General features: G+C 36.7%; 1 protein-coding gene across 2 annotated transcripts; it reads left to right on the top strand.

Annotated features, from left to right (window-relative positions):
* The first annotated feature begins 18,598 nt into the window (after window positions 1–18,598).
* Window positions 18,599–43,817, top strand: LOC121992310 (structural maintenance of chromosomes protein 5-like). 2 transcript variants are annotated; one of them, XM_042546603.1, is made up of 30 exons: window positions 18,599–18,844; window positions 18,931–19,108; window positions 19,195–19,348; window positions 21,038–21,111; window positions 22,070–22,219; window positions 22,439–22,543; window positions 22,627–22,772; window positions 24,146–24,257; window positions 24,337–24,492; window positions 25,625–25,746; window positions 25,822–25,966; window positions 26,062–26,127; window positions 26,771–26,899; window positions 26,984–27,082; window positions 27,214–27,379; window positions 27,471–27,616; window positions 27,699–27,762; window positions 27,849–27,970; window positions 28,080–28,157; window positions 29,881–29,953; window positions 38,156–38,259; window positions 41,160–41,276; window positions 41,343–41,420; window positions 41,521–41,620; window positions 41,695–41,749; window positions 42,714–42,762; window positions 42,850–42,937; window positions 43,017–43,089; window positions 43,172–43,275; window positions 43,369–43,817. In XM_042546603.1, exons 1-30 carry the CDS (start codon window positions 18,804–18,806, stop codon window positions 43,422–43,424), a joined length of 3,150 nt encoding a protein of 1,049 aa, XP_042402537.1. In that variant the 5' UTR covers window positions 18,599–18,803; the 3' UTR covers window positions 43,425–43,817. The 2 variants fall into 2 exon arrangements, 1 of the variants encoding a protein (XP_042402537.1); XR_006114850.1 differs by lacking the exons at window positions 42,850–42,937; window positions 43,017–43,089; window positions 43,172–43,275; window positions 43,369–43,817 and having other exon boundaries at window positions 41,343–41,425.
* The last annotated feature ends 28,272 nt before the right edge of the window (window positions 43,818–72,089 follow it).

Raw genomic sequence — 72,089 nt, 5'->3', positions numbered from 1 at the left:
ATCTACATACAATATGAGAAAGATGGCTGTTCTCCCACTAACCTTCTTGTAGACACAAGGTTCATCTTCATTCTTAATGAACCAAATATTTTGATCACATCATCGAATCGAAGATTCCAGCTTTTAGAAGCTTGCTTTAATCCATAAATGGATCTTTACAACTTACAAACCTTTCCAGCATGCTTTGGATCTACAAAACCCTCAGGTTGTGTCATGTACACATCCTCGAGTAGATTTACGTTAAGAAATACGGTTTTGACATTCATCTGCCAGATCTCATAATTATAGTAAGTTGCAATAGCAAACATGATCCGAATGGACTTGAGCATCGCAACTGGTGAAAAAGTTTTATCATAGTCTATACCATGAATCTGCTTAAAATCTTTAGCTACCAATCTACCTTTATAGGTATGCATACGCCCATCCATGTCAGTCTTCACTTTAAAGACTCATTTACACCCAATAGGTTTAATCCCTTCAGGTGGAGCAACCAAAGTCCATACTTGGTTAGTGTACATGGATTCCATTTCGGATCTCATGGCCTCTAGCCATTTCTCAGAATCTGGGCCCTGTACAGCTTCCTGATAAGATGTAGGCTCGTTGAGACCAACTAGCAATACATCACCGTTGTCAGACAAGAGAAATGAATATCTCTTAGGTTGATGACGAGTACTATCAGATCTGCATAGAGCATGTGCTACTTGAACATGTTGTTGTTCCATAACTTCTTGTGGTACCTGTTCAATTTCCATCAAGGCGTCGGTGCTAGTTTGTGTATCTTGAATTTTTTCAAGATCGACTTCACTCCCACTAGTTTTTCTAGAAATAAATTACCTTTCTAGAAAGACACCAGTTCTAGCAACAAACACCTTGTCATGTGTGGGATTATAGAAGTAATATCCCTTTGTTTCCTTGGGATATCCAACAAAATAGTACTTATCTGATTTGGGTCTTAGTTTATCTGAGACTTGTCGTCGAACGTAATCCTCACAACCCCAAATCTTCATAAAAGACATCTTGGGACTCTTCCCTGTCCATATTGTATATGGTGTTTTTATGACAGTCTTGGATGAAACTCGGTTAAGTGTGAAAATGGTCGTCTCTAGAGCATGTCCCTAGAAGGAAGTAGGAAGATCTGTATAACTCATCATCGATCGCATCATATCTAATAAAGTACGATTTCTCCTTTCTGATACACCATTCCATTGTGGTGTTCCAGGTGAAATGAGTTGAGATATGATCCCACACTCAACGAGATGGTCATAAAACTCTTAGCTAAGGTATTCCCCATCTCGATCTGATCGAAGCATCTTAATACTCTTATCAAGTTGGTTTTGTACTTCATTCTTGAATTCTTTGAACTTTTCAAAGGATTTTGACTTGTGTCTCATCAGATACACATAGTCATATCTACTGAAATCATCAGTGAAGGTAATGAAGTAATAATAGCCTCCTTTAGCTGTTATTCTGAAAAGGCCATATACATCAGTATGTATGAGTCCTAACAGATCATTAGCCCTTCCGCCATGTCTACTAAATGGAGTCTTTGTCATCTTGCCTTGAAGATAAGATTCGCATGCCTCATATGATTTAAAATTAAATGAGTCCAAAAGTCCATCCTTATGGAGTTGGGATATGCGACTCTCATTTATGTGACCCAAGCGACAATGCCAGAGATATGTTTGGTTCAAATCATTAGATTTGAACCGTTAGATATTTATGTTATAGATTGGGTTTTCAAAGTCTATAACATAGAGGTCATTCATAAGAGGTGCACTACAATAGAACATATCATTGAAATAAACGAAACAACATTTGTCCTTTATTACAAATGAAAAACCTGTCTTGTCTAAACAAGAAATAGAGATAATGTTCTTTGTCAAAGCGGTCACATAACAGCACTTTTCTAGTTCTAAAATAAGCCCAGTAGGCAAAGATAAGGTATATGTTCCTACAGCGACAGCAGCAACTTTTGCACCATTGCCTACTCGTAGGTCCACTTCGCTCTTTGCCAATGCTCTACTATTTCTCAGCCCTTGCACATTAGTACAAATGTGAGATGCACATCCGGTATCTAATACCCATGAAGAAGAAATAGATAGATTGACTTCTATAACATATATACTTAAGGCAGAAGTCTCACTTCTCTTCTATTTCAATTCCTCTAGGTATACCTTGCAGTTCCTCTTCCAGTGTCCGGTCTCACCGCAGTGGAAGCAGGTTCCTTCCTTAGTAACCCCACCTTTGGGTTTCAGTACATAAGTCTTGCCCTTTCCTTTGGCTTGGGTCTTACCCTTACCTTTAGGCTTCCACTTGCATTTGCCCTTAGACACCATCAAAATGGAACTAGGCTTTGCCTTCTTAAGATTGAGTTCAGTAGTTCTCAACATACTCAACATTTCAGGTAGTGATTTGTCAATTTCATTCATGTTGTATATCCCTTCGCAAGTGGCTCTGATACCACTGTAAGGAACTAGATGCGCTAAACACGCAAATGCACAGCGGAAAAATACTAGTTCTTTCAGAAGATCCATGCGTAGGGAAATAAAAATTACTTCATATACTAAGTTTTCTAACATGATAGTATACCTTTGGTGCGTGCACACGATCTCCCGACAGCTCGGATCTCAGCACGATCAAGCGTTCGTGCCTCTTTCAGTATCCACACGAATAAGTGTTTATTTGTCTCACAACCTCACAAAGTGGAGATGAAACCACCTAAGGTTGTGCTAGCAATCTAGAGAAGGTTTCAGCCAAGAGGGGAGGAGAGGAAGGAGACAATGAAGAAGTTACAAAAAATGAGAGGAAAAATGGCTTAAGTATTTTCATCCAATAAAAACACTTAATGTGTATTAATTCCATTAATGAGCCTTAATGATCATTCACTCTCCATTAAGGACCACATTTGAAACCTCTCATTTTAAATTAAATTTTGAAAATTAAATTAAATGATTCATTGAATTCAAAATTCAATGAATTTCTCCATTAAGCCTCACTTGAGTTTAACTCAAGTCTCCTCACTTGAGTCTAATTCAAGTCTAATTCACTTGAGTCTAACTTAAGTCTAATTCAATCGAGTCTTACTCAATTAATCTCATATAATTCAAATTCAATGAATCACTATTTTATTAATTCAAATTGACTCCTTGAGTCTAGTTTGAATTGGACTTAATCCAATAATTAGATTCAATTGAGTCTTACTCAATATGTCCAATTCGGATTAGACTTAATCCAATGATTCATCATATGAACCCATCTCCAAGTCTACTTGTTCTTTGTGTGTGACCTAATAGGTTCTCGTAACGTTGGCAATGTACCCAAATCAATATTTAGATACATAAGCAATGAGTGACATCTAACAAGGCATCATTACTACCCAAGTGACGAGAAAGTCGAGATCCGACCTAACCTATCCGTGGCTATTATCTTATATGACTTTATCCCTCTATCCTTGATATCTAGATTGATCAATGAGGCATAGACCATGTCATCGTCTTATCAACCTTTGTGTTTCTTAATCTCTAAGTAGACACACTTAATCAAATAAGATCAATATCTAATATTAATTCATTTGTGCATGACCATGCTTTCTTATGTCCTATTAATCAAGGGACCCACAGATATCGCTTCCGTTATATGGAAGGGATAGATCCTATCTACATCACTCGCATCCCTCCGCATAATTCATTGCATACCCATTGATCGACTTTATTGTCCACCTTATTACAGGTGACGTTTGTCGATACCAAAGTACACAACTCCTTATGTAGGGAACCGTAGCGACTTTAGGTCTAAGGACTATTCATACCAATAGTCACATGAAAATGTTTATGACACTCATATAACGATCCATGAAACATTCTCATGGCGGGTCATTCAGTATATATTCTCTAATATATACTCATGTGTCAACCTGATATCTCATATCCATGACTTGTGAGATTAAGTCATCCGTTGACCTACATGCTAGTCTCAACGCATTAATATTGCCCTTGTATATTAATGCTCGACCAGGAACAGTTAAGAGTAGTGTTCTATGTATATCTACAATATCTCACTATCAATTCAACCAATTGATATGTTGTAGATAAGAACCTACTACCCAAGGACATTATTATACTTATTCAATCGACACTGAACTGAAATAAATATAATAACCAACTTTACATTTTATTAATAATGATATATGATATAAAATGAGCCCTTTACAAATATCTCATAATTAGTATTAGGGTTAATACTAACATCGGGAACAATGAAAGATGCAAATCAATCTATAGGGCCAAAAGTAAATGGATTTCTCCTTATTCCTAGACTCCCTTTATCTTCCTCATATTCTTCAAGAACAACTTCTTCTCTCACCTCCATTTCATTCATATTTTTTTGTTTATTTTTTATTCTTGCTTCTTCAATGACATTCTTACACTTCACTTTATACTCATCCGAAGACTTCTTACACGAGGTAACATTTCCCTTGATATGAGCAACATGTTGTTTGATCCTATAAATTCTACCACTAGTTATTTTTCCACACAACTTACATTTCAACTTATCCAAATTATTAGGATTCACTGACTTCGTAAATTTCTATCCAATATCATTTGAATTATGTTTCAAAGGGGTAACATTAATCTCTGGTATTGAATTGATACTTCAGAAGATATAGTACCTGACATTTTACCACACAAGTAAAAAATTATCAATATCAAACTATCAAATTTTTTTCAAAAAAATAATTTGAGTAACTTATCAAGCATTGAAAAAAAAAAGAGTTAAGGTTGTTAAGCAATGATTATCACTTATCAAGCTTTTAAAAAATTAATTATCAATTTAAGCTAGGCAATAACATACAAGATTTAATAACATACAAATAAATATACAATTGAATTTTATTAACCAACTTAAACCCGGGATATTAGACTATTAGTACTAACTTGACAAAAGAAAAAGCGCTCCGACCTTGTAGTTAGGGTTGCTTTCCATTCATCGTTGGCAACCTTGGCTAACCACGACGAGTTTCGACGACGATTGTCAAGAAATAAGGCAAGGTGCTAGTGGCTATTGACTGGGATAAAGGCAACAACTAGGGCCTAGGGCAGCAGCTAGGGTTGAATGAGTGAATGGTTAGCCGTTAGAGAAGAAAATGACAACAAAGATAAGAAGGGGAGGGAAAAGAGAAAGAGGTGATGACTACATGAAGAGGAAGAGACGGTTGAAGGAAGAGGTGTCTTCTACGAGGCAAACACAAACCTAACATTTTTTAAAATGGTTCAAAAATTAAAATATTCATCACCACAATCGATTGATAGGAATTCATCAATCGATTCGGTAGTCTTTTGTTTCTCACAAAACTCATGTGAATCGATTGGTCAATCGATTTGGCAGACTTCTATTTTTCACAAAAGAAACTCATCCGAATCGATTGACCGATCGATTAAATACTTCTAATCAATCACCCAATCGATTCAGAAGACTTCTATTTCTCGCACAATTCATGTGAATTGATTGGCTAATCAATTAAAAGTGTTTAATCGATTTGATAGTTTTTTTTTTAAAAAAATCCAACACTCCACACCTAAGCGGTGCCTAGCCGCCTAAGCTGCCTATTGGCATCACCTTGGCAAAAGGCGGGGCGATGGTGTTAGCTAGAGCCCTAGAGCCAATCATTTGATGATTGTATTTTGGACTTGTTGTATCATATTCTATATAAATAAAGGCATTTGGTTTTTGGTTATTATACTTACTTGTATTTGTGCCAAATAAACTAAGTATAATAATGTCCTTGAGTAGACGGTTCTCACCTATATCAATCGGTTAGTTGAACCGATAGTGAGATGATATAGGGAACACTACTCTTAATCATTCCTAGTCGAGTATTAACATTCAGGGACAATGTTAATGCAATAAGACTAGCATGTAGGTCAACTTGATGACTTGATCTCACAAGTCATGGATATAGAGATATCAAGTTGACACATGAGTATGCATTAGAGAATGTATACTGAATGACCCGCCATGAGAAAGTATCATGGATCGTTATATGAGTGTCATATACTTTCTCATTTGACTATTAGTATGACTACTAGTCCTTAGACCTGAAGTCACCATGGTTCCCTACATAAGGAGTTATGTACTTTGGTTTCGTCAAACGTCACCCGTAATTGGGTGGACCATAAAGGCGATTACTGGGTATGCAACAAATTATGCGGAGAAATGTGAGTGATGTAGATGGGATCTATCCCTCCTATATGACGGGAGAGACATCAGTATTCTTGATAGAGTGAGACCATGAAGTGCATGGCCATGCCCAAATGAGTCAATATAGGATATTGAGCTCATTTGATTGAGTGAGTCTACTTGAAGTTCAAGATTTAAATTGATTAGAGGATGACACGGTCTATGCCTCACATTGATCAATCTAGATGTGTAGGATAGAAGGACACTTGTCATATATTGTGAGGAGTCACAATTAGTAGTCACAAGGTGATGTTGGATCTCAACATTCTTGTAACTTGGGTAGTAATGATGTATTGCTAGATACCGCTCGTTACTTATGTTTCTAAATGAGTTTAGGGGCATTGCCAACGTTACAAGAACCTATTGGGTCACACACAAAGAACAAGTGGATGGAGATTAGGTTCATATGATGAACCAAGAGGATTAGATTCATTTGATGAATCAAATTGGATTAAGAGTAATCCTAATTGGGCTAATTGAGTTGGACTCAAGTTGATTCATGTGTTCAATGAGTCTAATTTAGATTATGACTCATTGGATCAATTTAATTAAATGAATTAGATTCATTATATTAAATTGGCTTGAATTAAATGGTTGGATTATATCAACCATGAGAGAGATTAAGTCAAGTTTGACTTGACTTGAGAGGAAGATGAAGAGTTAAGTTTGACTTGACTTTATGCCACCTCATTGGTGAGTTGACATTAAGTGGACCAATGATGATGCTCCACATCATCATGGTTACTTAAGTGAAGTGCCACCTCATGGGAGTTACCAAGAGTTGTGACTCTTGGTATCCCATGGAGGTTACAAACCACTTAATTAGATGAAAAAAGAGTTTCATTTTTTGCAAGTGTAACTCTCATTCAAGTGATCTTCCTCCTCCTAAGCTCTCTTCTTGCTCCTTCTCTTCTCTTGGTCGTGGGTTTCAAGCAAGGGAGAAGAAAGGAGAGTGAATCTAATCCAAGAAGAAAGGTTAGCGAAGTCACATAGAGATTTTAAAGGAGTGTGTTCTCTTCTTTTCCTTTCTTCTTCTTCCAATCCTACCCGAGAGCCCTAGAGAGTGCTAGCACACTTGTGGTGCTCTCTTCTCCATCCTTGAGTGTTAGAGAACACTTCTTGTTCGTGTGGATATCACTAGAGAGTTGTCTACGTTGACAACTTCGAGATCCGGCGTACCGTTGGACGAGCGGGATTTGCGAGGGCACGCTTCAAAGGTATAAAATGTTTTTCCTTTGTAGATCTACTATAGATCATAGTTTGAAACTCGTACTCGTAATTTTGAAATCTATCCTTCGCACGAGATCCAGTGGCATGGGTGATTCGGGGTTTCCGCGACGCGAAAAGCGGTTTTCGTGGCCTGAAAAACTCAACAGTGGTATCAGAGCCACGTGCAAAGGCGTGTACGAGTTTGTTTTTGATTTTTTATGAAAAAATAGCTTCTGTGATTTTCTCTAAATTTAGGTTTTTTTATAGTTTTTTATGGGTAATTTTCTCGTAGAAGCGAAACATAAGTGTTTCGGCACTTGTAGGCTTCCGCTACCGGGAAGATTTTTCCAAAACGGCTTGGTTTCGCCCCAAATCTTTTTGGGACAGCAGGCTAAGGCGCTGTTAGATCGCAAAGGAACCCTCGCGATGGTTAGATCGCGGGTAGGGGCGTTGCCCCTGGCCCCGCAAGGGGATTCGTTCCGCGATTGCGCCCGAAAATTGTTAAACGGAACCGCCGGGAAATTGTACTCGTAAAAATTGTAAAAATTATAGAAAAATTATAGAAAATTATAGAAATATATAATTTTGAATTATATATTAATTTTGTGATAGTCATTGCCCAAAGACCCAAATTGGATTTGGAAATGTGTTGTAATTCATAATACGGCCTGCGTGCCGTTATGTGATGTGCGTGCTGTATTTATTTTATTTTATTTTCACGACCTGCGCGTCGTGCCTTTCTCTTATATTCTAGTTGTAAATTAGATTTAGACTCGAATGTAACTCGAGTTTCAAAATTGTAATGTAAATTTTGAAGTGGTGGAAGGTCCACACGAGACGGAGTTACGAGGAGGGCGCGAGCAACACAAGGTGGTCAAACGAAGAAGCTTGAGAAGCTGTTGACCTTAGGTTGACCATTCGATCTTCTCATTGGCTTGAGAAGATCGTAGTAGGGCCATGACATAATCACAAAATTATTTGATTAATTATTTAATTAATTGTTTGTGTGTATGTGATGCATGATAGTTAATTAAGTAATTAATTAGTGCCTTGCGATTAGATTAGATCTAAATCGTGCACATGATGCACCCCACGATTAGATTAGATCTAAATCAAGTATTTGATACGCATCATCGTTTAGATTAGATCTAAAACGCGTCAACTCGTAATGCCTACCATGCCGTGATACCTACCACTACCTCGATCGCATGTTGTTGTTGAATCTGCCAAAGCAGAGCAACACATACTATCTTGATAGGGTACGGAGGGACAATCTTGGTCCTGCCTATCAACGCATGGGTGAGTACAACTCAATTAGATTGAGTATTCCTAGTTAACTCGGTTGGATCGAGTATAACTATAGGCATTCTTCCAACGGTTGGAAAGATAGGTCAAAATAACATATATATTAACTCTCGGGCGTATTAGCCAAAGCTAACTCGAGTTTTAATATAAATGCAGATTTTGATCCTATAAACAAGAGTTGCATAGAGATGTAATTGGTAATCATTACCTACCGATCATACTAAGTCTTGGGCGTATTAGCCAAAGCTAACTTAAGAGTTAGTATGATGTGAATCTTGTCCCACATGAATTATAGAATTCAGTGGGAGCATCATTTAGTTGAAGGTCTAATTAAATGATTTAAAAAATATGATATTTATTTCTACATTTATTTCTGTTGTAGAATTTTCATGACGTCAAACACGAACAACTTCTCTCTGCGTTCTGTCCTTAAGAAGGACAAGCTCAACGGAGCAAATTTCCTGGACTGGTACAGGAACCTGAGAATAGTTCTCACCCAAGAACGTAAACTGTACGTTCTGGAGCAGCCTATTCCAGAGTCTCCTCTTGCCACTGCCACGCGAGCAGACCGAGATGCTTACAAGAAGCATCAAGATGACGCATTAGATGTGTCCTGTCTTATGCTCGCGACCATGAACTCTGAGCTTCAGAAGCAACATGAGTTGATGGGCGCTTACGATATGGTTGAACATCTTTGTCACCTATATCAAGGACAAGCGGGGCACTGGAAGAGGAACTCCAAAAATACCTGGAAGATCTTACGAAGAAGAGAAATAAGATTTCTACTTCAGGTATACATGTTATAGAAGTCAACCTCTCTATTTCTTCATCGTGGGTATTAGATACCGGATGTGCTTCGCACATTTGTACTAATGTACAAACGCTGAGAAATAGCAGGGCATTGACGAAGGGTGAGGTAGACCTACGAGTAGGCAATGGAGCACGGGTTGCTGCTATTGCTGTAGGAACTTACTATCTATCTCTGCCTTCTATGCTTGTACTAGAATTAGATGATTGTTGTTATGTGCCTGCCTTGACTAAGAACATAATTTCAGTTTCTTGTTTGGACAAGAAAGGATTTTCGTTTATAATAAAGAATAAATGTTGTTCCATTTTTTTAAACGATATGTTCTATTGTAGTGCACCTCTGATTAACGGACTCTATATTCTAGACCTTGAGAGCCCTATCTATAACATAAATACCAAGAGGTTCAAGTCAAATGACATGAACCAAACCTACCTCTGGCACTGTCGCTTAGGTCATATAAATGACAAGCGCTTATCCCAGCTCCATAAGGATGGTTTGTTAGACTCATTTGATTTTGAATCATATGAGATATGCGAGTCATGCCTACGAGGCAAGATGACCAAGACTCTCTTTAGTGGGCACAGCGAGAGAGCAACTGATTTGTTAGGACTCATACATAGTGATGTATGTGGCCCTTTCAATGTTGCTGCTAGAGGCGGTTATAGATACTTCATCACATTTACTGATGACTTCAGTAGATATGGTTATGTGTACTTGATGACACATAAGTCTGAATCCTTTGAAAAGTTCAAAGAATTCAAGAATGAAGTACAGAACCAGCTTGGCAAGAGTATTAAGATACTTCGATCCGATCGAGGTGGAGAATACCTTAGCCATGAGTTTCGTGACTATCTAGCAGAGTGTGGGATCCTATCCCAACTCACTCCTCCTGGAACACCACAGTGGAATGGTGTATCCGAAAGGAGGAATCGTACCCTATTAGATATGGTGTGATCTATGATGAGTCACACAGATCTTCCGATATACCTTTGGGGTTATGCTCTAGACACGACAGCTTTTATACTCAACCGAGTTCCATCCAAAGTCGTGATAAAGACACCATATAGGATATGGACTGGGAGAGATGCCCAGGTGTCTTTCATGAGGATTTGGGGTTGTGAGGCTTACGTTAGACGTCAAGTCTCAAACAAGTTAGGACCCAAATCTGACGAGTGCTATTTTATTGGATATCCCAAGGAAACTAAGAGATATTACTTCTACATTCCCAGTCAGCACAAGGTAGTTGTGGCAAAGACTGGGGTCTTTCTAGAAAGGGACTTTGTTTCTAGAAAGACTAGTGGGAGCACGTTCGATCTTGAAGAAGTTCAAGATGCGAACAATAGCACTGAAGCCTCGATGGAAGTTGAACTGGAACCACAAAGTGTTGTGGATGATGTTGTTCCACAATGAGTTGAGGAACAACAACCAGTTCAAGTAGACATACCTCTTCGCAGATCTGATAGGGTACGTCGTCAGCCTGAGAGATACTCATTTCTCTTATCTGACCATGATGACATTGTGCTCATAGAGGATGAGCCTACCACCTATCAGGAAGCTGTGATGAGACCAGATTCCGAGAAATGGCTAGAGGCCATGAGATCCGAAATGGAATCCATGTACACCAACCAAGTATGGACTTTGGTTGATCCACCTGAAGGGGTAAAACCCATTGGGTGTAAGTGGGTCTTTAAGAGAAAGACTGATATGGATGGACTTATCTATAAGGGTCGCTTGGTAGCTAAAGGTTTCAAGAAGATTCATGGTATTGACTATGATGAAACATTTTCTCCAGTAGCGATGTTTAAGTCCATTCGGATCATACTTGCTATTGCAGCCTACCATGACTATGAGATATGGCAGATGGATGTCAAAACCGTGTTTCTGAATGGAAACCTACTTGAGGATGTGTACATGACACAACCTGAGGGTTTTGTAGATCCACAGCATACTAGCAGAGTATGCAAGCTGCATAGGTCCATTTATGGACTAAAGCAAGCTTCTCAAAGCTGGAATCTTCGATTCAATGATGCAATCAAACAGTTTGGTTTCATCAAGAATGAAGATGAACCTTGTGTCTACAAGAAGGTTATAGGGGACACAGTTGTCTTCCTCATATTGTATGTGGATGACATACTGCTCATTGGGAAGGACATCCATATGCTTCAGTCTGTCAAGACATGGCTAGGGAGTTGCTTCTCAATGAAGGACTTAGGTGAGACATCCCGTATTCTAGGGATACAGATCTATAGAGATATATCTAAGAGATTGCTTGGCCTAAGTCAGAGTACATATATTGACAAGGTACTCCTTCGGTTTGCCATGCAGAACTCCAAGAAGGGATTTCTGCCGATGTCACATGGCGTTAGTCTTTCGAAGACTCAAGGTCCCTCTTCTAGAGAGGAGAGAGACCGCATGGATCATATCCCTTATGCCTCAGCCATAGGATCGATCATGTACGCCATGCTATGTACTCGACCTGATGTCTCGTATGCTTTGAGCATAACGAGCAGATACCAGTCAGATCCAGGTGAAAGTCACTGGATAGCGGTCTAGAATATTCTTAAGTACTTAAGAAGGACTAAAGAATATTTCTTGATATATGGAGGCAATGATGAGCTAGCTGTAAAGGGTTATAGTGATGCTAGCTTCCAGACCGACCAGGATGACTATAGATCGCAGTCGGGGTTCGTGTTTTGCATTAATGGTGGTGCTGTGAGCTGGAAGAGTTCGAAGCAGGACACAGTAGCTGATTCTACGACAGAGGCCGAGTATATTGCTGCATTTGGATTCGAAAGTTCATCACTGAACTTGGGGTGGTTCCTAGCATCGCTGACCCTATTGAGCTCTATTGTGACAACAATGGAGCTATAGCACAGGCGAAGGAACCTCGCTCACACCAGCGGACCAAACACATACTACGGCGCTTCCATCTCATTCGAGAGATCATCGAGAGAGGAGATGTGAAGATTTGCAGAGTACCTACAGAGGCTAACATCGCAGATCTCTTAACCAAGGCTTTGGCACAGAGGAAGCATGATGGTCACACTAGGTCATTTGAGCTTAGAGCCTACACTGATTGGCACTAGTGCTAGTGGGAGATTGTTAGCTAGAGCCCTAGAGTCAATCATTTGATGATTGTATTTTGGACTTATTGTATCATATTCTATATAAATAAAGGCATTTGGTTTTTGGTTATTATACTTACTTGTATTGATGCCAAATAAACTAAGTATAATAACGTCCTTGAGTAGACAGTTCTCACCTATATCAATCGGTTAGTTGAACCGATAGTGAGATGATATAGGAAACACTACTTTTAATCATTCCTAGTCGAGTATTAACATTCAGGGACAATGTTAATGCAATAAGACTAGCATGTAGGTCAACTTGATGACTTGATCTCACAAGTCATGGATATAGAGATATCAAGTTGACACATGGGTATGCATTAGAGAATGTATACTGAATGACCCGCCATGAGAAAGTATCATGGATCGTTATATGAGTGTCATATACTTTCTCATTTGGCTATTAGTATGACTACTAGTCCTTAAACCTGAAGTCACCATGGTTCCCTACATAAGGAGTTATGTACTTTGGTTTCGTCAAACGTCACCCGTAACTGGGTGGACCATAAAAGCGATTACTGGGTATGCAACAAATTATGCGGAGGGATGTGAGTGATGTAGATGGGATCTATCCCTTCTATATGACGGGAGAGACATCAGTATTCTTGATAGAGTGAGACCACGAAGTGCATGGCCATGCCCAAATGAGTCAATATAAGATATTGAGCTCATTTGATTGAGTGAGTCTACTTGGAGTTCAAGATTTAGATTGATTAGAGGATGACACGGTCTATGCCTCACATTGATCAATCTAGATGTGTAGGATAGAAGGACACTTGTCATATATTGTGAGGAGTCACAATTAGTAGTCACAAGGTGATGTTGGATCTCAACATTCTTGTAACTTGGGTAGTAATGATGTATTGCTAGATACCGCTCATTACTTATGTTTCTAAATGAGTTTAGGGGCATTGCCAACGTTACAAGAACCTATTGGGTCACACACAAAGAACAAGTGGATGGAGATTAGGTTCATATGATGAACCAAGAGGATTAGATTCATTTGATGAATCAAATTGGATTAAGAGTAAGCCTAATTGGGCTAATTGAGTTGGACTCAAGTTGATTCATGTGTTCAATGAGTCTAATTTAGATTATGACTCATTGGATCAATTTAATTAAATGAATTAGATTCATTATATTAAATTGGCTTGAATTAAATGGTTGGATTATATCAACCATGAGAGAGATTAAGTCAAGTTTGACTTGACTTGAGAGGAAGATGAAGAGTTAAGTTTGACTTGACTTTATGCCACCTCATTGGTGAGTTGACATTAAGTGGACCAATGATGATGCTCCACATCATCATGGTTACTTAAGTGAAGTGCTACCTCATGGGAGTTACCAAGAGTTGTGACTCTTGGTATCCCATGGAGGTTACAAACCACTTAATTAGATGAAAAAAGAGTTTCATTTTTTGCAAGTGTAACTCTCATTCAAGTGATCTTCCTCCTCCTAAGCTCTCTTCTTGCTCCTTCTCTTCTCTTGGTCGTGGGTTTCAAGCAAGGGAGAAGAAAGGAGAGTGAATCTAATCCAAGAAGAAAGGTTAGTAAAGTCACATAGAGATTTTAAAGGAGTGTGTTCTCTTCTTTTCCTTTCTTCTTCTTCCAATCCTACCCGAGAGCCCTAGAGAGTGCTAGCACACTTGTGGTGCTCTCTTCTCCATCCTTGAGTGTTAGAGAACACTTCTTGTTCGTGTGGATATCACTAGAGAGTTGTCTATGTTGACAACTTCGAGATACGGTGTACCGTTGGACGAGCGGGATTTGCAAGGGCACGCTTCAAAGGTATAAAATATTTTTCCTTTGTAGATCTACTGTAGATCATAGTTTGAAACTCGTACTCGTAATTTTGAAATCTATCCTTCGCACGAGATCCAGTGACATGGGTGATTCGGGGTTTCCGCGACGCGAAAAGTGGTTTTCGTGGCCTGAAAAACTCAACAGGTGGGCTGCCCACCACCTAGGCACTGCCTAGGCGGTCCTAGGCAGCACCTTTTAGAACATGGATGACAGTTAGAACTATCTTGATTTCAATTTAAAATTTTCTATTGGTTTCTTCAGTTGGATCACTGTCTAAGATTTGTCCCTATCGAGACACGACCTCACTGCACTCCCTCTAGGAGCTTACATTACTCACCTATCAAACATCGAGTCCTTGATGACCATTATTTTGTCACGATATTTAGGCTTTTATATTTATGCATTTTGATCTTCTCGTGTATTAAATTCCCATTTATATTACATTTTACGAGTTTGGATTCATTTTGAACGTTGATGTGATTTATCTTATATTTGTGAAATTATTGCTAAATATTTGAATATAATTTTCTTCCTAGGCAACCAAGGGAACATGGACTCGAGTCGGACCAAATTCGAGGTCAAATCTAGAGCTAAAGGAAGAGATCTAATCTGGTTTAATTTGGACCGTCCATTCAAGATTTGAGGAGATCTGAGACATTTATCATGATCTAGTTCATCCAAATCAAAGATAGAGTAGATCATAACCACTAATTTAGATCTGAAGCTTTTGATCCAGATCTAAATTAATCTAGTCATTGATCAAGATCTAGAGAATTCTGGAATGTTGATTCTTATTTGGGAGATTTAAATTGTGAAACTACAGTGATAAAAATAATTCATCAATTTGGAACAATGATCATCGTGATAAAGCAGAGGGGGGTGGATCCTCTGGTCCGCAAAGGTTGGATCAATTCATGATCCAACCTTTGCATTGGTGGGGGATAATGGCCCCTACCTGTTAACAGGTGGGGGTCATTGCCTCCCACCAATCCTTTTATCCCGGTCTAAGAGTGGACCAGGACAAGGGGACCAGAGGATCCGACCCCAAAACCGAGGATACGCGTGTGAACAAGGCATCTTCTTCCTCCTCCGATAGCTGGGCGCCTCCGCTCCATCTCATCACCACCATCATCAGAGAGGTCAAGGGATTTTCCTTTCTCAATCTGGTGATCCATCTTCCATCCCATTCGCGGACTTCATCGATTGACGTGGTGTCCACATCTCAAGCCATATCGGAAGATAAGGGGATTTCGTTTCTTCCGGTCATCTTCGCTCAATTCCAACAAGATTAAGGGATTTTCCCTTCGCAGCTGTCCATCAGACATCTCCTTCATCATCATCCAACACCATTTCTTCTTCCCAACTTCCTTGTCACACGCTAGATCGCCGCCAATCCAAGTGATCACCATTCATCACAAAGGCTACCAAGTTCTTGGTTTTTGCCATCTTGGTTGAAACCTTAAATTCCACCCTCCATCGCTTGGATTAGCATCAATTTCAACCTTACAGAAGATTGATCTCTAATTATCAGCCACCATCTTCTTCATCTTCATCGTCGACGCTGTTGCCACCTCTAGCCATTGAAGAATCTCCTCACTGATGATTCCTTTCATCCGAGCTCCGCAAGATTTAACCATCCTCCTCCTTCAAGCTTCACTACAACATCAACATATCCTTCCCCAGATTCAGATAGCAGCCATCACGTCCGATCAGCCTCCCTTATTCATCTTCACAGACGGTTGTTGTTCTCTGATCCAGATCTTAATGATACAAGCTTAGGGGATTTCCTAGCTTACCTTGTGAACTGCATTTTGGTTATTAATTCCCTTCAACATTGTTTAATTTACTTTTCAATTAGTTTAAGCTTGGATGTTCAAGTTAATACTTAGATTTTGCACCTTAGTTTTAGTTATGTTGATTTACATTATGGTATTCTTTGATATTAACATTCGTGTTAAATTTCTGCATTGTTATATTTAGGATTAGTTTGGATGACTTATTTCTTTCCAATGTCATGATTTAATTGCATGTGTTATAGTTTCTTTTGTTTTCTCTCTTATGCAAATAGGAGTTAGATTTCATAAATACTTAAGTTTCATTACATGCTCTATGCTTCTTTAGTTAGTGGAAATTGTAGTTTAGGTTAGATTAGGGTGTCTTCCATTATTTGTTTCCGACATTCATGGCCACAAAATGAATCCCAAAATCATTTACAAATAAATATGATTCTAAGATTATAATTTATCAGCTACATTCCTATATTGCATTGGTACAGAAAAGGAATATTTGATACCAAATCATGACAAAATTAGCTTTATCAATCATCGAGATCTGTTTGGACTTAAATTACTCAACATAAGATCTGTCTATCAAGGCTTCCTCTTAATTCAATATCAGGTCCTTCAGACCTATTTAATCCACCTATTATATGTTAAGTCCACTTGACCCTTCTGGACTTCCTGTCTAGTTTCTACAATTTGCTGAGGCTTTCCTTGCCTAGCTGCAACTAAGGTTTTTTCTTGCTTAGCTTCAACTAGGACTTTTCAAGTTAAGCATCTTGCACACTTGTTCAATTTATTAGATAACAACAAGACTTGAACCTTTGACAACATCAAAATATATTTTTGATTATGTTACTCCTTGCACCAACATTAATATGCTATATTAAACTGATGTATGAGAGTATGTATAATTAAGAGAATTAGACGAATACATAAAACTTGATTTTATGTCATTCTGAGCTCTTTAGATTCATCTACTGATTTTAGTCAAAACCAACTAATGAACCTAGAGAGTTCGGAATGACACGGAACAAGGTCTTATATTCTCATCTAGTTATCTAGATTATATCCATATTCTTAAATATCAATTCAATACACCGTATCGAAAACAATAATTTTTTTTTTATCATAGAAGGTTATTTAATCATTAAAAAAAAAGAAAATTATGTCCAATTGATTCGGCAAATGAGTAAAGGGGTAAAATGAATATTAAATATGTAATTTGATAGTTTTAAAATTAAGATATGCGATTTGAGTATTTCAAAAACTTTCTCATGCGATTTAGTAATTTATTTTTTTTATAAAATTGAAAGGGCCCTAGATGGTCAAGGTGGGGCTGACGCACATGGTTCCATCTCCGACGAACCAACTTTTTAAAAATATTTTTTAAAGTAAATATTAACCAGATGGGTTTATTAAAAAAACTAAATAAAAAATATACTTTGCACACGGAGCAATCGATCTTTTCTTCTTTCTTTATCGGTCTTTTCGTAATTCTATCTCTTTAAATCTTAGAATCCCTAAATATAAATTTAATTTCTGTGTTCTATTCATGAAATTATTTTTATAGTATTCATTTTATTATTTTTTATATAAATATAAAAGTTTTTTTATCTGACCTTTCAAGATCTAGAGTCAACCTTAAATTTTGGAATAGACTTTAGTTTCATATTCATCCCACTAAATAAATCTGAAAAATAAATCGGTATATATCTGAAAAATGAATCAGTTTGTAGTCTGACAGTCCAACACACCAGGTTTTCTAGTATACTAGACATCCAAAAGTGTACTTTTGAAGAATCGAGGTCTGAATGTCGAGTATATCCTCCGTGACAGACCTGGAAGAACAACTGTTATAAATGATAGCTGTTATAATATAGGAATTTATCTCTAACCAATACTATCAATCTCTATATCAAATAGTTGTTATAATTAGAATCCACCTCGTGAGTATGGTAAGTGGAAGGATGCTCAATTATCATCTAGTCATCTCATGTTTAATTTCCAATTATGAATTTATGGTGCATTTATTGTGAACATTTTCTAATTTTATCTGACGACACTTGATTAATTAATTTTTTTATAATTAGAACTCTATTAATCAATTTAAAATGAGCCTGTTCCGGGTTACGGTCAGAGGACCGAAGTGGAACAGACGCCAGTTGGCTTGCTGGATTGAGAATTATGATAATATATATGTATTTTAATTTTTGATGAATAAAAAGAGTGCTTTTGACTATTTTTATTTTGGATTTTGACCAATCTTTTTAATTATTCATTTTGCTTAAAAACAAAAAATAAAATTTGGAAACATAATTTCCGTAGGGTAAACACAATAAAATTAGAGTTCGCGCCTCTATTTGCTCGCCCTTTCTTCGTCGCCCTCTCCGGCCGGACAAAAACCCTAGGAGCGAAGTCCGGTAGGCATCGTTGCGGTGCTATCATCCTTTTCCTTCTTGATATACCCGCTGGAAAGGAGAGAAGAAGAGCTAGGAGAGGGATCGACAACTGTGCTGCTACTCTTCGTCCTCTAATGAAGGAACGCCCAGCGAAACGCCCTAAGCTGCACCAAAGGTACTCCTTTTCTCTTTTCTATCTTGTTCGTTTCTGCTCTGTGTCCAAGGAAGCGCTACATAGAGAAGCAAATTGTGCTTTTGCAGAGGGGAGGATGACTTTTTACCGGGTAACATTGTCGAAATAGAGGCCTGCAACTTCATGACTTATAAACACCTCAAGTGCCAGCCTGCCTCCCGCCTCAATCTAGTCATAGGTCCCAATGGCTCCGGGAAGAGTTCTCTCGTTTGTGCCATTGCTCTAGGACTCGCAGGAGAACCCCAGGTCTCTCCCTCTCTTTATCACCATTCTCGCTGTGTGTGTCTGCACGTGGATGAAAGTTAAATGAGATTTTTTCCCCTCTGTTTCAGCTTCTTGGAAGGGCTTCAAGTATTGGAGCATTTGTGAAGCGGGGTGAAGAATCTGGACACATAAAGATATCTTTGAGAGGAGAGACTGAGCTTGAGAAGATTGTGATCACCAGGAAGATTGACACGTCAAACAGGTCCGAGTGGGCCTTCAATGGTATTATCTCTTGATGCTACTCATCAAAGGACAATTTATGTATGCTGTTCTGTTCTAAGTATTTTGGATATATGAAATAGGATATAAAATTGCTGTTACTTAAGAAAAAGGATATAAAATCACTGTGCGAGTTTTAGTTATCTTGGATTATTATTCAGCCTAAAAGGATAGTGACGATGTTATTATTAATAGGATAAGAAATGAATGACTAAGTATTTTGGATATATGAAATAGGATATAAAATTGCTGTTACTTAAGAAAAAGGATATAAAATCACTGTGCGAGTTTTAGTTATCTTGGATTATTATTCAGCCTAAAAGGATAGTGACGATGTTATTATTAATAGGATAAGAAATGAATGATTGAAATTTTATGAATTTTTAGTGTGTGATTTCTGTATTCTTCCTAGGCTCAATGGAAAATTTTATATGTCACTATACTTTACTGACCATAATGTAGAGTGTGTTTGTTAAGAAATAACATGTTCAAAAAGTTGATAAATGTGAAAATGGATATGCCTTGTTACTAGAAAGTATAAAATAAAAATTCTAACGATCAATTAAGTGTAGCTCAATCAAATGATAAAATGAGAGGAGTTAAGTTGTGGTGATACAAACATATTCAAAGACTGCTAATAGATTCTATGATTAGAAGAGGTGAGGCTAGTAAAGTAGAATGTGCAAAAAGTAGAAAGGAAGGACAAGGTAATTATTAGTTGATATAATAAATTATGATTTAATTAATTTAAATATTACTAGTGATATAATACTGCACGGAGTTAATGGAGGTATAAGATTCATATAGTTGAGAAAAACACCGCTTGATGGTGATTGTAGTTTAGTTGTACCCATGTATTACATACCAAAGTCTTTTAGTTATCCAGTTCTTATAAATTCCTTACTGCTAGATACCTCCAATAAAAAATGGATATGTTTTGCATAATTTCAAACATGATATATTTCCATCGTGGTAGATTCTTTTTCCTACCCATAGGAATTGCTAAATATCACTGGATTGTGATTATCATGGAAGATTTTTGTTACAGATTATTCCTACTAAGTAAAGATGAATGCTATTTTATGGGATTTTTTGTACGAAGGCTACCTATGGTTTTTTCTATTTTTCATTGTATGATTATTGATGTACAATTATGCAAGAGTCTGAATTTATACAGTAAACAATACATTGTTAAACAAATTGAAAATAGTAAGACTTTTAATTATTAAATTTGAACCATATTGGTGCAATTGGATAGTTTATTACTTATTTACGTGCAAGAAAATAATTTTCAATTATATTTGCATATATTTTGTAGATTCATGCAGGCTAGTTCTGATCCCTCTTCTGAGATAATAGTTGTTGATTAAGAATCACACCCAAGTGGGCATTACATGAAGCCCTTGATCAAGTTGTATCTGCTATTGCTTGAATCAGTTGATTAAGGTTGCTAGTCAAGCTTACACTTTCAATAAGACTAGAAATCTTATCCTTTAATCAAGTAGTAGGTAGCTTCTTAATGGAGTTTATTTAGCATATGAAACTCATTTAAGATTTATGGTTCGTTGGTCAATTTTTTGACCTCATGCTTGTTATACATTTTTGGTTTATAATGCATTGGACCTTATTTAACATTGTTTAAATTTTAAAGTGCATATTTAAATACATATATAACAAGAAGCCTTATTGCAGGAACCACAGTGCCAAAGAGGGACATTATTGCAGTCATTCAAAGGTTTAATATCCAAGTTAGCAATTTGACTCAAGTAAGTTTTACAATAGCTTCTTTATATAACAATGCTTGCATGTTAGATTTCCCCTTGAATTGTTGTCAAGCAATAGGATAATGATGCAGTATTTTACAAACCATAGATTTGCTTCTCTTTCCCTCACATACTGATCATTACTTAAAGTAACATTAATCATAAAATTCTATTCTTGGTGTGTCATGGGATGTATTTCTTTTTTTTTTATAATTATTATCATTATCATCTTTTTCCCTGTCCAGAGAGAAAAAAGAATGGCTGTGCCCAATTGGCAAATAAACACTCACTTCCAGTAAGCATAATATAGGTCAAATGAAGGTCAAAGGCATTCCAAACTAGAAATTTTATCTGATATGCATACTGAATAAATGCAAAATCTAAATCAAGCTTATTTTTTAATTTGTTTGGGTTTTGTGGAAGATCATGTGCCTTTTAGTTGTTTGAGCATCTGACTTTGTTAAAATTCATATTTTGGCTCACTTGTTTGCATATCTCTTGTTGTTTACTAAGTCTATATACTGGCTAAGTCTTATGAGGTCTTGCCATTAATTATTGATAAATGGATAATTTTTTGCCAGTCGTCACACCTGGATAATTTATTTTTCTTAAACTTTGTGAGTGTGTTTATAAATTTCTTTTCTTAATATATAGAATGCCACCCAAATCAAGTCAAATGGATGCTTTATAAAAAGCTGAATTATATTGTTTATAACATTGGAACCTGGTGCTATCTTACTTGCTTGAACAACTATAACCTTTTTATGGTATCTTCTTGAATTCCTTAAATAGTTTGAACTTTCGTGTATCAGACATTCTATTGTGTATCATTGGGTGAACAACTATATTTTTCTTGCTTGAACAACTATATTTTTCTTTGGTTATGCATATGAGTATCATTGGGTGATAGCCTGTTATTTCTTGGAGAACTAATTCATAATTCTTTATTTGTGTCTCGTAGTTTCTTCCGCAAGATCGTGTATGTGAATTTGCTAAGTTGACACCAATACAGTTGTTGGAAGAAACAGAAAAAGCTGTTGGTAATCCCAATCTACCTGTACAGCATCACGAACTTATAGAGAAAAGTGTGCAAATGAAGAAACTTGAAGTGGTATCATCTTCAAAATGTTTATTTTCAGTGATTTGAGAATATTGTTCACCACCCTTTTGACCATCAAAACCTCAATTACAACTGTGTGATCTCTTTTTTCCTTGGTGTTTAGCAGACAATGTCTTCAAACACAAATGAGTTTTCTTTTCATTGTTTGAAAGAACTTGGAGCAGTTGCTACTAGTGCTTTTGATGATGTTTTTGATTTTTTTCCTTGCAGACTGTTAAGCAGAATAGAGAGACACTAAATCAGCTTAAGGCCATGAATGCTGAGCAAGAAAGAGATGTAGAACGTGTTCGCCAGAGGCAGAAACTTCTCGAATATGTGAGTGTATTTTTACCAGCCTTCAGAAAATGTTTTCGATCTTTCTTTTTGTCTTTGCCTCTGATGCCTCCTGCCATATGCAGGTTGAGTTGATGAAAAAGAAACTGCCATGGCTTAAGTATGACCTAAAGAAAGTGGAATGTATAGAAGCAAAAAAGCAAGAGGCTGAAGCTAAGAAAAAGATGGATGAAGCTGCTAAAGTCCTGAATGATCTTAAAATACCTATAGAGTATGCTCTCTTTGTAGTCTCTACTATTGGATCATGTATTTTTTTTATTTCCAGATATAGGGATGGCAATGTGATGGGTATTAGTCGGTATGCATGACTATCCTACCCATTTAAATGAGTATTGGTCACTGTTAAATGGGTTTGAGATGAGTGTGGGCAAACTAGTAGGAACTCATAAGAGGAATGGGGTGAGTTTGAAATAAAAAATTTGGGTATCTGAATAAATTTAATATAGATATTTAAAACTCCTGATCTCATTTCTCCTTTCTTTATTACATATTGTCATGAGGTAAAATTTTGGCAGGTAGATATAGGTACTTGAATCAGGTACATTTCCATATTAAGATTGTGAGATTGGTATGGGTAAAGGAATAGATACCCTTGGCAGGAATGGGATTGCTACGTGTATTAGATATCTACATGCATTCAAGTATGAATATTTAAAGTTCACGAGTGCATACTTGTTGCCGTCTCTTGTTCACCTCTTGTTGATCTGAACATAATGTTTTCTTTAGAATTGACGGATTTATGTCTAACTTACGCAGGTGTGCTCATTTATCAAGACTTTCTCAATGGTCTGCTAAACATTCTTTCTCTTCTTGTAACTCTAGTTGAGGAAGCTTATACCTTTAGCAACAAACTGGAATCTAAACCTATCCCTTTGGTTCTAGCATATGAGATAATTGTTTTGATAATGTACATTAAATTTTTTTTAAACCATATTTTATCTTCCTTTTCAAAGATTGACATATCTTTTTCAGAAACCTTGTTAAATCACTTAATTTTTCATTTTGGTGTCTGATTGACACAGCACTGAGGTTCTTATAAGCATAATGATGGTAACCATTAAAGTATGTAAAGTGTCAAAACATAGTACCAGACATGCTCATCATGAGGGGTGAAAATTCAATTTGAATTAAGGTTTTGAGGATATGATGAGTAGCTCTGAGTGTATAGGTTTGCTGGATGGCATAATGAAAAACTTAGAAAGATTGATTAAAAAAAAGTTGATTTTGCAGATGCTATGGTACACTGGAGTAAATGAATTGTCATTAGTGACTGAAGGATATTGTCGCCCCTTTTCTCCTTCCTTTTCCACCTATTCTTCCTCTATCTGCTGGCAGACCTGTATTCTTCTATCGATCTTGTCCAGTGTTCCCTAGGTCTTCCTAATTGGGTGGTTGTAGGATCATGGCTCTATTGATTTGAAGTGTGTCAAGGTTCCATGCTTGCTATTTCATTGGACCTGTCACAATCTACATTTATTTAATATAGTAACTTGAGAATTCACCCACGTAACTTGCACAATGGGTTTGTTATGAGCAGGTTATTATACAGACAACTGATCGTTATGCTATCATTATCATCTTTAGGGACCAGAAGAAAGAGAAAGCAACACATGAATTGATTAGCAAGAAGATATCCAACCAAATAAGTGAAAATGCAAAGAGACGTGCAGAAGTTTTTGAGAAAGAAAGTGGAATGGTACTACTTTGTGTGTGTTTTTTTGAGTAACAGATCCTTTTTCTACTCTGAATGCGTAAATGATACTCTTTTTTCATAGGGGGTGCAAGTGCAAGGAAAATATACTGAAATGAAAGAGCTGAAAAGGCAGGAAGAATCTCACAAACAGAGAATCATAAAAGCAAAGGAAGAACTTCTTGCTGCTGAAAAGGAACTTGTGGAGTATCCACCTTATGAACCTCCAACGAATGAGATTGTATGGTTTCTTAAGCATCAGTAAATATGTTCTTCATTATCCAACAATATTTTTGCACAGAGATATGTTGTTTCCAAAATTGCAACTGTATCATGTAGTCTAAGATTGAGAATTGAAAAAAAAACATGTGCCTTACTGTTAATTGCTACTCTTTCTGCACTAGTTCTCTTTAGGGATTTGTTTTTCCCCATTTTTTTGTTCTAAAATGATGATAAAGGCCTTATACAAGGACCATGGAATTGTAACAACTGTTTTCTTATGATTTCTTCCTTAGTGAATGATGCATCTTATTAGATGTTGGAAGTTATCAGTGGAGAAGCAAACCTTTGACAAATTAATTTGTTATGAAATCCTAATACCTGGTATAATTTTCAGAAAAGTAATTGAGAACTGAGAAAAAACAACTAAAACAAGCATTTTGGCAACATCTATTTTGATTTGGTTTATGTTGCAAGGCTTCAAGATTGAAGATATGCATTGATGGAATTTCATTGCTCCTCATTTGGGATTAAGCCCTTATCTGTCTTGCCTTCCAAATCATGACTGCGAAGGCAAAATATTATGAACAAGCAATTAATAGATTCGGATTTGCTTCCAGAATACAGAGTTTTGTTGCAATTTCTGTATCTTCCTTTTCCATCATATACAACCATAAACATATGTTTGATTCAAGCTCCATGTTTATGATAAGGGTACTTGAGAAACATAGAGAAAAGAAATCAGCACTACATATTGTTTTAAAACTGTAGCTAACTACTCAAAGCTAAGTCGTGGCCTTGAATTTTCACTCTGCTTGTAGTTATTTGATTCACTATAATCCATTTGACAGATTGTAAACATTTTCATGATCTTTATGAAATGAAATCATCTTAGATTCTTTTTATCAGGTGAGAACATTTTCATGGTCTTTGTTTGAAATGAATGTGCCTTGGATTCTTTTTATTAGCTCATACTGTAAACTATTGCTGATACAAAATTGTTAGGGTACATTCAAAACGATACTCAATTACTTGTCTTGATGTTAATGTGCACAATCTAGAATATCATAGCTCAAATGGGAGAAATGCTATTATACTCTTATTGTTGGTTGTAACAATTTCATTACTTGATAAATTTGATGCAAAATGACCAGGAAAATATAGGCAATCAGATATTAGAGCTCCGCATTAGTGCGAATGAAGTGAAGTCTCAAAAGAAGGAGAAAGAGAGTATTTTAGTTCAGAAGAAAATGATCTTGAGGCAGTACCTTGATAGGTAATTTTCTTTTGCGAATTTATTGTCAAATGCTGGTTTTGTCATTATCAACGGTGGTTGGTGGCAATTGTTTAGGTTGAGGAGCATGGAAAATAACAACAATAAACTTCTTCAAGCTCTACAAAACTCAGGTGCTGATAAAATATTTGAAGCTTACAAATGGGTTCAAGAACATCGAAGAGAGCTGAAGAAAGAAGTATATGGGCCTGTTCTGCTGGAGGTATGCTCATTAACTTATGTACTACAGTCACTTATTGGATAGCTTTCCTTTCTGAAGTACTTGTAATTTGGACTAAATCTGATGTTTTTTCTCAGGTAAATGTTCCTGATATGAGTCATGCAACCTACTTGGAAAATCATGTGCCTAACTACATATGGAAGGTACTATGATTTTACCTATTGGCTTGTTTCAGTTTTGTATTTTTTTCCTTGGTTGTTAGCAAATGTTTCTGATTTATGTTGAAGAATGCTTTTTATAAGGTGACCTTTCTGAAATAAGTTTAGTTATAACAACCTTTACATCATTGGTCAAATGAAGACTAAGATTAACTGGAGTAGAGTCTCCAGTCAATGGTCTTATATATCACATTGACGAAGATGGAATTTACTTGTGAACAACTATAACACCTTGATTTGCAGCTTGAACATTGGCTGCTATTATCCTGAATTATCAAATGCTTTTATTGCCTATTTAATATTTACATGGTCTTTTTAAATTTGTTTTAATTCAGAAAATGAATAATTTAAATCAAATTTTAATGGTTTTTTTTAAAAACTTTTTTATTAGTTTGTTACTTTTCTTTTTGTTTTTGTTTTATTGCTTTATAGATGCACAACTTTTTTCAGCTTTTTTATGGTCTTAGTCAATGGTGGGTTAAGATCCATGTACCACATGATAGTTGGAATTCATGGTATTTTGTTTATATCATTATATCATTATATGACCTTTCTAAACAGTTTCTTTTTTTATGCTTAACTAGATGGACTTCTAGTTGATTGATTATATTATTGTTTCTTGTGGCAGTCATTCATAACACAGGATCCTGAGGATAGGGATTTCCTAGTTAGGAATCTGAAATCTTGCAATGTCCCAATTCTGAACTATGTAGAAAATAGAGGGACTAACAGAATGGCATTTCAAGTTTCAAATAAGGTAACTGAAACTAGCAGATTCAGTTGATACTTGGCATTTATAGACTGAAACTTATTTATGAGTATTTTTCTTCATTTATTGCAGATGCGTGAGCTAGGTATCTGCAATAGGCTTGATCAAGTGTTTGACGCTCCTGATGCCGTTAAAGATGTTTTGATTAGCCAAGCTGGTTTGGAACACTCGGTATTCTTGCTTTGTTTAACCATAGTTGTGTTTTTATAGTCTCTATCTTAAATGTTTTTTTTTCTGAATAATGGAAAAATGATTGTTTTCCATTGACTGACTTGTTTGTGTATAATTACATCACTATCTAGTACATTGGTACCCATGCCACTGACCAAAGGGCAGATGAGGTTTCAAGCCTTGACATAATGGATCTCTGGACTCCAGAAAGTCATTATAGGTGGTCCAGATCAAAGTACGGTGGCCATATTTCAGCATCTGTTGATACAGTCTACCCTTCACGACTTTTCTCGTGCAGTATGTTTCTAATCTTTTCTTTAGTTATTGGTATCCTTGCAAGCAATTAATGCATTGTTCTTAGTTTGCATAATTGTTACTTTCATTTTAGGTGTGGATGTTAGTGATATAGAGAAACTGAAATCTTTGAAGGATGAAATTGAGCATGCCATTGGAGGACTGGAAGAGAACTTGAGAGTGTTTCAGGCACGCCAAAGGCAATTAGAAGATGAAGAAGCTAATTTGCACAAACAACGGGTTTGTTCTCCTAAGATATGCATTATTGCCCAATTCCATGTTGTGCTTGATGTTAACCTTTTTTCTTCTCCAATTTTGACAGGATCAAATGACCCAGACTTATAGACTTGAGAAGAAGAGGCGCACTGATCTGGAACGTCTTATTGGTGTGTGCTGAAGTATTTCCTATGTATATTTTAGTCAGACAACCAAATTGTATAAAACCGGTGATTTAGATCTGCTCTTTTTTCAGTACAAAGGAGATGCAAACTTGATTCCATCAGCAAAGAGGATGTGGAGTTAGGCACACAAAAACTTGTTGATCGAGTCATACAGTTGAATGAGAAACGCTTCCAACTGGCAATTAACTTAAAAGTCAGGCTGCATCCACATACATATTTGTTGCATCTAAGACTCACTTTTAGTTTTATATTAGTTTTGTCAGCCGCTTATTTATATTCTAAAGTTTGTGTTGCTTTTCCAGACTTCTCTGATGGAGGCAGTTGCTCTGAAATGGAATTTCACTGAGAAGCACATGCTGTCCATAGAGCTTGACGGAAAGGTAAACGGATTGAAATAATCTTAACAATTTGGCTTGGTGATTGCTTATAGGTTCTTCTGTGGGCTGCTAAGCGTGGATGTGTTTGCCATACATAATGTTAATTGCTATTTCCATGTATTATGGTTTTAACTATTATTTGCATCATTTAAGTGTGTTATCCTATGGATAATTCACTTTTTTGCTCTTTTATTCTCCTTTCTTATGTTTGTCAATACCCAAATAAATAATTTCTTCAAAATTAAGGATTACCAATAAGGTGGTGAGGATATGCATGGAAATATAATGTCATATATGGGTGTTACAAGATGCAGCAGGGATAAGGGATCTTAGAGCATCCACAATAACACTAAATATTTCTCTCAAATATTTGTGGTCCCCACGTCCACATTATCAATCAAATATCTCACTCCTCAAATATCCCAAATCTCACAATCAAATATCCCCTCAACCAAATATTTATGGGTTCCACCTATCAAATATCTTATTCTTAAATATCTCAAATTATATAATAAAATATCTTAATAAAGTAATCATTACTCCTTATGGGGCCCACTTGCATGCCACCTATCATGAAATCACCGGGCATAAAGTTATGCCCAGTGATTTCTATTCACCTCTCAAAATATCCCCCACAATGGGGATATTTGAGAGGGGGGGGGGGTGGATATTTGGAGAAATATCTCCTCCAAATATCCCCCATTGGAGATGCCCTTATGGATGAACTAATGTAATTTTAGATAATGGATCCTATGGATTAACTAATGTAATTTAGTCATGTACTTTTCCTGCTATATTTAGTCTGAGCTTTTATTTGTAGAGTAGGCAAGATAGCAGTCTTCACAGTGCAAGTACTGTGACAGGAAAATAAGATTTCAAGACCAGGAGCATGAGCCAATTGCTTAAGTTATTCAATGTTTAAAAGACCTCAGAAAGGTTTTGAAGTTGTGGTAATGTTAATCATACAGTATCATTTATTGCCATAGAAGATGGTTAAGCTTAGTTCTGACATTTGCCTTCTATCTCATTGTTCTTATAGTATAAGTCTATATTTGTCACTTTCCTAATGGTTAGAGTGTTTGGGACAAACCATCACTCGGTCAACTTTAACATGATCTAGATTCCCTAGATTTAAATCTCCTCCTACTGTTAGTATACCAAAAGTATATGGTCCCAATTTTCACTCTGCCCATGTGTTAGACTAGGGTGATTTGATCTGACATAGTCTCCCTCCCTATAAGAGGAGGATGTTATGTTAAAGAAGATAGAAGTTTAGATTGGTCCCTGTAACGGCTCAAACTTTTGGAACAAGTAAAATTAGCCAGTCAACTTTATCTTGGCATGATCTATCCATCATCACATTGTAAATCATGATATCAAGTTTCACTAAGCCTTAACTTGGATATTGACAAATTTCTATAAAGATTCTACTAAACATTCAAAGTTTTATTTGCAATGACTAATTCACTGTTCGTCAATGTGTCTAAAGTTGGGGGTAATTGTGATAGTTGTGCATAATGTAAGTTAAAATTTTGTTACAGGTACCACAAGTGATCTCATAAACGTAAGTTGAAAATAACCGCTGAAAACAGGGTCAAACTATGTTGTGGATATATGTATAGGTGTTACATTTTTATGCAACTATCAGTTGTATGTTACTAATTCTAATGTCACAAACCACTTAGTTTGCTGATAATATTATTGTTCTAATATGGCCATGTTATAGATCAGAGAAATGGAGGCAGATCTCAAGCAACATGAGAAATCCGCTATCTTAACTGCTACACATTTTAGCAACTGTAAGTTCACTTCTATTCTTCACAAGCCCTTTCTGAATCTCCACGTGTTCTTGAGATATTATGTAATTTCACTAAAAATTGATGATGAGCTTATGCAATGCAGTTCTAATACTTAATAGTCAGTATTCATGATTCATATGAGACATTTCACTTTATATGAAATGAAAATGAAAAGAACTGCTAGTATTGGGTTCTATTCAATACGATTTAATCCAAATAAAATAAGATTTTCAAAATAAGTAAGAAAACTTATTAAAGTTATAAATATATATAAAAAATAAATATAACGCATTAAGAAAATAAACAACCAAATTTTGTCATGTGGGAACAAGGGACTAGAGCCAAGATGGACTTGACACTTATAAACATAGTTTGCAAAATCACGATCCGGATTGTAGGATCGCATGATCCTACGATCTGGAAGTACCCACAGGATCGTTTGGGATTGTTTTTTGCAGTGGGATTGGAGCAGGATTGGTGGAATTGGTAGAATCGGAGTAGGACCGGTGCAAGATCGGTTAAGCTTTGAGAAATCATAACTTTTGACACGGGTTGAATCATGGGACTTTTAAGATATCAAATCGAAGTTCTTTCAGAGATTTACATTTGTTACAAGGTGTAACGACCCTTTTCTAGGCCCAAAAAACGTCATTTAAGGCCTTTTATGAGTTTTCGAGGAATTTTAGTCCTTTTTATTAAGGTTTTTTTTCGTCTTTTGCATCGTTAGGGTTTTGAGATTATTTAAACAATTGTTTAGTTGTTGTTAGAACATTATCTTTATTTGGCAATTTTCTATCTTCCCTAAAAAATTTGTTGTTAGAACTAGTCTACAAAATAATCACTATTATGTAATAATGTTATTTGTGGGGTTGAGTGTCGACGGTTGCATGTATATGCAAAATTATTAATCTATGTATATACAAATTTTTTAATTGTTAATCTATGTATCATGTACCATAAAATTTCAAGAGTTTTTGGTGGGATTATACGATTCTACAATTCTATCTCGACCGATCTGATATGATCCTAACCCTAAATCGATCTTGCATAGGATCACAATCCTACTAACTATGCTTATAAATAACTGAGGATAACATGTCTTATCATATCCATATACAAAATAATAGCTACGGTGAAGTTGATGATGACATAAAAATCATGTCATAGTGAAGTCGACTTTCATTTGATGATGTTGAATATTCTAAGTGTAAAGCATTTGATGGTAAAATTTCCTATTGCTGAATTCATCTGTCTTTATGGACTGAAATATAATATAATTTGACATTGTGATGCAAGATGAAGGGGAGCCTTGGAGCAAATGTAAAGTTGTTTGAGTCTCGGAAACAGTCTATTGCAAAGTAGGGTAAGATTGCGTATAATAGACCCTTCTCCGGACCCTACATTGGCGGGAGCTTTATGCATGGGCTGCCTTTTATTGTGATGCAAGATATGAATATATTCTTGTTATGAAGTTACATTACCTTCATCTATGCTATTATTACTGTGTACAATTCAATGTACGTATTTTGGATATCCAAACTATTCTGAATTAATTAGAATTTTTTATTTAAACTTTACAATTTACCATTCACAATTTAAAATTCTTCAAAATGATTTACAATATAAACCTTTATTTGACGTCTTAGCTTTTCTTTGAGGAGCATCATGACAGCAAGCGTCGTAGCTTAAAATGAACCTTTAAGGCTTCAAATCACAGAATTCCAGTGTTCTTGATTCAATTAGGTGTTTTATGTACTTGGTATGCAGGCATTAAACAACATCTGTTGTAAAATGTGAATCAATTGGCTGAACAGTTTTTTTGTGCATTTTGTTATAGGAAGTTGAGATGAATGCGCAAGGTAGGAGAGATTAAATGAAAAGATTACTATCCTTGAGAAGTTCCACAATCCAAATAGAGATAAAGAGAGAAAATAAGTTCAGCTGATAAGAATTTGTTTAAAGAGAAATTCTTAAGCTTCATAGTTAACTAGTTCCATCAATCGGACTGCAATGTGTAATGGGCAAAAGATTAAAAAATTTGACTAAACACAATTAAAACTTAAGTCTGAATGATTCAACTATTATTAGATAAATAATTTTTCATAGAATTTATTGTGGAATAAAATCCATGTTGTTGACCTCAAATTGTTAGAGACATGAGTTGTAGTTCTTGTTTTTGGATTCAATAGATTACTTTTGCCCCCCTAAAAAAAACAGGTTGAAGAAAATCTAGATAATTTGTCTCTTAAAACTTGTAGCTGATGGTGGTTGATTAGATTTTTTGGTCTTGTCCGTATGAGTACAAACCTAACAATTGTTTTAGAATTACAAGTAATCTTGAAAAGACTTATTTGCCAATTTAGTTATTTTGATAACATTTTAACCTTTTTCTTTTTTCACATTTATCAATTCACTCAAGCTAATTTTTCCCTACTAATCCTTTAATACTTACACTTTTTTTTTTAAAAAAGAAACTTAATATTATAAATATCCAATAACACAAACAAAGGCTTATATTCTAAACTTATCCAATAACATAAACAAAGGCTTATGTCCTAACTATTATGAGTTGACTACATGGTTGTATTATGTCATTGAACCCTATGGAAGATTATGTTTGATGCATCATGGGAATGCTTTAATACCACTTGATGCGACATGAGGAACGTTGTAAACAATCTGGCACGGAGAAAGGGGGCTCACACATAATCAAAACTCGTGCAAAAGGAAATTTTATAAAAGTGATGAATAATTCATGACATAGGGATCTATGACCCTTTATAAAGCAAACTATAGGACAAAGTATCTTGAGATAAACTTATCCCAATAGATATAAGAAACCTTTTAAGAAAACATAACAACAATTAAACCTTTATTCTATTAAGTGAGGTCGACTATATGGAAGTCTTGTTTCTTTTCTTGATTCTTTTCAATTCGTTATTTGAGAAGATATATAACTTTTATTGGCTTTTCAAGCATAAGTCCAAATTGATTTTTAGTTACCTTGATCTTTTTCCTTAATTTTTTTATTTTATTACTCTTTCCTAAAGTTTTATAGTATGACTCATTAGCTTAATGCTCATATCATTCGCGCAATTTTGTACATCTTTATTTTCATACAGATGAGTAAAGTACTTACCTCTACTAATTAGACTTTTTTCTTTTTAATATCTAACTTTGTAAGTTATTCAATACTCTGTTTCTTTAAACATTTTCATATCTCTATTGGAAGGTCATCAGGTTTAACCACTTTTCTATTTTGCATCTCATTTAAGGCTCTGATAATGGAGGAGAATTGCGTTAGGCTGTCGGCCAACGTTAAACTGAGATAAATATTTAATGAATGAATCTATTAAACTATTGTACTAATGCTAGGTTGTTCTCAGAAGGAACACATTGTAGGGTCTGACTGTAACATCCTGGTAATGACAACTACATTTCCAGAACTCGGGTATAGTGTTAAATATACAAGAGTTCGCATTACAGGGTCCGACTGTAACATATTGGTAAGGATCGTTATATCTCTATGAGAACTTGAATATAGTATTAAATAGACAAGAGTTCTCATACTATAGGTTGAATAAAAATAGATATTATAGGAAAACTAATAGTCTAAGATTTGGAATATAGGAACCCTCACTAGTAACACAATGGAGGTAGTAGATATAATGATTAGGAGAATAATTAGTATTTTGTGTGTACAAGAGACAAAATGGGTAGATGAGAATGCAAAGATGATATAAAACTTAGGTTTTAAGTTATGACACACGAGAAAGAGTAAAATAAGATATAAAGTGGATACTGTTGTAGATAATTTGTTAAAAGATGAAGTTGTAAAAGTAGTTAAAAAGAGGGATAGAATTATAATTTTCAAGATACTAGTGACGAAAAAAATTATGAACGTAATTAGTGTATATAGATTTCAAGTAAGATTAGATGAAGATGTCAAATTAAGATTTTTGGACGACCAAGATGAAACATTACAAAATATTCTGCCAAATGAAATGATTTTAATTGGAGACGATCTAAATGGACATGTTGAAAAATGAGGAATATGAAAGGGTGTATGAGATTATGAGTTTGAAACAAGAAATGAAGAAAAAATATATTAGATTTTGAGATAGCATATGATCGAATACTAGCTAATACATTTTTTTTTTTAAAAAAGAGATAAATACTTGGTCACGTTCAAAAGTGAGAATAACTAATCGCAAATTGACTTTCTTATGGTTAGACAGAGGGATAGAAAAATTTATAAAGATTGCAAGGTCATCTATGGGAAAAGCTTAACTACCAACAAAGTGAAAGAAAAAATGAATACATATTTGTAAGAATGAGGCAAATTTTAAAAAATATACATTAGCTAAGAAAACAATGAATGAAACAAACAATTAAACTTTTGAACAATTATATTGAAAATTAGATACAAAAGAAGGGGAAAAAGATATTTATAGAATAGCTAAAGTGAGAGTGAGGAAAACAAAAGGTCCTATCCAAATAAGATGTACTAAAGATGAATTCAATAGGATACTAGTAAATGATGGAGAAATAAAAGAGCGGTGCAAGAGGTATGTTTATCAACTTTTTAATGAAGGTTTAAGTGATTAATTTAACTTAAGTAATTTAAGTAGATCAAATGAGTATAGAAATTTAAATTTTTATTGTAGAATTTAAATTTCAGAAGTAGAATGAGTTTTAAATGAAATGCAAAATAGTAAAGCCATTAGACTAGATAATATTGCAATAGATGTATGGAAGTGCCTACGGAAATAAGTATTGATTGACTTATAAAATTATTTAATATGATATTGAAAACGAAAAAAATATCAAATGAATATAGGATAGGTACTTTAGTTCCCTTATATAAGAATAAGGGAGAGATGTACAAAATTATGTAAACTATAGGGGTATTAAATTAATCAATTATACCATAAAACTTTGGGAATCAGTAATAGAAAAAAAATTATAAAAGTAATCGAAAATCAATTTGGGTTAATGTTAGGAAGGTCGACAATAGAAGTTATACAACTTCTTAAGCAATTAATTGAAAAGTATCAATAGCAAAAACAAGATGTACATATGGTATTTTTTTTGACTTAGAAAAAGTTTATGATAGAGTCTTAAGAGAAATTATATAAAAAATTCTAAAATTGAACCAATTAAGGATATGTATGAGGGTGTAACGACCAAAGTGAAAACTTCATACGGATTAACTGAAATATTTCCAATAAAGATTGGTTATATCAAGGATGTAGAGTTCCTATCTTTTTATACTAATTATGGACGAACTCACTAGACGCATTTAATACACAATATCGTGGTGCATGTTTGCAAATGATAATATTTTGGTAGATGAGACACATGAAAGAGTAAATGCTAAACTAGAATCATGGTGTGAAACACTAGAAGTGAAAGGTTTTAATTAGGGCTGTCTCAATTGGTTCCAAGGCCCTAGGCAAATTTTTAATATTTTTTTAAAAAATATTATTATTTATTTTATATAAAATTTATTTTTTTTGAGATAAAAAAATTAATTCAAATTTTATATTTAAGCTTGATAATAATTTTTTTTCAATAGATAAAATTGTTAAATTATTTAATTTTTATGAGATATTATTGAGCATAAATCAAACTTTATTGATTTTAATTTTGAATTTTTTTTCTGATGATAGTATATTAACAAATATTATTAGTAGTATTCTATAAGTTATTCATACATTAAAAAAATATTTTTTACTATTTCAAGTATTGATTTTAATTTAGATTTATTATTTCTATTATTTCTAAAGTATTATCTTCTAAGGAAAATTTAAGTGATTTTTCATTTAAATTTTCAATTGATTCTTTTGGGTTTTTATTTTTAATATTAATAACACATCTATATAGTTCACATTTTTGATTGAATAATGTGTTTTTAATATCTTGAATCAATTTGATGTTTAAAAAAACTAATATACTGTTTTGCATCAAATCGAATGCATAAAAACCTTTACTTTACGTTCTTATCCCTTACCGTATGTTCTTAACCCTCACTTTATGTTCTTATATGAAAAAGGAAGAAAGAAGGCCGAAAGTAGATTATCAGTTAGGAAGTAAAATAAAGTACTTTGAGAGCATCATTGACGAGAGAGGAGAAAGACACGAGATCATCGAGTGAAACTATGACAAATACACACATCAAAGAGGAAAAGGAAGACCAAAAAAGATTTGGTTAGCAACAATAAACCAAGATGAAATTTATTTAAGTACAGATGATGATACAATAAACGATAGAGCCCAATGATGTAGAAGGATCTATATAGTTGACCCTACCTAGTGGGATAAACCTTGGTTCTGATAAAAATTTAAATTTTTATATACTCCTCTAATCTATTTATATTTCCTAGATGGTAAGTTAAACTTTTATTAAAAAGTTAATGAAAATTCCACTTCCATCGCTCTTTTATTTCCTCATGCTTTATTAGTATCCTATTGGATTCATCTTTAATGCATCTTATTTGAGTAAGATTTCTCGTTTCTCTCTTGCTTTAGTTATTCCATAGATGTCTTTTTTCTTTCTTTTGTATTAAGTTGTTGATACAAGGATTCAAAAGTTTCATTCTTGACTTTACTTATCACTTTCTTGTTCTCTTTCTTTGTTACTATATATTTTTTTAAAGCTTTCTTTGTTTTTACAAGCCTATAGTAACTTATAGGCTATTCATTTCCGGAATTCTTTATTTGGTTGTGTTATTTTTCCTAATATTTATATTTCTACCATCTTCTTAAAGATATTTTGTTTCTTATCCGTCAACTCCCATCACTTGATAGTAGTAGTCATGCATATTTTCATACTATATTTGAGGCATGTATTTAACACCAATAACTTATGTTGAGTGGTTAAGCTTTCACCATGATGACCCTACAATCTTTATAATTTTTTTTTTAAAATTCTCTTTCTATAAGAAAATTAATTCACAACTTATTGCTACTACTTTTGAATGCAATAGGTATTCTTCTTTCTTTTTGAAAAAACATGTTAGTTATTATAAGTTCATATGCTTCATGAAATCCAATATAATTTTTCCTTCATTTTTTATTTCAAAACCATAGCTCCTATGCACCCTATCATATTCCTCATTTCTTACTCCTAATTTAGATCTTCCTCTATTAAAGCCATCTCATTTGTTAGAATTTTTTTGAGCTACCTTATGTAGGTCCTTCCCAAACTTATGTTTTGTACCTTTATTTATTCCTTCTTGACATGCGTATATGATAATTACATCAATAGTTTCTTTTGCCATGACTATCTTAAAGGCTATAATCCTATTTTTCTTCCCAATTACTACTATTTTGTTCCTTAATTTAATATTTGAGTTATTTGTCATCTCTGTCTTCTCCCCTATTATTTTATCTCTTGTAAACATAACATATTAATTTTTCTTCTAACTTTGTCAATGAACGTTTTAATAATGCATATTTTAAATTTTTAAATGTAAGACAATCGGTATTCCTATAATGTATAATCTTGCCCAACATAGGGTGTGAGGACTTGTGTATTTAACATTACATCTATGTTTTCATGTAGATGTAGATGTAGCGGTTCTTGTAAAAGTTTTAAAATATTAAAATAATTTTAAAAATTTAGAACTTAAAAGTTTAAAAAACACCCCCAAAATTAAGCCTTAAATTTGTGACCAGATGAATGTGGTACATCTAATTTATATAAATTATTCATATTTAGTATACCTGCTTTTAGTGTCCATATACCCAGTATCTATTTGGCTCCAACTGCGCAAAATTGTTGAGTTATAGAACTCATTGTCTGGCTTTTAACATGCCATCATTTTGACTGATTTCTCTTTCCTTATCCTTTTATGGTGCTATATCTATTTGTTCACAAAAGTTTTTTTCTTGAATTCTCTTTAGCTACCTCACATTCTTTCATTGTTCTCCTAAATGTTACACTAACTTGTGTTGGTTTTACCATTGTTATAATTTTCAACCAAAGTAGTGTCATGATGTTCACCATCATAATCCTATATTCGCACGGCATGGCCTTTCAGCATTAGAACCATGCTGCTTGGAAACGGAATGTTCTATTGATTCCATCTTTTCCAGTTTATTTACTGATGTTTTCTAAAACCTGAATATCTGTTTATGAAATGGTGGTTTGATCTGACTTCATGTAGCAAACAATTATACCTTTGCCAATTATACTAGGTCAAACAGAAACTGAGCAATGTAAACGGCAATTACGAGAAGCAAAGCATCATGCAGAATCTATTGCAGTTATCACTGACAAACTTGCTCAAGAATTTCTGAAGGTGATAATTTTTTCACGGTGTTTTTGAAGTTAATCTGGTGCATGAATTATGTTTTTCTGGAGCACACTTTGATTGTTCCTTTTTGTTGCCTGCTCTTTGCACTTGTCCAGATTTGGATTTTCTTCCTATTAGTATACTGTATTCAAATAAAAATGTTATTGTACTCTGTAGGTAATGTAAAGGTGTCTATTTTAATTGGTTCATGGGGAAGTCATAGAACAATAATTGCATTAATTGTCATCGCATTAATTGTCATTGCATTTAATATTATTTACCAGAGACTGGTTCATTATTAGTCATTGTTCTAGCCCATATGTTCTCATTTGTTGTATTCATGACATGCAGTCAAGTATCTTATGGACTGTTTATGGAATTTAATAATAATGGTAAAGTTGTTACTGTGTGACCATGTGGTTAAGGGTTCGAGTTGCAGAAATAAACTTTTGTAATGCAGGGCAAGGTTGCATATGATAGTCCCAACGGGATTTGACTCTTCTCCGGGCATTGGTGGGACATCGTGCACTGGGTTACTTTATTAATTGTGTTTGATATAAATATCAAACAAGGTCTTTGAGAAACCAGAAAGGATGCCTTGATATTATTAAAGGTGAAATGGTGAATATTTTGCATTTAAGATATGAAAATAAAATTGCTTGCATTTAGAGCCCATCCTGAAAGTTAATTGGAAATCTTTCCTCTCAGGTTTCACTTTTCTTGCATAGATTAGTCTTTCTTACTTAGTACTATCCAAATCTATCTTTCCTAACAACATCTTTCTGAGAGAAGGCAGTCATTGGAAATAGCCAGACAAAGGCATTAAAATGGATAGTAATCACTAATATAATAGCCTATTTTCGGTGTGCTTTCTTTCTTTAATCACTTGTTTCCATGGTTTGCAAATCACGATCCAGATCGTAGGATCGCACGATCTGAAAGTCGGAAATCACTCCCGGATTGGTTAAAATTTACTTTTGTGGTACAAAATCATTGGGAATGGTAGAATCGTACCGATGATACGATTCTAAAGATCCTTGTCCTCCACCTCTGCCCTCTCATCTGCCCCCGTACTTTGCTCTCCGCATCGTAATTGCTTGAAGCGATTGTGGGTGCCGACCAAGATGCCAGTGGCCATGGTGGTGGGCGTGGCTATGAGGTGGGCGAGCTTGTCAAGGAGGATGGCGGGGTGCCAGAGGTAGGTGGCGTCGAGGGGGAATCCGAGGGCGCGTATGAGGGTAGCAGCGGTAGTAGTTTAATTGTTGTTTTGAATTGTGTAGTTTAATTGTACTATAATTAGTTTCAATTACATCTCTCCATTGAGAGACAAAGCAAGACTAGGGTTTCCCTCTCTCTCCTACTGTTGTTACCCTGCCTCTCACCTTGTTGATATTGCTGTGGTTCTTCACTAACTGCAATACTACCACCATGAGTATTGCAGCTAAAGTAATCATATATACTACATCCACTGCACTGGAATACCTGCTCTTATTGAGTATTTAGCTACCAATTGCAAGAGACATGAATTGAGATTCTGACTCATGCTGTACGAGTTTACAAGTTTTGAACAAACTGAGATGCACTATGATAATTATTTTGCTATTTACATTGCAATCAATTACCAATGGTTCATGTGCACAATAGATATATTGAAATTGATTACCAATCCATTAGAAATGCTTTTGTATCCAAGAAGAGTAACATGTTACACAATTTTTTCCAACAATACAACTCACTTCTTTGTGGGATCAATTTCCCTGGCTTGTATGACAAGTTGAGTGGCAGATTTCTTCCAGTTTGGTGGAGTTTGCTGGGTCTGGTGGAGTCATAATTTTGTAAGGTTTTAAATATCATTCTGAGTTGGGCTTTTGGTCCCAGCCAAAACGAAACAGCTTGTATTGCTTCCGATGTGCTGACAAGTGGTGTTGGTCATTCCAACAAGGACTAGGGTAAAGAAGAAGAAAAGTTTATGAAGGAGATGTTAACAATGTTGAGAGAGTTTCTTGCACGTGGTGATGAGGGCACATAATGAGGGCACAATGAATGAGGAGAAAGACAAGAGGGTTTTGGGAGACTAGGGCACAAAACCAGTGCATGGAGATAGCGAAGTGGATTTCAGGGCACAGAATGGGGGGCTTGAGAAAATTTCTCATGTGATCAACGAGAGAAGGGCGTGCAGGGGAAAGAATTTACTGGCAAGTGAAGACGGAAGTCAAAGAGGAAAGCTTGGTCCTTGTAGAAGACACTCGTGACTTGCAGAAGAAACTTGCAATGAAGGATGAGTTCATGAATCACTTCCCACGTCCATTCTGCCCATTCACTTGTATACTGGGGGGGCATTGAAGCTTCTCCTGTGCAGAATGAAATTTTTTTCACTTGTGTTGATTGGCTGATCAACTAAATGCCAATTGATTTGGGATAGAAAGGAAACCAAGCTTTAACCTAAAGGAAAAACAACCTGAGAAAATGGGTCAATTCAGTTTCAGGTTTTTGGTTGTTTTATCCGGTTGGTTATCAAGTTGTTTCAGATTCTTCCAGTCCATATAATATTTATAAATACTACAAACTTAACCGAACTGATTATGGTTTCTTTTGTAAAATCTAATACCTAAATGCCATACATTCCAAAACCTGAAATACAATCCAAAAACTCAAAGAGTTGGGTTGATTTGGATCAGTCTGTGTTGGGTTGCTGGTGATGAAATCACTTGGTTCTTTGTCAGACCTATGCTTTTGTTTGTTGTTAAATTTGTTGAGAGCCTAAATCCCTTGTTGCCTTTTGCATACCTTTTGGTTAATTCTTGGTTATACCTTGGAGAACCATATGTACTAGTTGATGCATTGTCATGGGACTGGCTAATGCATTTCTTTTCAGTCATTGAATTTTGTTTCGTAAATATTTGAAGATGCCAGGTACAATAGAGGAACTGGAGGCCGCAATTCAAGATAATATATCTGAAGCAAACTCGATTTTGTTTCTTAATCAGAATATTCTAGAAGAATATGAAAATCGCCAACACAAGGTAAATGAATGTGTATTACATAAAAAATCATGAATATTCTGTTTGATTTCTGTCTATATCTGACAGATAGAAGCCATAGAAGCTAAACTTCAGATGGATGAAAGCGAATTAAGTGGATGTTTGCATGAGATCAACACATTGAAGGTTATGTGAGTTTACATAATACTCATTGGCATCTTTGTTTACTCTTTTGACAGGTATTGTTGGTTTGTTGTGGAAAATACGTTTTTAACTAATCATGCAGGAAAGTTGGCTTCCCATGTTGCGGAATCTTGTTGCCAAGATAAATGAAACCTTCAGTATGAACTTTCAAGAGATGGCTGTTGCTGGAGAGGTTTCTCTGGGTATAAGGATTATTGTTTTCAACTGTTAAATCTAAGTTACTTATTTCTCATTTACATTTTTTGTTGTCTTGTAGATGAGCATGGCATGGATTTTGACAAGTATGGAATACTTATAAAAGTCAAGTTCAGGTTAGTTTCTTATCTAGGAAAATTGCCAAGTTCTATTTATGGTTGGCACTTAAGTTGGTTCAGCAAGAAATACTATAAACGTTTTAACTTACAAGAAATTCCAGTAAAACAAAAATTAACAATGGCAAAGAAAAGCTTTGTACTTGTTAACCTCTTTGAAAATATGATTTTAAAGCATGTATTTTATCAATCAACATTTGTCCTGTTGGATTGCATTACTTATATAACATTGATATCATGTTATATCTGCCTAGTTCTTTATGGTGTATGAAACAAACTAGTAGGATGCGATCTTGATTCTTGTATTTTTATCAAAAAAGAGTAGCTCTTTTCAAACTTTGCGAGGGAGGACACTGGATTACCTCTTGTTCCAGAGTAATATTATTAACCTCGATGGAAATACTAAAAATCTGCTAGGCATGAGAAAGTTTCATGTGTTTAAACCTTGATTGTCACTATCTTTATCTTGGTCATATGATTAACATTTGTTCCTCCAACCCTTGACTGGCTTTAGCAAATTTAAATCCCATACCTCTCATATTTTTCCTAATGCAAGTGAGGCAAGATTATCAATGCTGTGTGAAACAGTCTGATCTTACTATCTCATTATACTATGTGCGTCTAATGGGAAACAACTGCAGGGGGCTGCATGTTATATTCTTTTTGGGAAACAACTGCAGGGCCAAATTTTATTCCGCAAAATGTTTGAAAGTTTGCAGTGTCAGCTTGTTTCTTGATTGTCCCTAGTGCATTATCAAGCATGAAACATCTGAGTAGCGGTTAGTCATGTAGAAGTGTTTTTCTTTCATATGCTATGCTGCCTAAAATTTTGATATATAAAACTAGATTTTTCTTTCTTGCCTGCTCGTTCTTATCTTTTATCATTAATCTGTGCGCTATCTGAACAGCGCTCTTTCTTTCAGTTCTCGTATTTCTCATCCCTCATCCCTGATTTTTTTGTCAGGCAATCTGGGCAACTTCAAGTGCTGAGTGCTCATCACCAGTCTGGAGGGGTATATGAGAGAAGCTTCGAGTCCAATATCTTTATTTTTTTTTAATCCGCTTGGCTGATGAACTTTCTCTTAATTATTTTCCCCTAGGAACGCTCAGTTTCAACCATTCTTTATCTCGTATCTATTCAAGATCTCACTAATTGCCCCTTCCGTGTGGTTGATGAGATCAATCAAGGTATGCTGCTGCCTGACTTGATATATTTTTCCTTCATATGTCATAATTACACATTATTGTTCAAAATTTTGAAACATAGGAATGGACCCTATAAATGAGAGGAAAATGTTTCAACAGCTTGTCAGGGCAGCCAGTCAGCCAAATACGCCTCAGTAAGAATAATACGATGCCTTATTCTTTTACGTTTGTTTGCTGTCAATATATATGCCACTTCTGTGAAAATGTTTTCTGTAGGTGTTTTTTGCTGACACCAAAATTGCTTCCTGAGCTGGAATACACTGATGCTTGTAGCATTCTGAATGTGATGAATGGACCCTGGACCGAAAAAGCCGCTAAAGGTCTACAAACACAACATTATTGTTCAATTCAAATTTTACCGCTTCGACAGCAATTTTTTTTAAAACTCTTGGCTTCCCTCCATTGTGTTTCAGCTTGGAGTCGGGGTGGGTGTTGGCGTACAGTGATTGGTTTGGCAGAAGAATCTTAAGTAGAGGAATCGTTCGTCCACCAATTCCTCCGAGATGGAACAGATTCGACTAGCTGTTTGGTCGTTCTCTTGGCTCTCGTTTCTTCACTTGTGAATGTGGGGGTTATTAATGATGGAAGAGATAAACCAATTTTTGGCGTCATTTCGATAATGTTTGCTTGAGGAGATGCTGGTGGGAATCAAAATTTGTATATTTTGTGGCGGGCAAGAGTTGTATTTTGTACAGTAAATTAGAGATTATGTATATTTGGTGCTAGGCGGCACAGTTAAGTGCATCTCTTGTAGCCTTTTCTATTGTAGACATTTATGTGCTGAAGATTCTTCCCCATCACTGTTTTTATGCATCGCTGAAGCATAACAAGAATTTCTGGAGTGAATGTGCAGTTTCAAAAACCATTCTGTGCAAGTCAGTATGGATGTTATCATTTCATTTCTTCACTGTATAATATGGGGATCGTGTGATATTTACTCAAAATTCACTTAAAGATTGAAATGAAACCTTGTTCCTCAGAACTTGTGTCGGGTTACGGGAAGGTGTTTGATGTAGGGGGTCTATATATATATATTGATATGTTGTTTGATGTCTTTTGTGCGATCGTGAGTGAAATTTGATGTGGGCTATCTGATGTGATCAAAATTTATTTTTTTAATCACTTTATCATTAGTATGTAATAATTTTATTCTTTTTCTTCTTAAATTAAAATAATCATCTTTTTTCTCTTTTTTTTTAATTAAAATAAAATTTTCATTTCTTTTTTGCTATGATTGCATATAACAATTATTTTAATATTGATTTTTAAAGGTGATGTAGTTACTATAATATTGAACAACTATTGTGTATTTATTGCGTTTTAGCAATTGTTGTATCGTTGTAGCAGTCATTGTACAGTTGTAGTAGTTATAACATTGTTATAGTAGTTATTGTATCGTTATAGTAGTTACTGCAGTTATTATATAGTTGTAGTAGTTATTATATATAATTGCTACAACGTTGTAGTAATTACTATGTAGTAACTATTAAAATGATGCTCGTAGTTATAATATTGTTATAGTAGTTACTGTATCGTTGTAGTAGTTACTGCAGTTATTATATAGTTGTAGCAGTTATATATAATTGCTACAACGTTGTAGCAATTACTATGTAGTAACTATTAAAATGTTGAGCATCAGTTCCGTGATTAATGTATATAATATAATAATAGAAAAAGAAAATAGAATTTTATTTTAATTTAAGAGGAAAGAGAAGTTGTTACATATAGAGGAAAGAGAAGTTGTTACATTAAAAAAAATTGAGTTTTGACCGCGTCAAATCGCCCATGTCGGATGTCGCTTACGATTACACAAAAAACGTCGGGCAACATATCATTTCTCTCTCTATATATCCATAGTTATAAAATTATCAATTATTACCTTCATATTCTAATTGATTTAATAAATTTCACATGTGAGTTTATGCAATAACAAATGTAACAGGTGAAAATGGCAGTCCATATTTATAACAAATGGTTTGAAAACTGTCACATGTGAGTTTACGGAAAATGGCAGTCCATATTTATAACAAATGGTTTGAAAACTGTTACATGTTTATGGAAAATGACAGTCCATATTTATAACAAATGATTTGAAAACTGCCACATGTGAGTTTAGGTATGTAAACAAGTCGGATCGAGTTGAACAGTATTAAGCTTGAGCTTGATTTATTTAAGTTATATTCGGGCTCGAGTTCGGCTCGATTTTGAATTATCAAGCTCGCGAATAGTTATAGCTCGGATCTTTATTAGCTCGATTATCATAGTTAACGAGCCTAATTCGTTAAGCGAGCTCGGGCTCGTTTTCGGGCTTATTTTAGAGCTTGTTTTAAATTTCATTTTAAGGTTCGTTTTAAAACTTATTTTTTGGCTCGTTTTAGAGCTCGTTTTTTTGACTCAATTTAAGGTTCGTTTTAAGGCTCATTTTTTGACTCATGAGCCTACAAACGAACATGTTCGGCGAGTTCACGAGCCGAATATCCTTAAACTCGAGCTCGACTCGATAAAACTGTCGAGCTCGAAATCGAGCTCGAGCTCGTCTCGATAAGATAAACGAACGAACTCGAACGAGCTTTTTATCGAACCGAGCTCCGAATAACTCGCGAATCGTTTAGTTCATTTATATCCCTATGTGAGTTTACGGAAAATTACGATGGAACAAATTAATAAAATGTGGGTGAAATATTTTGGCTTAAAGAATAATATGTGTTCTAGTTTATATTTACAGGATTAGTGACAAGTCACAACACAACACTCTTTAAAGAAAGATTTTTTTGTACGAGGTTTCTTGATTTTCAAGGGGTGGCTCATCTTACAAATCAATGGGTTGTGAAGTAGGAACTATAATTTTGAAGGCAAAATTTCTTGTGTTAGCCTTGTGATTTTTGTGTTTATAACTTGATTATTTTAGCTGCATTGCCCCAGCACTTCATGAATCATCTCAAGACAATTGAGCTCTCATCATATGATAATGATAAATAAATCTTAACTAACTATTGTTGCATTAAATGAAATTGTTTAGCTAGCTCCTGAAGCAGCTTGAGAAAATCAGTGTCGCCTATTAATTTATGGAGTTCTAGTGGAATGCAGCTTGAAAGATGGAGAATTTTCGCAGTCAAGTTCCCGAGCTCTTAAACAGGAAAAACTCTTTATTGCTGTCCTTGGGTATTTCTGCACTACTCTTCCTTCACGATCACGACATTATGATCAAATATTCAACTCGCATAGAAATAAATAATTCGTTAAATATCTAACATACCGTTTTCAGTTTGTTGGTAGCCTTCGCGAAGCTTGCGCTTTGACATTTCCAGCTTAGATCGAAGTGATGTGTCCTCATCAAGACATTTGAATTGTTAAAACACACATAATTGATTTTTTTAGACAATTATATATAAATTAAGTTAGAAACATCCAGAGGCATGTTAATTGGAAATAATCTGGGAGGCTCAGGTAGAGCAACAGCAACCACAGGAGGCTGAGGTTTATGCTTTGGGGATGTTCTCTGTAACCAGCTGCCTTGTGGATGTCCTGTGGATGAAGCAATCACAGGATGATGCTCTGTGAATGTTCCTGATTGCTAGGCTCAATCACAAGAGGAGGATGCTCTCTGTGGATCCGATGGCTTCGTTTGGTCAAGGAGTAGTCTTTTAAGACGAATCTTGCCTTTTTCTGAAACTAACACCTTCTAGTTTTCTCACTTCATCGTATCCGCTTTTTCTTCATCATCAACCGTGACAGGAGCACGTTTTGGTTTCTGTTCTCCTGAGGAAGTCAGTGGTGGGAATAAAGCTCCATTGCTTAATTTGACATTGCCACAGCCAGATGAGGGATTTAATCTCTATTTGGTGGGCTAATACTTGATTGACAATAACACAACAATTATGTCATTAAAGATCAAAATCCAATCAAGTGATCAAATACTTTAAGTATAAAGAATGATTTATATTATTAGATGTAGATCGGTACATTAATCGACTGTTAATGTGGAATTGATTTTTATGTAAATGATCTCTATAGGATGGACCAAGGTATATAAGGGAAGAAGCACTTTGATTTAGATATCATGAATCTTAGATTCAATAGAACTTCTTCATCTTCCTCCTCTCTTCCCCATTGAGAAGGACTACAGATTGCCGCCCACTCCATAGAAGATCATTCCATGCTTGCAGGTACTCTGACGACAAGTAAAATCAATAACTCTTGCGATGGATTTTGGTTAGCCCATTGTTAGCCATTGTTTCGGTATTTAGTTTTGCCTTAAGAATAGATGATAGCTAGAACTTGGAAAATATGCATCATATGGTTAAATTTTGATGTATTACTATTATTTTCAATTGGTATTAGATCTAAAGGTTCTCATCACCAATCAATTGTTAGGCACAAAACTGGGCATAGAATGGTTCATAATTGATTGGTGGTTCAACTAGAACTCACCAATCAATTGTCATAAGGACTTTTGATTGGGATATCCAAAATTACAAATAGAAAGGGATGGAATCGATTGAGAAGATCGATTGATGTTCACCAATCGATTGCCATGAGGACCAATCGATTGCTGAACTTGGGTTATGTATAGAACGATCTGGAATCGACTGGGAAAATCGACTGGTATTCACCAATCGATTGTTGAACTCTAGTTTAGATACAGAATTGTTGCAGAATCGATTGGGTTGATCGATTGATTTCCATAAGCACCAATCGATTGTTGTTTGTTGGATTGTCCACAGGAGGTTTTCAAATTGATCGGTGGATCGATTGGTGTTTACCAATCGATTGTTGTGAGGCGCCAATCGATTGGTGTGGATGAACTCATGAACAAGGAGCCTTTTGAATCAATCAGGGAACTCAACTGTTGTTGCCAATCGATTGCTATTGGTAGACAATCGATTGGTATGTTCTACAAATGACACATAAGGTGTATTAATCGATTGTGGTTTGAAGGCAATCAATTAATAAGAGTATCAATCAATTGATAAGAGTATCAATCAATTGATAATTGATTAGTTACGTTTTAACCAAGTTTTCCTGAATTCTTCTTCGCACTTGTTACTTAGTTGAACTAATACTATCGCCAAAATGAGAACAACTGAGGAGGCTTGGCGTATTTTCGTAAATGAATGTACATTAATGCTAAAGATGGTTGACCTAAAGGAAGTCATTCTTTATGTCCGACGTATGTTTATGGAAGCTCACAAGTCTAGTTTGGCTTCTAAGTCATGCACATAGTGTGTTGGCCTAAAGGAATGTGCAATGTATGACCGATTAGAAGTGTTGTGAGTGATGCTTGAAACATAAGCTAACTAAAGAAACTCGTACATAAGGTTAATCATGCGAATGATGTGTCGGCCCAAAGGAAGATGCATTATGCGGTAGATGAAGGAAGTTATGAGTTGTTTGGAGAGTACCAATAGCAAATTATAATTTAGTCTAAAGTCTGAATGCAATGTTGCATTAAGTATCTCAATTAATGCCTATAAAGTTGCATATTTTGTTTGTAACATTTTATTACTATACAATTATAAAGATACATGCTTTGTTTAGTTAAATTGAACTATATTCTTTGCTTTTGTTTATATAGTATTCTCAATATTTGCTAATCTAAATAACATTCTTGTGCTTACTAGCACAGACTATGGATAATAGCAAGAGCATATTACGATTTTATTAGGCTACATGGATCTAGACTTTGCATTTAGGCATGATTGCCTCACATTTTTGACTAGTGACTCCACTACATATTAAAAGGTGATATATGACAAGTGGATGCGATCAAATCACATGTGTTTAATGATCATGAAGATGTCCATTCTGGAATCACTTAGAGGTTGGATTACTGAGAACGAGGATGTTAAAAGTTCATTACGGAGTTAATAAACCGATTCACCTCAAACAAAAAGGTTGAGATTACTACACTTCTCACGAAGTTAGTGTCTATGCAATACAATGGGAAGGGTATCATTAGGGAGTACATCATAGAGATGTCAAATTTGGTTACAAGGTTTAAGACACTAAAGTTGGAAATGTACAAAAGCGTACTTGTGAACCTAATCCTAATCTCTCTGCTTACATAGTTCACTTCATTGAAGATAAGTTATAACACTCAAAAGGAGAAGTGAATACTAAATATGCTTATAGCTTAGTGTGTACAGGAAGAAAACAGACTAAGGAACAACACATCTCACAGTGCTCACTTTGCATCCTCATCTTAGTATTTGAACAAGAAGAAGAGAAATGATAAAAGTAAGAATAAGTACAAACAACTTGCAGTGATAGGAGCTTCAGGGCATAAGGTGTAAAAGCAATAAGATTTAGATTCAACTTGTTTCTTTTGTAAAAGAAAAGGTCATTTGGAGAAAAATTATCCTAGATATGTCAACTGGCATACCAAGAAAGATATACTTCTTTACTTTATTAGTTTAGAAGTTAACCTAACTATACTATACCTAATAGTACTTGGTAGATAGATATGAGTGTAACTACTCACATATGTGTAACTATGCATGATTGTCTGAAGAGCCAAATGCCAATTAATGTTGAAAGATTCATCTATATGGTAACTGCTAGAAGGCAAAAATAGAGGCAATAAGTGTCTTTAGAGTTTATTTAGGGAACATTGTACTTTTGAATTTAGAAATATATTTATAATACTATTATTTAGATAGAACTTAATTTTTATTTTATGTTTGGACAAATCCAGATACACTTGTTTATTTAGAATAAAAAATTTAGTATATTTTGAAATTCTATTTTGTGTAGTATTGGTTCCTTGATTGATAAATTATACAAGTTAGATACTAAAACTCATATATATAATGATGTAATTCATAGCATAGGTACAAAGTATGGTTTGACAAGTGAAAATTCATCCATGTTATGACATAGGTATTTAAGACACATCTCTAAACAATGCCTAGAAAGGTTAATGTCACAAGGAATTCTCAATTTCATCGACATGTCAGATTTTGGAATAGGTATTGAGTATATAAAAGGGAAAATGACTAACAAAAGTAGTAAAAGTTCAAGATGGGATAATAGGTTTTATAGCTAATACATATATGTGGACCGTTTCCTAAAGCTTCTTGGAACGGTCAATCATACTTTATTAGCTTTATAGATGACTATTCTTGATACGGATACTTGTGTCTAATTCATGAGAAGTTACAGTCTTTGGGCATGTTCAAAACCTTTAAAGTCAAAGTTGAACATCAACTTGGTAAGAAGATTAAGGCTGTCAGATCAAACTGTGGTGGTGAATACTATGGTAGATTTGATGGATCAGATGAACAACATCCTAGGCCATTTATGGATTACATTATTCAGTGTGGAATCATGGCACAATTGTTAGGTTTCTCTATGTGTGTTTTACAATTTATTTTTTAAAAATATACAACAGAAGTATAATAATAATTTTCTAAATTATTACAACACGCATCACACACATACACATGAATACATATGCAAACATAATCATAGAATAAAATTTCATAAAGAAATTATATTTGTCGTATGACGTGTAGAGGAAACAACATCAACTAGCAAACTTTACCAAGTTTGCCTCTATTCGTATCCATGCCGAGATACCTTCAAGATGACTTTGCTAAGCCACAAGTTTTCATCTCCATTTTGATACTAGCCACTCAATTTGGTGCTTGGTAGCAAGGCCAACTTGGTGACACCAAATGGAGAGGCTAATCGGTGGCACAGTAGCCCTTGGTTGCCATTCAACGATTACATAGCCATTGTTCGGCGATTGGGAGGCCGCGATAGGGTGGAAGTAGCTGATGACAAGAGGACAACATTTTTATGTTGCTATCCGGCTGGATTCACTACTGTCTGACGGCTTGGAGGCTGCTGTCCAGTGGCACAACAACCACTTAATGAAGGATCAGAAAAGCGATAGAGGGGGAGGGGGTGAATATCGCTAGTGAAAAATCATTTCTTTTTCATATTATAAACAGAGATCAGAGTAAGCAGCAGAATAAGATAACAAAAATAATACACTAGAGATATAGTTTATTGCTAGATTTGGAGCCTGTGTCAACTCCTACTCCAAGACCCATGATCTTTGATCACACCGTTGGACAATTCACTAAAACCCTTCTTTCCATAACCTCTGAAAAGAAGTAATTCGTATAATGAATAGGGATAGTAACAACTCTACAATCTCTTTATAAAATGCAAGAAATATAAAAGATTATACCAACAATGAGGATAAGATATCAAGCGCTAATGTTGGAGAGTCTTTTAACATAGTAGGAGCAGAGCTTGTATGCACAGTAACAATAATACAGATGATTAACAAATAGAAGATCAGAAGGATGCACAGAAGTTCTGCAGGCTTGGAGCTCGAGATGTACTTTTATAAACATTGTTTAGTCAACTGAAAAAGCTTTTCGGTCAACCAAAAAAGCTATTCGATTGACTGATCCTTTCGGTCGACCAAACTTCCTATCACTCGACTGATCAAGTAGCCTTCCTTCTTTGTTGTGATTCGATATTCGTGTCATAATGCATTTATTGTTCGATCGACTGAAAGATTTGATCGGTCGATTGATCACTGAAAATTCCTTTTTTGCTAAGATTCGATCTTCTACATCATCAATGTCATTTAATGTTTGGTCAATCAATCCCTAGGTTTGGTCTACCGATATACCTGAATACCAAATGCCTTCTGTGCGACCTGAACTCTATGCCATGTCAACTTGGTTCGATCGATTGAACCTTCTGTTTGGTCGACTGATCCCATCAGTTTCTACAAAATAGAGTTAGTTCGATATAATAATAATATTCCTGTAAAATAGAGTTCATTCGATATTGTAGGGATATGCCCGATGAAGTGTGTACTAAAATACATTTTGTAAGCATGCACAACGGAAGACTAAAACGTAAATAAATCTAATTTATTACACCACACACCACACGCATGTAGGATACAATCACACTGGACAAGATTATAAAATAAAAATGAAAACGAATAACAATTATTCTAGGTATACTTTACGGATGACCTGTAACGAGAAGGACATCAACCATAGTAACAGTGTCAAACCTCCCCTCTATTCGTATCTGTAGGACCGTTGCAGCCGGCTAGAAGGGGGGGTTGGATAGCCTGCAAACACAAAAACAAAAATCAACCCTTCTCGAACTCTTAAACTAACACTTATAAAATAAGGTAAGCAGAAAGTAAATCATAAAAATGAGACACACGATATTTACTTGGTTACAACCGGGGAGGTTGTTAATCCAAGGTAAATGTAGTACTAAATACTCCTTCAGGCGGAGAAGCCTCGTATAGCAATGAAGTGCAGAAGAAGAAGCTTAACTCTAAACTAAAGCACACAAGTGTTGGAATTACAATTCGTGAGTTCGTTGAAAAGCTTTTGGACCAAGGCTATATTTATAGCCTTGGTTGGGGCGCCCCGAAGGGTTTCGGGCGCCCGGGGGGGGGGGATAAAATTTTATCCTCAACGTTCAGATCAAGTCAAATCTCGATCTGGTCAAATATCGATTTCCGGGCGCCCCGGTACGTTCCGGACGCCCCGGTCAGCTCAAGGCGGCCCGGAGGGAAAAGTCAACCCTGTTGACTTTTTCTAGCCTCGGGTCTTCTGCTCCGGCTCCGTTCGCTTGGGTGATCTCTGCCATCCGGAAAAGGGCTCACCCGAATCCAAGTTCCGGTCTTCTCGAGCAGGCTTCCGCTCCGACTTCTCGTCCCTCGGAATCGCTGCGTGCTTCCTTCTTGTCCACCAGCGTACTCATCCGTAGTCTTCGTCCCTCGGTCGCACCCTGTACCGACCTTCTCGCTAGCTGCGTTTCTTGCTCCCCGAGCAATCTTCCGCTCCGGCTTTCATCCCTTGGAACCACCGCATGCTTCCTTCTCGTCCACCGGTGTACTCTTCCGCAGTGCCTCGTCCCTTGGACGCACCGCGTGCCGTCCTTCTCGCTAGCTGCTGCGTCTTTCGCTCGAGTACCCGTGCTCCTAAGCTCCTGCACACTTAGACAAAAACACACAGGACCTAACTTAACTTGTTGATCACACCAAAACAACCTTGGGGTTCTAACAATCTCCCCCTTTTTGATGTGATCAACCCAAGTTAAGCTAGGGTAAAAATAGACATGAAAATTAAACAATTTTTATTGCAATAACGTGCAACAAGATAGAAAAATAAAATTTTTAAAAAATTTCAATTTTCAATTTTCTACCTTTTCTACCTCCCCCTAGACTTATACTTTTTCTTCTCCCCCTTTGATAAAAAAAAAAAATTGGGGTTGAAAGAAAAATCTAGGGGTTGACACTTAAAAAAAATATATTTCAATGATTTTCTGGAAAACATTTCTAAGTCAAGGAAAATTTGTAAGTTAAAAATAACTTTTGAAAAATTTCTAAGTTTTTGCAACCAAAATTAACCTTTTTTTATTTTAACAATTGTTAAGTTTTCGTCATCAGAATTAAGAACTTTCTAAGCAGAAAACTTTATGCAAGAAAAATATTTTTGAGAAAATTTAGAAGAGAATCAAAAACTTTTTAAGTATTTATTATATATATATATATATATATTAATTCTAATGCTATTATCAAAAAGTTTTAAATTTTCATTTTAATTTATTATAACTTCTCAAATCACACTTTTTCATATTTAAAGCGACCAATATTAAACATGCAAAAAATTATATCATGTTAATTTCTATTATTAGTTTGTCAAGATTCTTTAATTGACAAGCTATTTCTTTTAACTTAATAATTTTTGTTATATTTTGAATTTCTAATTCACAAAAATATTTTGATAATATAAATTCTAACTTGATAAATTTTTTCGACAATATAATTTGTAAAACACCTTTCGGCAATGCTTCTACTTTGTAAAATTCGTTCAAAAAAATATTTTGTAATTCGCAGAAATATTTTGTCATAAATTCTACTTTGCACAAATCTGTTGATAGTAGATTTTCTAATTCGAAAAACTCTTTCGATGATATTTTGATTGAATCACTCAATTGATCAGAAGTTGAAGTCCATACCTGACTTACCTTCTTAGCCGTTGATTCTCCCCCTGTTGAATTGCTTTCTTCCGAAGATTCTCCCCCTTCATTGATGCTCATTGAAAAAGAGCTTTCTGTGTCCTTGGGATGAAATTCGGTTGTTGAGGTTGTCGTGACACTTACCTCAGTTTCAGACTCTTCTGACGATGGATCGGTGTTAGATTCAACTTTGACTTGTTCTTCGTAGAGCTTTAAGAACTTTTCCCAAAGTTCTTTTGCGCTTTTATATTCGCCAACTCTATCAAGATCTTCATTTGGTATTACGCTTAGAATGTGAAATTCTACCCGGGCGTTTGCCATATACTCGTTACGTTGCTTCTGGTTTCAGAGGCGTTTATCAAGTTCTTCTCCATTCGTTGTCTTTGGTGCTTCAAAACCAGATTTCATTATTAAACAAATACCAAAATTAGTGTTTAGATATACCTCCTTTTGTTTCTTCCATAAAGAAAACTCCCCCTCGAATGCTGGTGGATAGATGCTATCTTCGACCATCGTTTTGTTGCTTCTGATGGCGGTTAGTCCTTCTGAGGCGTCTCTGCTCTGATACCACTTGTAGGACCGTTACGACCGACTAAAAGGGGGGGGGGGTTGGATAGCCTGTAAATACAAAAACAAAAACCAAACCTTCTCAAACTCTTAAACTAACACTTATAAAATAAAGTAATCAGAAAGTAAATCATAAAAACGAGGCACACGATATTTACTTGGTTACAACCGGGGAGGTTGTTAATCCAAGGCAAATGTAGTACTAAATACTCCTTCAGGCGGAGAAACCTCGTACAACAATGAAGTGCAGAAACAGAAGCTTAACTCTAAACTAAAGCACACAAGTGTTGGAATTACAATTCGTAAGTTCGTTGAAAAGCTTCTGGACTAAGGCTGTATTTATACCCTTGGTCGGGGCACCCTGAAGGGTTCCGGGTGCCCTGGGGGGGATAAAACTTTATCCCCAACGTTTAGATCAAGTCAAATCTCGATCTGGTCAAATATCGACTTCCGGGCGCCCCGGTACGTTCCGGGCGCCCCAGTTAGCTCCGGGCACCCCGGAGGGAAAAGTCAACCCCGTTGGCTTTTTCCAGCCCTGGGTTTTCTGCTCCGGCTCCGTTCACTTGGGTGATCTCTGCCATAAGGAAAAGGGCTCACCCGAACCCAAGTTCCGATCTTCTCGAGCAGGCTTCCACTCCGGCTTCTCATCCCTTGGAATCGCTGCGTGCTTCCTTCTCGTCCGCCAGCGTACTCATCCGCAGTCTTCGTCCCTCAGTCACACCCCATGCTGACTTTCTCGCTAGCTGCGTCTCTTGTTCCCCGAGCAATCTTCCGTTCCGGCTTTCGTCCCTTGGAACCACCGCACGCTTCCTTCTCATTCGCCGGTGTACTCTTCTACAGCGCCTCGTCCCTCGGTCGCACCGCGTGCCGTCCTTCTTTCTAGCTGCGTCTTCCCATCGAGTACCTATACTCCTATGCTCCTGCACACTTAGACGCAATGTAAAAACCACACAGGACCTAACTTAACTTGTTGATCACACCAAAACAACCTTGGGGTTCCAACAGTAACCACGCTGAGCTCCTCAAGACAACTCCGTGAGTACAAGCCTCTCCTTCAGAAGTTACTAACCACGAGAAGAGGAGAAGGATCAAGAAGAAGAAGTGAAACAAGGAAGGAATACTTCCTTGCTTGGTCACGACAACAAGGAGAAAACTTTCTCCTTGTTGTGGTGGGCGGCGACAAGGAAAGAGGCAGAGAGAGAGGAGAGGAAGATTTGGTTTCTAAAACCCAATCAACCAAATAATGAAAATTGTGTCTAATTCTCTCCTAATTATATCTATATATAATCCTCTTTAATGAGTTAGATTAGAAAGCCCAAATCCAACCCATTATCTCTTAACTAAAAATTAGCCCATTAACTTCTTAGTTTAGTTCACAATTAAACGAAATTGGTTCATGACTAACCCAAATAGGGTCTAACTCTTCCATAAGAGATGTGGCCTATCCGCATTTCTGATTCGATAAATATTTCTATATTTATCTTATATATAGTCCAACCAAATATTTACTCTTGATCTAAGAATCCTATTTTTTAACTTGTTTTATGTCTTTTAGAGACTCGTAGTGCGTGTGACCCAATAGGTTCCTGATTTATCTTGGCCGTCCATAATTAACTACTTAACTATAAATGATCATGAGTGGCACCTAGTTGTACATCATGATCCCCAATTAGCCAAAAAATTATAGTTAATTTCAGAATTAATTCTGAACCCTTTAGTAGCTACAGTAAATCGTGCCTTATTTCTTTCACTTATCTTATACCCACTTGGTTTATGAGATTGTCTATATATCAGTCCCCACTAGGCTGACTATGTCACACTTAGTCTAAGTAATACTTTCTCATTCTGTGCATTCAAATTACTCGTACATGTGTCTAAGAGTCTCGTACTTTAACATGTGACGCTTTGGCCAAAGGTTTTGAGTTGTCGCATTCTAAAGGAATGAAAACAAAAACTGTAAATGCTTACAGCGATCTCCCGTAGATTTACAATTAGCGATGGCAGGACTTGCTATCGGAAGAATGATCACACAATCGGAAAGCTCTCCGCAATTCCACGAACTAAATCTCACCGCCTCGGATGTTCTCCCAGTCCTCTCTGTTGTCTTTCTCTTTTTCTCTCCGTGAATGATCCTTGGACGCATCCCTTATAAAGGAAAAATTACTAGGGGTATAAAGGACAATTTACTCCTAAGAAGTGGGTAACGTGGGTTTTCCCCATGTTCCCATTTCCTACATCTCGCACTCATCCAAGGTAAGTCACTAAGACCAGTTCATCCAGGTTAGTCACTAAGACCAGTTAGTCAGAAAGACTAAATAAGTCATATAGACTATTTGAGAGTTTAGTCACAAAGACCATATTAGAACATCCAATCCATACTTAGAGAAAATGATTCGTATGACAGCAAGCATGCTGTGTGATAGTTGCTAAGAAGATTGTTATACCTTACATAGCCGCTCTTTGAGTGATCATTGCTAACAAAGTTGTTACAATTTACTTAGCCGCTCTTCCAAATAAATTAGAGACGCACTCTTCATGGCACATAGCCTCTCTCTCTTGGTTGCACATAGTTTTTATCTAGGATTCATCCAATCTTCTAGTGGCACATAACCATTATCTTAGAGATATCCATGTCTTGCTATTTACCCAGCTTAAATAATTTTTATTTACATCAATATGAACATCTCTAATCCCTTATAATGACTATTATATCAAGAGCATGCTCCATATTCAAATATTCACTATCATTTCTGTACATAACAGAAATGGGTCAACTAGTGAATAACATCAAAAGATGTAAATATATTTAATCTTCCTTTTTAGCTAGAATCTATTCATTTCAATCAGTCACTTTCGTAGTTATGCTCTATAGACTGAATCATCTATAGCTATAGGATACATGCTAAAGTAGTAGACACTGATTAAAACTTTAAGTAAACAACTAAATAGTCACTAAGGGCAAAAACTGAGATTAACTTATAATCTCAAAGGTCTCACATAGTAGAGAAACAGAGATTCATTCTTGTACTACCTTTATTATCACAATTGTAAGGAACTAGGGCGCTAAACATGTGAAAGAACAACGAAAAACATCTAGTTCCTCCCAGAAGATCCATTCGAAGGAAAACCACATACTAAGTTTCTACATGAAAAAGGAGTTATTCCTTTGTTGTGTGCCCTTCGCAATCCCGACAGTAACGTTTCTTTAGATACAGATCTTAGCGTGATCAAGTGGCCGCACCTCTATGGTATCCACACGAATAAGCCTTGTTTATCTCACAAACTCACAAAGTGAAGAATGAAACAACCAAAGGTTGTGCTAGTAACCCTTCTTGGAAGTTTTGGCCAAGTGAAGAGAGGAGGAGGAAGAAGAGCAAGAACACCAAAAACTCATCATCAAAATGAATCCAAAAACCCCTTTTTATAGATTCATGAAATTGCCTTATGCCTTAATGTCAATTGCCTTAATTGACATTAATTTGTCTTCATCCAATGAATCCAATGCATCCAATGCATGAGCAATTCAAATTGTTCACTCTTCATCCAATGCATGAGTAATTCAAGTTATACACTCCTCTTTCTTCATGAATTCAAATTCATGAAATCACTTAATGAGTCCAACTCATTAATCATCAATCCAATTGACTCAATAAGTCTAATTTAAATTGGACTCAATCCAATAGTTGGATTTAATTGAGTCTAGCTCAATGAGTCTAATTTGAATTAGATTTAATTTAATGATCCATCATATGAATCTATCTCCATTAACTTATTCTTTGTGCGTGAACCAATAAGTTCTTGTAACGTTGGCAATATATCTGAATCAACATTTAGATATATAAGCAATAAGTGACATCTAGCAAGGCATCATTGCTACCCAAGTGACAAGAATGTCGAGATCTGACTTTAACCTTTTCGTTGCTATTATCTTGTATGACTCAATCCTTCTATCCTTAATATCTAGATTGATCAAAGAGGCATAGACTGCGTCATCCTCTTACCAATCTTTATGTTTCTTGATCTCTAAGTAGACACACTCAATCAAATAAGCTCAATATCGCATATTGACTCATTTAAGCACGACCATGCATTCTTGTGTCCTACTAATCAAAGGGCCCACAGATATCATTTTCGTTATATGGAAGGGATAGATCCCATTTACATCATTCACATCCCTCCGTATAACTTATTGTATATCCAGTGATCGACTTTATGGTCCACCCTGTTACGGGTGACATTTGTCGATACCAAAGTATACAACTCCTTATGTAAGGAACCGTAGTCACTTCAGGTTTAAGGATTATTCATACTAATAGTCACATGAGAATATTTATGACACTTATATAACGATCCATGTAACATTCTCATGGTGTGTCATTGAGTATATATTCTCTAATATATACTCATGTGTCAACCTGATATCTCATACCCATGACTTGTGAGATTAAGTCATCCGTTGACCTACATGCTAATCTCAACATATTAATATTATCCTTGCATATTAATGCTTGACTAGGAATAGTTAAGAGTAGTGTTCTATGTATATCTATAATATCTCACTATCAATTAAACCAATTGATATGTTGTAGATTAGAACCTTCTACTCTAGGACATTATTATACTTATTTTTTCGGCATTGAATTGAAGTAGATATAATGACCAACTTTGCCTTTATTAATAATGAAATATTATACAAAAGGAGCCCTTTATAATCATCTCATAATTGGTACTGGGGTTAATACTAACAGTAATAACATATGTGGTATGAATCACATATTACGATGTTATTCTGTTTACTAAAAAGAGCGCATGTTGTCTTCAAATTTAACATCCTACAGATTTAGATCTAGGCATACCTAATGTTAAACCCTAGATTCAACATATGAATTCTAATACGGCTTTTAATAGGTTCAGTAAATGGTGGATTTATTTACTTCGATCATTATTAACACATAAATGATCTCAACTTGACATAATTATCAAGGCGACCTTAACTTATGGTCTGTCTCTTTTTATAGCTACGTAAGCTGCCCATAAGTAACGATCTTATCTCTATTTGTACTTAACAAATAAAGATGATTGTCCACAACCTACCACATGCTCACCAAGATCTTATATGATGTAACAAAAATAGCATATACATTGAATAAATTATGACAAGTCACATAATTAAATCACAAAGTCTGATTGTTATTTCAATATTGTTATATTCTACAAAGTCTCAAAGACTTTATATGTTCTTTAAATGACTCTTTAGTCATTGGCTTAGTAAAAGGATCTATAAGCATAACATGTGTAGGGACATACTCAAGAATTACTTTTCTTTTAGCCACAATATCCCTCACAAAATTATATTTAATTTCTATATGGTTATCTTTGCTGTGATATTTGGGATCTTTGGAAAAAGCTATTGCAATTTGACTGTCACAGTAGACAGTTACTGAACTCCCACTGTTCTCAGCAATTTTAGATGCTTCAGGAATCTTCTTAACCATACTGCTTCTTGCACAACTGCTGAACATGTCACATATTCAGCTTCTATAATCAACAAAGCTATACAAGCTTATTTCTTGTTGTTCTAAGAGATGATGCCACAATTTAGCAAGAATGCATAGCCTGATATAGATTTTCTATCATCCAGGTCCCCAACCTAGTTTGCATCTGAATAACCTTTCAGACTCATATATGATCCTTGAAAACAGAGATAATAATCTGTTGTCATATTCAGATATCTGAATATCCTTTTTACTGCCTTCCAGTGTCTTGATCCTAGGTTTGACTAGAAGCGACTGACTAAGCCAACAATATAGTTGATATCAGGATGAGTACACAATATAGTATACATCAAACTACCAATAACATTGGCATATGATTTTTATTCATTTCAGCTATTTCCTCTGGAGTTTTGGGGCACATACTCTCGCTTAAAATAATACCTTTCACAATAGGTGTATGTTTTATGTTGCAATTAGGCATGCTGAAATGATGTAACATCTTATCTATATAAGACTCTTGTGATATACCCAAAAGTCTTTTAGGACGATCTTTAATGATCTTCACCTCTAAGATGTACTCAGCTTCTCCCATATCCATTGTATCAAATTGTGATGACAGCCACTTCTTGACTTCATTCACATATCCTATGTCATTTCCTGCTATCAGCATATCATCAACATATAATGATAAAATGACATACTTTACTTTTTCTCTTTTTAAGAAAATGCAATGATCCTCATCGATCATTTCAAAACCATAAGATAAAATAAGTTCGTTAAATTTTAATTTTCCATTGTTTTGATGCTTGCTTTAGCCCATATATAGACTTTTTAAGTCTACATATTTTCTCCTCTTGGCCTTAGCAATGAAACCTTCTAGCTGAACCATATAGATTTCTTTGTCAAACTCACCATTACGGAAAGTGGTTTTTATATCCATTTAATGTAATTCCAAGTCATAATATGTCACAAAGGCCAAAATAACTCTTATTGATATAAATTTCACTATGGGAGAAAATGTCTCTTCAAAGTCAATACCCTCCATTTGAGTATATCCTTTTGCAACTAAATGAGCTTTGTATCTGTTAATTGATCTATCAACTTTCCTCTTTATCTTGAGAATCCACTTATTTCCAATAGCCTGTCAACCCAGAGGAAAATCGACTAAGTCCCAAACATAATTTTGATTCCTTGACCCCATCTCTTCATCCATTGCAGCTATTCACTTTTCTCTAAGTCTACATCCCAATGCTTCCTCAATGGATTGAGGTTCATCATTGTCAACTGGTAGTGTTATCAATGTCTCTTTCTCAATATCAAACCTCTTCTTAGGTTTGATTTTATGAACACGTCTTCGTAAGTTGGGCTATTGAGAAGTTAACTCATGACTTGGCATATCACTCCCATTCGGTTGACTAGACTCAGACATCCCTTTTGACACCTCTCTTGTTGATAATATCTCATCCTCCTCAAATAAAGGAACTGTTTTATCAACATCACCTCTGGTTGGGAACTTTGTTTCAAGAAAAGTCGCATCTATTGAATCTATTTCAGAGATGGTTCCATCTAGTTGCTCACCTATGAAAACATAACCTTTGGAGGTCTCATGATATCTAATAAAGATACATTTCTTACCCCTAGGTCCCAATTTTTCATACTTGTGAGAACTATCATGAACATAAGCAGCTGACCCCTAGGGTCTCATATTACTTAAATTTGATTTTCTGCCTATCCAACGTTCATATGAGGTAGATGGAACTGACTTTGAAGACACTTTGTTAAGTATATAGGTCGCAGTTAATAATGCATCTCCCCATTAGGAGATAGGCAAATTAGCTTACACCATCATAGACCTAACCATTTCAAGAAAAGTCCTATTTCTTCTTTCAACTACCCCATTTTGTTGTGAAGTTCCAGGGATTGTCAGTTGTCTAATAATCCCTCTATCATTACATATTATTGAACATATTAGACAAATATTCCCCTCCATGGTCAGTGCGTAAAGTCTTAACTTTACATTCTGTTTGATTCTCAACTTTGTTTATGTAACGAATGAAATAATCCAATACTTTAGATTTATGAGAAATCGAATACACATGTCCGAACCGAGAGAAATCATCAATAAATGTAATGAAATAGGAAGCTCCATGCCTAGCCTTCACATTCATTGGACCACAAATATCTGAATGAATTAACTGCAATGGTGATTCAGCTCTAATAGCCTTACCAAATGATTTCCTACTTGCTTTTCCAGTAAGACAGTGCTCACATATGGATAAGTGAATCTTAGCCCGAGTGCCCAATAGACCCTCTCTAGCCAACCGATTCATACGTTCTTGTCCTATGTGTCCTAATCTAGCATGTCAAACCTCATCAGTTATACTCGCATCACTAGTTAAAGCAATGTTTGAAAAATAACCATCAATAGCATAATTGACATATGGTTCTACATCAAGAACCATATAACTATTTGTTAAAAAACCATATATGATTGACACTGAGTCAATCTTAAGTTGAACACATCAGCTATGAAAATTAATACAATACTCTAAATCAAGAAGACACGTAACGGAAACAAGATTTCATCGAATTTCAGGAGCATACATGACATCATGTAGAAACAAAACACTACCACTATGAAAGTTGAGTTTGCAAGTGCTGACTCCTTTGACTTCAACTCTTGTATTGTTTCCTATATAGATCCATTTGTTGCTAGCTGGTATCTGACAGTACTCTACAAATGTAACTTGCTCCGGAGCTACATGATTGGTTGCTCTCGAATGAATAATCTATAAAGGATAAGAATTAGCTAACAACACTGAACTAGCAACAAAATGCTCAAGAAAAGAAGACACACTTGGATTTACCTCTTTCGGTTAGTGCACTCTCGAGTGAAGTGACCCTTCTTGCCGCAGTTAAAACAAGTCAACTTATTTTTAGATTTCTTTCCTCTCTTCTTGATAGGGCCCTGTCCCACAGTAACAACTTCCTTCTTCTTTTCCTTCGCTTTCTTGAACCATTTCTTTTTCATGGATCCAGATGATCCAACAGAACCAACAGCCACATAGGCTAGTCTATAAATCCTTGCGGATTCAACTCTCTCTGCCTCCAATTCTACATGGCGTGAGACCTCAATGAAAGTCTTGATACTTTCACTGTGAGTTAGGGTCTACTTCATAGTCTCCCAAGAATTTGGAAGGGAACGAATAACTGTTTAAACCTGTTGTTCATCGATCAACACATGACCAGCAGTTTTCAGCTCCCGAATCATGTTCGACATCTCCATGAGGTGTTGAACCATTGATACATTCAGACGCTTCTTGTAGTTGTCAAACTTGATCGTCAACTGTCAAAGCTTGCTCAGACTTACTCCATTGTATTTTTCTTTAAGGGCCAGCATGAGCCAAAAGATATGACTCATACTCAAAAGCTAGGTCGTCTACCATTGAACTAATCAAAATGCCCTTTGCAATGTAGTCCTTTTTATTTCATGCCTTATAGGCAGATCTCGTCTGTGTTATGTAGTGGGACCATCTACAGGTTCTACCATAACCTGATTTACAGCCTCTAGAACTTCTTATTCCTCAAGTACATACTGTATCCCGAGGTGCCATATCTTATAGTTATCCCCATTAAGTTTTTCACCCTTATTGAGTTCAGCTATACTGTTTTTGGTTGCCATAATCTAGCATAAATAAACACATTATTTAGTATTCTGTGTAATTCATATGCATGCAATTTATGATTGACTCAATATTAATTTGAGTTGGTTTATAAAATCAAGTGATAACTATGCTTTCACTCATAATTCGTATGACCAATCAAATCAATATTGATCAATACTATTACACACATCCCAATTAATAAACTAATCATTATTTATTATACTCATAATGAACTAATCAAAGGGTTGTTGGTGCAACCTTAGGTCAAGGTTGACCTGGTTGACCAGACTCGAGTTGACTTGACTCGAGTTGTGTTTTGATGTTTGACGAGTTATGTTTGACAATGTTTGACGTGAACAGAAAAGTTGTATCTTGATGTTTTACAAGGATACAAGCTTGGGATATTGTGGGTGCAACCCGTGGTCAAGGTTGACCTGGTTGACCCGAGGTGAGTTGACCTGACTCGGAAAAGTCCAAGCAGGGAGCTTGGCACGGGAAAAGTCCAAGCAGGGAGCTTGGCATGGGAAAAGTCCAAGCAGGGAGTTTGGCATGGTGAAAAGTCCAAGCAGGGAGCTTGGCACGAGAAAAGTCCAAGTATGGAGACTTGGCACGGAGAAGTCCAAGTATGGAAGCTTGGCACATGGGAAGTCGGAGAGGGCTCGGTAGCTCGTTCTCCGGATTGTGGTCAGAGAGGGCTCGGTAGCTCGTTCTCTGGACCGGATGGAAGTCGGAGAGGGCTCGGTAGCTCGTTCTCCGAACTGTGGTCAGAGAGGGCTCGGTAGCTCATTCTCTAGACCGGATGTGGAAAGTCCTGGTGAGTGAAGCCAGGCAGACGGAAAGTCCTGGTGAGTGAAGCCAGGCAGGCGGATAAGTCCTGGTGAGTGAAGCCAGGCAGTGGGAAAGTCCTGGTGAGTGAAGCCAGGCAGTTGTGAAAACCCTAGTGAGTGAAGCTAGGTGAAAGTCCTGGTGAGTGAAGCCAGGCAGTTGGAAAGTCCTGGTGAGTGAAGCCGGGCAGATTGGAAATCCTGGTGAGTGAAGCCAGGTGAAAACCCTAGTGAGTGAAGCTAGGTGAAAGTCCTGGTGAGTGAAGCCGGGCAAGGGAAAATCCAGATGGATCAAGGGTGATCGTACATCTGGTGTTGAGAAGGTCAAGTAGGTCAAGGGAGTGACCGGATACTTGACACGAAGAGAAAAGTCCAAGTGGGTCAAAGGGATTGACCGGACACTTGGTGGGGAGTCTTAACAGGTCAAGGGAGTGATCGGATGCTAAGCATGATGTACCAAGAGGTCAAGGTGGACCGGATATTGGTTTGGGAAAAAACCAAGACCTGGATCGGTCTGGAGACCGATCGGCGTTCAGAAGTTCGGGAGAAGAAGGAAGGGACATACAAGCTGATCGGTCCCGGGACCGATCGAGTCTGCAGAGTTGGGCAACTCTGCGTGAGCGTTCTGATCGGTGCGGGACCGATCAGTATAAACTGATCGGTCCCCACGGCCGATCGAGATCGACCAGACCGTCGGTGATGCGATCGGTGCAGCTGCCGTTAGTGACTCAACGGCTAGGTTATTCGAACCACGTGTTCTGGCCTTTTTGCTTGCTGGTTCGCAGGTTGGTTCAGGATATCAGAGGTTATAAAAGGAGATCGAGGGCTAGTGCTTCCCTCCTTCTTCCGACTGGGAACTGAGCTGCTGTTCTTCTGAAAGATGTGCTCTTGAGCTTTGTTGAGCTCCGAAGCTTCGCGTGAGCTTCCTCGACTTCTTCGACTGGTTTCAGCTGCTGCTGTGATTCTGTGAAGTTGGTGCTTCATCTACAGATTTCAGTCGACGACGAGAAGGCAAGCAAGAGTTGTTACATTCATCTTTATATTTGTATCTTGCTGTGCTTCTTGTACTTGTACTCTGATCTTGCTGTTGCAAGAGTTTGTGGTGAGGTTTCTCCACCCAGAAGGAGTTCTTATTAGCCGGTTTTCCGGGGACTCATCCACCGATGGATTGATAGGCTTCATCCACCTTACGGACACGCCGAGGAGTAGGAGTTTCATCTCCGAACCTCGTTACATCCATCGAGTTTGAGGTTTGCTATTCTCCGCTTTCGTTTCTATTCGTTTTATTTCCGCTGCGTTAACTTGATTTGTAGAAAGAAACGAGCAATTTGGGGCGGCTATTCACACCCCCCCTCTCTAGCCGCGATCATCGATCCTAACAAGTGGTATCAGAGCGAGGTCGCTCTTCGACGGATTAACACCCGGGGGCAGCACAAGCTAGGGAATGGAGTTATTTGGAGAAGACGTCACAATTCCACCTTTCTACGATCGCGACGACTTCGCGTTTTGGAAGGTAAGAATGAAGTACTTTCTTATGACTAACCTTGAAAATTAGAGTTGTGTTCAATTAGGTTTCAAGCCTCCGATGGACAAGAAAGTAGAAACCCTAGAGAAGAAGGAGTGGACCAAGGAACAAGTCCACCAATCCCTAGTCAACGATGAGGTATTGAAAATTTTTGAATTTTCTTTACCTAATGATGTTTTGTGTAGGATAGGTGGATATAACGATGCCAAGGAGTTGTGGAACAACTTGGCAAAGTTCCATGAGGAGAACTCCACTTCAAGTCATGAAGAGGAGTCAAGTGAGCCAAGTAGCTCACTTCATGGAGGAATGGATTTAGAAGTTGAGGGCCACTCAACATCTAAAGAAGAAGAGGAGGAGAGTTCTTCTTCAAGTTCGGAGCAAGAAGAAGAAGCTTCTACCTCCGGAAGGGATGAAGGAGAGAGCGTTCATCCATCCTCAACTCTAGGTAACTCAAGCCATTTAGTTTCTAGCAAATTACACATAATGTGCTTTGAGTGTAGGGAATTTGGACATTACAAGAGTAAATGTCCAAATAGGGTTAGAAAGACTCCACCGGCGCCAAAGATCAAGGAAGCCGGAGTCCCGATACGCGAGAGCAAGGAGCACGTGGTGTGTTTCCAATGCAAGCGAAGGGGACACTATAGGAGCCAATGTCCGAAGGGGAGGCAATCTCACAAGGACAAGAAACCAAGCACATCGATAGGGGGAGCTAAGGCAAACCCTAAGGTAACCTTTAAGGCTCATTATTGCAATACTAGTAAGATGCATGCTAGTAGTTTGATTGCAATTGACAATAATGATAAGCATGATAATTATAGAAGTTGATACACATGCTTAGGTGCCAAACATGTGAGCCTAGATAAGGATAACACTAGGAAAGTTAACCCTAGGATCAACTCATCTAAGGTTAAGGATAACCTAGGTAGAAATCCTAAAACAACTAGACATATGCCTAGGAATACCTCAAAGAACAATGACAAATTAAAACTTGAGGTATTAGAAAAGGAGAATCAAGTCTTGAGGTCAAGACTTGATACTGTAGGACCCTTAGATTCGATAGAGGGGGGTGAATATCGATTCGAAAAAACACCGAGTATAAGCGCAGCGGAAAAGTAAATGAACACAATTATTTTTTACTTCGTTCGGAGCCTGTGACGACTCCTACTCGAAGGCCCGTGGTCCTTGACCACTTTCGTTGGGCAATCACTAGCAATTCGAATATAGTTACAAGATGAATACAGGAAATGCTAATGAAACAAAGTAATACCGACAAAGAAATAAACTAAAAACTGAAGGAGCACTTTGTCGGCGTCGCAGGAACGTAGAGCAGCAGGACCAGCAGTAGAAGAGTTCTCAGATTGATGATTGATTGATCTGAAGCTCCTGCCTGGGGCTTCTTTTATATGTTGCTCCGGTCGCCTGGATCCCTTCCGAGTGCTTGGAATGTGACGTAGCTACTCAAACCGTGATGCTCCACGTGGCGACGACTCGGCTGGATATAATTTGCCTTCCGGGCGCCCGGATCCCTTCCGGGCGCCCGGACCACCTTGTTCCAGAAAACTCCCTTTTCCTGCAAAACAAAGTTAGTCTGAGGCAATATATAACCTGCAACATAGATTATTAGCACATTTTATAATAGTATGAATTAGCACAAGTTAGTATGACTTAGATTCCGTCTTTCTGAGACCGGAATCTAGTCACGATCTCGACTTAGATATCCGAAATGGATCTAAGCCGGATCGACGCCTAATGTTCCCTTCCCGGGAACGCGTCCTCGCAGTCACTCCCCTCCAGTGACTTACCTCACTTACAGACGTCCGGTCGGTTCGTCGACCGTCGGACTTCTCGCCAAGCGTCTCAGCCCGTCACCCGCTTGGACTTCTGCCAGCTATCCGGTCACCCGTCGACCTAGCTGGACTTCTCGCCAAGCGTCCGGTCGGCCGTCGACCGCTTGGACTTCTCGCTGACTATCCGGTCACCGTCGACCTAGGCGGACTTCGTGCGAAATCCGGTCAGCCGTCGGACACATGCGGACTTCTCCGCACACTCGATCAAAGTGTCGGACAACAACAAAACTAACTTAACCTATTTATCATTCATCAAAACACAGGTTAAACCGTTAGTGCTACCGCACCAACAATCTCCCATTTTGATGGAATGACAACCTAGTTAAGTTAGTGAAAATATATGCAAGAAATAACATGCATTTATGTGGTTTTAAAGTTAGTCTGTATTTTCAAATTGGTTTAGCTAACTTAACCACCTAACCCTCCCCCTTTGGCATTCATAAAAAAATAAGCAGGGGTAAACAAGCATAGTGTAGAGTAATAAAAAGTTTAGTTCAAAAATTCAAAGATACTGATAAAAGTACAATTTTTAACAGCAAGTTAAAAAAATAGTCAAGTTGACTTGGGGGAGTTTAAAGTTGTGAAAACTTGTTTAAAGTATTGGCTTTTAGCTTTTAGAAAAATTGCTAAGTTTAGATAGTCTAATTTTCAAACATAAGTGTATAAGGTCTAAATTTCAAGATCAAGTATAAATTTTCAAAACAAGTTTCAACTTTGAAACGCTTTTCAAACATAAGTTTTCAAAACCAAAATTCCAAAACTAAGTTTGAAAAATCTATTTTTCAAAATTGATTGAAATTTATTTTTCAAAAACCGTTTTGGAGGGAAAAAAATGAAAGGCGTAAGGTTTTATTTTAAAGACAAACGATATCTAATTTTTCTTTCAAAAAGTTCCCCCTTTGCCTGATTGGTGGTTGCACCAAATCAGAGCGGTACCTGCTCTGATACCACTTGTAGGACCGTTAGATTCGATAGAGGGGGGTGAATATCGATTCGAAAAAACACCGAGTATAAGCGCAACGGAAAAGTAAATGAACACAGTTGTTTTTTACTTCGTTCGGAGCTTGTGACGACTCATACTCGAAGGCCCGTGGTCCTTGACCACTTTCGTTGGGCAATCACTAGCAATTCGAATATAGTTACAAGATGAATACAGGAAATGCTAATGAAACAAAGTAATACCGACAAAGAAATAAACTAAAAACCGAAGGAGCACTTTGTCGGCGTCGCAGGAACGTAGAGCAGCAGGACCAGAAGTAGAAGAGTTCTCAGATTGATGATTGATTGATCTGAAGCTCCTGCCTGGGGCTTCTTTTATATGTTGCTCCGGGCGCCTGGATCCCTTCCGGGCGCCTGGAATGTGACGTAGCTGCTCAAACCGTGATGCTCCACGTGGCGACGACTTGGCTGGATATAATTTGCCTTCCGGGCGCCCGGATCCCTTCCGGGCGCCCGGACCTCCGGGCGCCCGGACCACCTTGTTCCAGAAAACTCCCTTTTCCTGCAAAACAAAGTTAGTCTGAGGCAATATATAACCTGCAACATAGATTATTAGCACATTTTATAATAGTATGAATTAGCACAAGTTAGTATGACTTAGATTCCGTCTTTCTGAGACCGGAATCTAGTCACGATCTCGACTTAGATATCCGAAATGGATCTAAGCCGGATCGACGCCTAATGTTCCCTTCCCGGGAACGCGTCCTCGCAGTCACTCCCCTCCAGTGACTTACCTCACTTACCTGCCAGACGTCCGGTCAGCTCGTCGACCCGTCTGGACTTCTCGCCAAGCGTCTGGTCAGCCCGTCAACCCGCTTGGACTTCTCGCCAGTTATCCGGTCAGCCCGTCGACCTAGCTGGACTTCTCGCCAAGCGTCCGGTCAGCCCGTCGACCCGCTTGGACTTCTCGCCAGCTATCCGGTCAGCCCGTCGACCTAGCTGGACTTCGTGCCAGACATCCGGTCAGCCCGTCGACCTGTCTGGACTTCTCCTGCACACTCGATCAAAGTGTCAGACAACAACAAAGCTAACTTAACCTATTTGTCATTCATCAAAACCTGGGTTAAACCGTTAGTGCTACCCGCACCAACAATCTCCCCATTTTTGATGGAATGACAACCTGGTTAAGTTAGTGAAAACATATGCAAGAAATAACATGCATTTATGTGGTTTTAAAGTTAGTCTGTATTTTCAAATTGGTTTAGCTAACTTAACCACCTAACCCACCCCCTTTGGCATTCATCAAAAAATAAGCAGGGGTAAACAAGCATAGTGTAGAGTAATAAAAAGTTTAGTTCAAAAATTCAAAGATACTGATAAACGTACAATTTTTAACAGCAAGTTAAAAAAATAGTCAAGTTGACTTGGGGGAGTTTAAAGTTGTGAAAACTTGTTTAAAGTATTGGCTTTTAGCTTTTAGAAAAATTGCTAAGTTTAGATAGTCTAATTTTCAAACATAAGTGTATAAGGTCTAAATTTCAAGATCAAGTATAAATTTTCAAAACAAGTTTCAACTTTGAAACACTTTTCAAACATAAGTTTTCAAAACCAAAATTCCAAAACTAAGTTTGAAAAATCTATTTTTCAAAATTGATTGAAATTTATTTTTCAAAAACCGTTTTGGAGGGAAAAAAACGAAAGGCGTAAGGTTTTATTTTAAAGACAAACGATATCTAATTTTTCTTTCAAAAAGTTCCCCCTTTGCCTGATTGGTGGTTGCACCAAATCAGAGCGGTACCTGCTCTGATACCACTTGTAGGACCGTTAGATTCGATAGAGGGGGGTGAATATCGATTCGAAAAAACACCGAGTATAAGCGCAACGGAAAAGTAAATGAACACAGTTGTTTTTTTACTTCGTTCGGAGCCTGTGACGACTCATACTCGAAGGCCCGTGGTCCTTGACCACTTTCGTTGGGCAATCACTAGCAATTCGAATATAGTTACAAGATGAATACAGGAAATGCTAATGAAACAAAGTAATACCGACAAAGAAATAAACTAAAAACCGAAGGAGCACTTTGTCGGCGTCGCAGGAACGTAGAGCAGCAGGACCAGCAGTAGAAGAGTTCTCAGATTGATGATTGATTGATCTGAAGCTCCTGCCTGGGGCTTCTTTTATATGTTGCTCCGGGCGCCTGGATCCCTTCCGGGCGCCTGGAATGTGACGTAGCTGCTCAAACCGTGATGCTCCACGTGGCGACGACTCGGCTGGATATAATTTGCCTTCCGGGCGCCCGGATCCCTTCCGGGCGCCCGGACCTCCGGGCGCCCGGATCCCCTCCGGGCGCCCGGACCACCTTGTTCCAGAAAACTCCCTTTTCCTGCAAAACAAAGTTAGTCTGAGGCAATATATAACCTGCAACATAGATTATTAGCACATTTTATAATAGTATGAATTAGCACAAGTTAGTATGACTTAGATTCCGTCTTTCCGAGACCGGAATCTAGTCACGATCTCGACTTAGATATCCGAAATGGATCTAAGCCGGATCGACGCCTAATGTTCCCTTCCCGGGAACGCGTCCTCATCCTCGAACTCCTCGCAGTCACTCCCCTCCAGTGACTTACCTCACTTCTGCCAAGCGTCTGGTTAGCCCGTCAACCCGCTTGGACTTCTCGCCAGTTATCCGGTCAGCCCGTCGACCTAGCTGGACTTCTCGCCAAGCGTCCGGTCAGCCCGTCGACCCGCTTGGACTTCTCGCCAGCTATCCGGTCAGCCCGTCGACCTAGCTGGACTTCGTGCCAGACATCCGGTCAGCCCGTCGACCTGTCTGGACTTCTCCTGCACACTCGATCAAAGTGTCAGACAACAACAAAACTAACTTAACCTATTTGTCATTCATCAAAACCTGGGTTAAACCGTTAGTGCTACCCGCACCAACAATTGTTAGGATCGAAAAGAATTTAAATATCTCCACAATGACATGATATTGTCCACTTTGGGCCTAAGCCCTCATGATTTTGCTCTTGGGCTCTACCCAAAAGGCCTCATGTCAATGGAGATATCTTTCTCTTATAAACCCATGATCTTTTCCATGTGTTTTCAATATGGGACTATGTTTGCAACCTTGCAACCCCAACAATCCCCCCCTCAAACAAAGGACCATGGGCTTCCCACGTCCGATCCTTGACCCACCATGTCTTCCTGCCCCTCGGTCTACCCGACCTACTAGGACTTCCTTGCCTAGCCGCAACTA

Source organism: Zingiber officinale, chromosome 6B (genome assembly GCF_018446385.1).
Source record: "Zingiber officinale cultivar Zhangliang chromosome 6B, Zo_v1.1, whole genome shotgun sequence".
NCBI classification, from domain to species: Eukaryota; Viridiplantae; Streptophyta; class Magnoliopsida; order Zingiberales; family Zingiberaceae; genus Zingiber; species Zingiber officinale.
Note: the sequence above shows the minus strand (reverse complement) of the source record. Positions and strands in the feature narration are given on the sequence as shown.

Excerpts from the sequence above, each read along its gene's own strand:
- LOC121992310 (XM_042546603.1), top strand. The coding sequence starts at position 18,804 with ATGAAGGAACGCCCAGCGAAACGCCCTAAGCTGCACCAAAG. Across the intron at positions 25,967-26,061 it reads ATGGGCCTGTTCTGCTGGAG|GTAAATGTTCCTGATATGAG; the intron begins GTATGCTCATTA and ends GTTTTTTCTCAG. Across the intron at positions 27,763-27,848 it reads TGATCTGGAACGTCTTATTG|TACAAAGGAGATGCAAACTT; the intron begins GTGTGTGCTGAA and ends CTCTTTTTTCAG.